A 61247-nucleotide genomic window follows, 5' to 3' on the forward strand; every position below is an offset into this window, starting at 1 on the left:
GAAACCAGCCTTCCCCTACTGACAGAAGGGGGCACTCCTGGACTACAGACTCTACCCCCCAAATAAGCAGGAATAGGAAAGACTATCACGCCAAAAACTTACAAAGCTAATGGAAGAATAAAATAGAAAATTCAAATCAAAATACTTCTGCTGATAAAATGCTTACTAAAAAAAAAAAAAAAAACAAACAAAACCCCAAAACCAAAAAAAAAAAAAAAAAAAAACCCAAGAAGAAAACAAAACAAAAGGAAAAAGAAAAATCCACAAAACAGAAGAGCACCCTAATACAATTTTTAACTGAATTGAAAATCTTCAAATAAGCAGTTGTAGATTTGATATAGATATGCAGATATACATACAGATGTATTATTGATATAAATAAGAATCAGAAATTTAAAAGCTAATCCCATTACTTGAAAAAAAAAGTAAATCATTAAGAGCTAATTGATCTCAGTAAACAACCAAAGAAAAATAAACAAGTCCATCTCAGAAATAAAGAATACATTAATAGGTATCCAAGGTATAATAGACTCTAGAGAAACTGAGTAAGAAACTATGAAGAAAAGCAAGAAAACAATCAAGAGGATAAAAATGAGATAAGGTAAAATGGTCAAAGAGAAAATGGTTGAAATGGAAGATATGCAAAGAGAGTTCAGCATACATATAATTGAAGTCTTTGAAGAAGGAAAACAAAATGTGCTATAACTGATACCTAAAACTATAATCAAAGGAAAATTTTCAGGACTAAGCTAATAATTGTTTTTACAAATCCAAAAGGGCCACTGTGTGTCTCTGAAACTCAAAAACAAACTCTGAGACATGCCCTTGAAAAACAATTAAGAATTTAAAAGCAGAGAAAAACATTCAGCTTATACAGACAATAAAATCAAATTACTTACAATTACTATTTTTAAAAAGTAGATTGGCATCAAACTACTCAAAAGGCAACATACAAAACAAAGCATCAGAGGAAAGCATTTTTAAAAATTTTATTTAAATCCAAGTTAGTTAACATATTGTGCAATAATGATTTCAGGAGTAAAATTTAGTGATTCATCGCTTACATATAACACCCAGTGCTCATCCCAACCAGTGCCCTTCTTATTGCCCATCACCTTTAGCCCATCCCCCCACCCACTTCCCCTCTAGCAACCCTGTTTGCTCTCTATATTTAAGAGTCTTTTATGTTTGCCTCCTTCTATTTTTATCTTATTTTCCCTTTCTTTCCCCTATGTTTGTCTGTTTTGTTTCTTAAATTAGTGGAAAACATTTTAAAGAAATTCAAGGAAAGAACTTGCAAATCACATATTTTAGAAACAGCCAACTGCCCCTCAAGTTTAAAAGAGAAAGAAAAACACTTTTTTTTAAGTTTATTTATTTCAAGAGAGAAAAAAAGCACAAGTGAGGGAAGGGCAGAGAGAGAGAGAGAGAGAATCCCAAGCAGGCTCTGCACTGTCAGAGTGGAGCCCTATGCAGGGCTTGAACTCACAAACCTTGAGATCATGATCTGAGCTGAAGTTGGTGATCAACCCACTGAGCCACCCAGGCAACCCCAGAAGAAAACCAGTTTTAAAGGTTCATGAATCCACAGAATACTTTACACATGAGCTTTCCTTGTATGGATAGGCTTCATTCAACTAGGAAACAGCCTGAAGAATTGTGGCAAAAGAACCGGTAAGTACTTCATATATTTAATTTTAGAGTTAAATTTAAGAATTAAATACCTGAGGCACATGGGTGGCTCAATTGGTTAAGTGTTGATTTCAGCTCAGGTCATGATCTCACAGCTCATGAGTTCAAGCCCCTGCTTTGGATTTTGTGTGTGTAGCTCTCTCTCTGCCCCTCCCCCACTCATGCTCTGTCTGTCTGTCTGTGTCTCAAAAATAAATATACATTAAAAAAAATTTAAATAAAGATTTAAATACCTAAAAGGAGGGGAGTGATAGGGGTGGAAGGAAGAGAAGTGTTTATGTACTATGTGTTACATAGGTTATACTCTGGCAAATTAGAAAGAAAACCCTTTGAAATAGAAGGAAAAGACAAAGAAAAAGTAAAACAAGATTATGGACTGTTTCATAGGCAATGGATAAGAATTAAGGTTATTATATTATGCGAGACTGACAGTCCACAGAGTAAAAGGTTATTTATAAAAAAAAGCTTATTAAGAGCACAAAAAGGTAAAAATATAAGGGAAACCTCTACATAAAAATACTAATGTTAAAAATACCAAAACAATCTTTAAAAAATTTTTTTAACTTTTGTTCATTTTTGAGAGACAGAGACAGAGCATGAGTGGGGGAGGGGCAGAGAGCGAGGAGACAGAAGAAGGCTCTAAGGGGGCTTTAACTCGAACTAGGAGATTCATGACCCGAGCTGAAGTCAGATGCTTAACCATCTGGGCTACCCAGGCGCCCTCCAAAATAATCTTTCTTAACAGCAGACACCATTCAGATAAACACAGTACAATAACAAAACATATATGGTAACTGTAACATAAAATTATATACAGAATTGATAGCAGTAGTAGTTCTTAGTGGTACAGATGGCAGTCATTCTGACCTCTGGGGACATTTGGTGATGTCTGGAGACATTTTTGGGTTGTTATAACTTTCGGTTCAAAATCTTGAGCTCTTCCCAGGTGAAATCTGAAACAGGTCCCCAGACACAGCCAGCAAAGAGAGACCCAAGAAAGACGCCGAACACTCCTGGCTGGTAGGTGGCAGGTTTAACAAGCAAAGGAATAAGCACAGATCTTGTTTGGACAGAGTCACTATCAAATCTTAAAAGTTTACATAGAGTCATTACCTGGGTTCAGTCAGTCCACAGCGCTCTGTCGAGGTTGCCAGCAGCCTTGACCATTAAGATTTCCCGCTGTGAAGGAAGTACATTCCCAAGACAGGGGCGGGCCTGAGGGGCCTCCATCGCTCATTGGTCAACCAGGAGTCACGTCTTCTGGATGACCCCCTCCAACAATAATTGGGAGAGAGAAGGCACTCCTGGCATCTGGTTGCATACTAGCATCTAGGTATGTGGCTAAACATGCTACAATGCACAGATCTCCACAACGAAGGATTATCTAGCTCATGCCAATAAATGTGGACATGGGGACATTCTGTTCTAGGGAATGAGGTATAGTACTTATTCACTCAAAAATATTTACTGTCGTATAAACCATGGGTCTAGAGTAGTGCTTGGCTTTTGAGATTCAACATGAAACTACAGTTCCTTCCTTAAGAGTCCAGTTGAAGAATCAGACACATAAATGGATAATCATGGAATAAATTCTATGAAAGAGAAGAATCGCCTAACTTAGCTTTGGGGGGGGGGGCAGTGGGATTGGAGGCTTATGGGGGTAAAGTCCAGGGATTTATCTGGGAACAGATAAATATTAGAAGGATAGATATGTAGGTACTTTACATATTAAATAAGAGAAAATGGTTTTAGGCAGAGGAAGGAAAGAAGGTTAACAATGAGCAGAAGGGGATATTAATAACCAAACTTCCTACCTCACTCTACCACATACATTTTGTTTTCTAGAGGCCAGCTGGAATGGGCCAAGCCTTAATATAGGTTTTTCTCTTACTTGGAATACCTTTTTCACCCTCTCTTTCTGTTTGGTGAAACAATTACCATCTCTCAAGATCATATGTCATGACAGCACGAATATTGTTTTTGCTTTCTAGTTCTTAACGTTCACAGATTTGTTGCAAGCACAAAGTCAAGTTCTGCCGTGTGGCAAATGGCTCAATAAATATTTTTTGAATGAAAATGAATAAACTTAAATATCAGTTCCTTTCTGAAGCATTCTTCAAATTCTCACTAAAAAGAAAAAAGCAGAACTGCCTTTTTCCATACTAACATGGTGAATAGATGGGAAATTGTCAAAGATGACTTATTAGTACCTGATAGGTGCTTAATGGCTATTAAATGAAGGAAAAAAGAAGAATATAATGGGGGGGGAGAGTGGACAAACTTACCAGGTGTCTGGACTCATGATATAGCTCAGTAAAACATTGCCTTTCTAGTCTTCCCTGAAGAGTGGAGGATTGATTATAATCCAATATCCAGAAATACCCTTTCCCTTCTTGCTAAATATTCTTCAAACACAGTCATACAGACACACATGTATATATACACACAGACATGTATATTCAAGCAAAATAGAATATTACATGTTCCCTATTTTAAGTGTTTCACCTCTCTCTCTGTATCAGTAAGTATAAATATATATTATTGCAATGAATCCATCACATTTTATTTAATAGATGTAACACAAGTCATTTAAAAAGACTCTTATATTGGACATTCACATTGCTTTCAGGATTTTTTTGAGGTTATGAACAATGCTGTGGATAATATACTTTGTGCATTTTTGTGCACAATACAGGTATTATTATCTCAAAACAAATTTCTAGAGATGTGGAAGCAACTAAAGTATATATTAAATTTTAGATTTTTAAAGTACACTGTAAAAGTGTCTTCCAGAAAGTGTGTGAGATTACCATTCCCCCAAGCAGTATATGAAAGAAACTGTTTCCTCACATCTTTAATTAACACTGAGTGCTGGGCTGTGTGTTAGATTTTAATTTAATGTGTTGTAATCCAAGAGTATTTCCTTCATGATTTCTAACTCATGAATCAATGCCTAGATATAATTTCTCTACTTAAAGATTCTAAAAATGCTACAATTTCTTCTAATACCTTTTTTCCCCATTTAGACGTTATAAATTACATCAGAAATTAATCTTATTTTAAGATTATACCAAGATGCCTTGGTATAGGCATCTTTTAATTTCCAAATGGATACTCCATTGTTTTAATATATTTAATAAATAATCTATCTTTCCATCTTCATGACTTACATAATACATTAAATATTTATATTGGGATCTATTTCCTGATTGCACATTTTATTGCTTGTCTACTTTCCTTGACTATGAGGTTATTTTAATTATTATAACTTTATAATACATTTTAATATCTGGAGGATTAAGGTTCTCTTTTCTGTTTCCAGTTTAGAGGAAAGTTTATGTTTGTACAATATTGAATCATCTCATCCTGGGAGACAGTTGGTCTCTTTTTTATTAATGTTTGATTACATTACCTTTTTTCCTTCATATTTCTTGCTGATTTTTTAAGACAATTCATAATTTTGATTGTGATTGTAAAATCTATTTTTATATTATGATATTTAGCTGACTATTGTAATTATTAGAGCTATTGATTTTCATACAGTTTCCAAAGGACCGTGTTATATAAATCCTACTCAATATGTTATTAGTTTTCCAGTTAATCATATAATCTGTAAATATTAGCTTTTTCTCCACAGTTACCACTTATTCCTATTGTTTAAAAAATATGATTACACTGGCTATCATTTTTGGAAAAATATAAAACATATAAGAGCATAAAACTTTCACGATTATAATGATAATACCTCTAATACAAAGCATGATAATGGGAGTTGTATTTTAGTAGTGAAAGGAATGATGATTGCAGTGGGATGGAACACATTTCACCTACGTAAAATCTATGACTCTATAATGACAATAAAAGCCACAACAGGAACAGCAGTGGCAAACATCCATTGGTCACTAGTAAACAGTGCTAACCTGTTGAAATTTGATAAAGGCAAAGATGCAAGTATTTATCTTGCCTTTCTTGTTATGAGCCTTATTTTAAAGCAAACAAATAGTTAAGATTTTTTAAAATAATTTCCCTTAACTGCTGAAGGAGTGATAGAAAAATGTCAATTTGTAATGCCTAATGAGATAACAGAACTAGTAAATAAGTAAAATAAATAAAAACAAAAAAATAAAATAAATAAAACAACCAGATATTAATCTCATTAAATACTATGATATACCCTTTCCTTAAAAACAAATAATAGTAACAAAACTATCGATCTAATCTAGCCTAAGATCTAACTCTTAGTTTACAGAAAATATAAAAAATAGAAGGATAAAATAAATAAGAAAATTAAAAAGACCAAATCTAGAATACTGGATATTCATGAGGACAAATAACTTGGTTTCTTCTACATGTCCCCTTAGTTGAGATTTGCTTTAAAATACCTCAGGTTTGGGGCACCTGAGTGGCTCAGTCGGTTAAGCATCTGACTTCAGCTCAGGTCATGATCTCATGGTTAGTGGGTTCAAGCCCCGCGTCAGGCTCTGTGCCTCCAGCTCAGAGCCTGGAGCCTGTTTCGAATTCTGTGTCTCCCTCTCTCTCTGACACTGTCTCTATCTCTCACGCTGTCTCTATCTCTCTCTCAAAAATAAATAAAACATTAAAGAAAATTTTAAAAAACTCAGGTTACAACAACAACAACAACAACGAAACAGGCAGGGGGGACACAAACAAATGGCAAAATATTGGTAATTGTTGAATTTAGGTGATGGGTACACGAGGTTCATTATCCTCTTCTCTCTGGTTTTGTGTAATGCATGTGATAAAAACGAAACCATTAGAAAGTGAGAGATAGTGGGAAAAGCAGACGAGGATTAATCTTCATTCTAAGCAAAGAGTAGAGGCAGTCGATGTAGTAAAACAGTAACATAGTTAAGTACAGTTAAGTACAACCTAATGTGCATGTGAGGTTCATACAAACAGAAATGGAATGCTGTTAAAGACTGCTTAGAGTTTAGAACTGGGACAGACAGCGGGGAAGGTGAAGGATCGGAGAAGGTGACTGGTAGGTAAAGGGAGCAATGGCATTCAAAATGCCTATACGCACACTCATTATCTGGACTATTGTTTGGGAGCTAGCATAATAAAGAACTGTTTCTGTCTGGATTATTTCTCTTTGATCTACCAACTTCTCACATACCAGCGCTTCATGCAAAGCATCCCATTGTGGCTAGCACTGCAACCTCCTTCTCATGAACATTACACCCAAAGTTGTATCTGGACGCGGTTTATTTATAAAACCTTCTCTTAAAAAAAAAGAAAAAATGTAGAGTTCTCTGATTTGCTCATTTTAGCCACTCTGACTGGCGTGAGGTGGTATCTCAGTGTGGTTTTGATTTGTGTCTCCACAATAGCTAAAACATGGAAAGAGCCTAAGTGTCCATCAACAGATGAATGGATCAAGAAGATGTGGTTTATCTATACCATGGAATACTACATGGCAATGAGAAACAATGAAATCTGGCCATGTGTAGCAACATGGATGGACCTTGAGGGTGTTATGCTGAGCGAAATAAGTCAGGCAGAGAAGGACAAATATCATATGTGTGCACGTATAGGAGGACTAGGAGGAACTTAACAGAGGACCAACCGGGAGAAGAAGGGGGGAAATGGTGGGGGAAAGGGAGAGAGGCAAACCATGAGAGACTCTTGAATGCTGACAAAAACTGAGGACTGATGGATGTGGGGGGGAGGGGGGGATGGGCATGGAGGAGGACACTTGTGGGGATGAGCACTGGGTGTTATGTGGAAACTAATTTGACAATAAACTATTTGTAAAAAAAATAAAAATAAAAATAAAAAAAAATATAAAAAAAAAAAGAAAAAATGAACTGCTGTGATTTAAGAGACTTAACATGTCTTTAACCCCACTTTATAAATACGAAAAGAGAAAAAAAAATCTCCGATTTCTTTGTGTTATCCCTCGGATGTACAGAGAAGGCAGTCCCATGAAGCCCTGCCTTGTCACACTCAATAGAGCAACTGCAGAAGCAATTTGTTACAAGCAGATGGATAGTTGAACACTAAAAAGGATAATAAACTAGAACGAAATTAGATATTGAAATCAATTTCTTTTAGGCTTACCATGAAACTTCAGATTTACACAATTGTATTTGAAGAAGTCAGAAAAAAAAAAAAGCCATACTAAGATGGGTGCCCGTGAAAACAGAACTTTACACATGCTATAGCCTTTATAGTCACCATTTACTCGGTTGGTTCAAATATTTATAGTTCATTGTTATGACTGCCAAAACTGGCAACCACAAGGATTGTTGTCTCAATTAGGACAGTAAACAGATTGTCTCTTTTTTTAATGAAAAAATCTAAAATGTAATACTTCACAGTTTAACATGTTTATTCATCTAAACGAGCTAAAAAATAATGGTGCGACATCTGTTCGAGAGGCACTGGTACCTCAAATTTTGGCTGCCTCCCCACCAATTTGGTTGTTGTTTTAAAAAATGAAGAATAGGAGGGGGTACTGTCATCAAAAAATCTTCTGGCATGTAAAGTATCTTATTTTTCTTGAAATAAGGATCTCATGTCTGTTGCTAGGGATAAAAAGAAAATTATTTAAGAATGAGGCACTGTGTTGAATAGGGCAGAAGTTCAATTGTTTTAGATGAATTTGCTGGCTTGCTATGGATATTTCCACACTGGTGTAGTTCTTTGAGTGACTCTCCCAGCCCCCTGCATACTCACCTGCATAGGTAAAATACAAAATGAAATAGTAAAAATGTTTCTGTTGGCACTGAATTCATCTGCTAGTTTGTGTGTGTGTGTGTGTGTATGTTTATTTTTTTTAATTTTTTTTTTTTTTTACTGTGGGTTGTACTGATTGTAGATCTGATGTCAGTGGAACAAAATCTAGCAAACACCCTTCTATCTAGGCTGCATTGGAGCAATTCTAATAAAAGAAGGCAGTGCTGCTAAGGGAGAAGTGGTAGGAATCTCCCCAGAGAACGCCAAGGTAAGTGTACTTATCTTAGATAGTCTCTGGCTCAACAACCTTACATTATGGATGAAATACATGAAAATGCTGGGAGTTTAATTTCTAGAAGTTTTATTTCTGAAGCCCACCTAAACAAAGCATAAAAATTACTCTGCTGAATTATCACTGACTATAACATTTTAGAGTCTGGGAAATATAGTGCTTTAGTATTCACATAAATATAAATATTATAATGGAAATTTAGTTTTATTTTTGTTGGGGGTGAGAATGTAGACTAAGTTACATTAAAAACACTGTGTGTGGTTTTCAGCAATACTAATAAAAATAACATATTTCATTTCCTAGAAAAGAGCTATGTTTCTATTATACAGCAAGTTTTAACGCTAGTTGTCTTGATGTTAAAATGAACGTGATGAAACATATATTTGTCCTACTCCATCCAATGACCATAAATGCTAAATGCTGAGTTAACCAATATAGTGATTTCTAAGTTTCATTTATTGTGCAAATAATTTTTGATCATCTATTACATGCAGCAACTGTACCAGATTCTGAGAGGACTAAAAGAAATTAAATTTTAACATCCATTTACTAAATATGTGCAGATCACTACACTGCTGGAATCACAGAAATGAATAAGAGCATTATTTTCAGGATCTTGCAACCACTGGTTGGGGTGGAACGATTTCTGAAAAATTGAAAGGATCGAAAATCTTCAAGTATTTGCCAACTTAAAACAAACTCCGTATTGGTACTACGGTATGCTTTCTGTGCATCTGTTTTAAAAGAAATCCTAGATGAGGTTATCTTTTTACAGTATCTCCTCTCAAATAAATTTATGTAGGTTTTATTTTGCATGCACAATAAGGGCCAGCAACTCTTCCAACTTCATTCACACTCTTCCATAGGCTGTATGTAAAGTCTACTGCATTAGCTGAAGTTTATCCTACAGAGCATGTTACCAAATAGATTCTAACATTCTGAAAAGTCATCCTAATTTTTCTGTTCTTATCTTCTGAATTACTGTAAGCAGTGAATTACTGGAGGAGAAAAACCCATGCCTAAAATTTGTCTGTCTGGTGCCAGTCTCAGATCTACACCAAACATCGCTCACTATTCAGAAGTGTGGCCCCCTGAAAATACAGGCCAGATAGCACCTCTCTGTCTTCAAAGATTCAAACCAGATTTCAATCTGGGATTTCTCTACAGGCTGCTTCCCAGATAATGCAAGTTTGAAAAATTTGCATTTCATGAAAACAGTGTTGTATAAACACGTATTGTCTCACTTTACCTCCTATTTATTAAAATCAGCATTGAGCCTTTGGGACTTGTCTCTGGAACCATCATAAGGTACATTATACCAACAGTCTAGCCAGAGACTCAAGATATCGGTAAAACGAGGTAACACAACCTGCCTATAATTATATTACGTATAAACTAATATTTATTACTATTGGAAACAAACTTTTCCCCTCAAAAGAAGACCTCAAGAACAGAAGGGGACAGTAATATTTTTTTTTCCACAGTAATGAATTTTCAGGCATTTCTAAGAGTACAGTCACCTATTTTAAATACTGTAAATTCTGTTACATCTCACTTGGATGGGTATCTAATAAACAAATTATTACATATCTTCTCATTTAAATTATGACTGAAATTAGAAATAATCTTTATTTAATACGACTGTTTTTAACACCATATGGGAGGTAAAATAACTAAATGAAAATTGTTCACGTAAATGTGATAGGAGTGAGGAAAAAGCAGTATTTCTTGACATGTGGCATGTCACTCAGGAAAGGAAAAGGCCCATCATATCCAAAATGCCAGCTTGGATATTCCCTTGCCACCCACTTCACGAACAGACATACCACATGGCATTAAATGCTGCAACCTTTCCTAAAAATGCCACTTGGATTGGTCTGCTGTGGTGAGTGTATAAGAACTCTTGGTCTGTCTCATGAGTTTGTGATTTCAAGGAGAAGAATCCAGTAAATAACACTGGCTAAATTTTGCCCTCAGATGCTTGGCATAAATGATCTGTGAGGATCCTGGAACTTTTGGCTGTTTTCACATTGATGAAATAAATTATGCTACTTGAAAAAAATTCTATGGAACATAATGCTATACAGTCATAGTCAACTATTTGTAAAAGTCTCAAAGAAGATCTAGGTTATTTACCATAGATTTTTTTCTCCTGGCAAATATGAAAACAATCTTAACATTTTATTTGCTCTTCAGAAATACAATGTATGTGATATAAAACCCTTTGTGCACATGTTTCAAACTATTAATGTTCTATACTTCTTTCTATAAGGTAGTAGTAGCTAACAAATGTGCTGTCGACACATATTTTCCCATTTTCCAAGCTTTATGTCTTTATGTGTTCTAGCGTTATTTTAAAAAATCCATTACCAGTAAAAATATTGAATACATTGATTATTATACTCCAACAAACGCAAAATATCTTGAAAACTTACATAAACAAAAAATTAGTTATGTGAGTAGTGAGACATATATTTTCTTACATTATTTATTTCTCATAAAACAGTGGTGATTGACTAACTCTCAAGAGACAGAATGTAATTTTGTAAACCAACCTCGTATTGTTCAGATTTAAGAGGCAACCCAAGAAGATTATTCTGACTAGGTAGGACTTGGTTGCTGTCGTATGGGGGGGAAGAAAACCTGCACAATTAAATGACAGATTGTTACATATCTTCCTAACAAGAGGGGCAAACTGATACTGCAAGCAGCCAGAACAACATAATTAAAATGGAATTCCAAGTTTATATTAATAGAATAATAAGTTAATTAAAACCAAGATCAACTGAACTTTCTATTTACACCAGTTCAGACAGCCCAAGAGGAAAGGAACTCTATTTTAGAGACATATGTGACTCTTTGAGCTTCTGTTATCCAGGTGCCATTTCTGATGGAGCACATGTGCACTGAACAGTTGGCAAAGAAGGAAAAAGATTACTGTAGATGTATGTGCAGATAGCTCCTCTAATGATATAAAATATGTCTGGAAAGAAAGCAGGGCTTCTTTGTAAAATGAAAAATTCCCCATGACTTTTTATTCCTTCTTAGGCTCTGAATCTGATTTGAGAATGTTTCTGTAAATGAGGATATATACTTTTACTTATGATGTATATGGAACAAAAATAGATTTAATAATCTGTAAGTGATGAAGTTATACACATAAATTGGCTAAGACATCCAAAGAATTTAGGATCTGTTTTCCATTTTATCTAAATGCACCATGAATAGGTTGCCTGTCAAAGTAGAAAGAATTTTATAAAAGTATCCGGTAGCATACATTATACTACATTGCTAGGTATGGTTCTTTTCTTGAAATCCAATGCAACTATTTAAAAAGATATTTCTGAAAACTAAAAATACCAGCAGAAAAAATTCAAGATGTTCTAGTTTCAGTACTTTAGAAAATATTGGTCCCAAGGGGTGCTTTTATAAAATTATTTCCCTTTAATGCATTGATTGCTGCTCAGCTAATCTTCATCTGGTTTCAGATCAGGGTCAACATCTGTGGACAGTCTGAGATAAAAGAAAGCATAGAAAGCCAATAGAAGGGCCAATATAGCTGCAAGTACGAGGCCAACTTCCTGAGGAGGAAAAAAAAAAAAAGTAGGGTTGAAATTGATGAAAAGAGATTGGTTACTGTTATGAGTTTCATCAGATAAAATCACCATATAATTCCATCATCTAGAATAATAATTTGAATCTAATAATCACATTCTCTGTGTTTATTACTTCTGGTCATGAAGTAAAGTAACTTATTTTGTACCAGACAATACCCACTACCTTGACAAGTACATCAGTGGGTGACTCATTCCTACTATTACTCCCATTTAATTTGTTTGTGCTTTTCTAATAGCAAAATTAAAATTTATAATTTTAATATATTTGCCTGGTTTGGATATTAAGATGCGAGTGCAAGCAGTGTAGTTTGTGCTCACAGTTTATCTGTTTTCTGTTGGAGTATGCTCAACTTTATTTACTGCTTCAATAAACTTGTTATTAGCTCTCAGTTTTGGACACAGATTTTTAAAACATCTATCTTTCTTTTTCTAATGGGATGAACCTATATTATAACCAGTTTTTAAATTATGTCTCTGTAAACCTTTATTAATATTATTTTGTTGAAACTCTAATTTTTAAACTCTAAATCGTACAGTTTATAATGTGGGGGAATAAGACTGAGTACTTTCGGCTCATGAAGGATGATATAATGTACTTTATCAAAACTGTGAAGGGTGATTCTGAATATTTCATTTGGTGATTTGGTGTGGGTTACATTAATTAATTAATTATGTTAAAATGGTAGTCAAAAATTTCCTGTATACATTATGGAAAAATCCCACTATCTCTTAAAAAGTCTATAAACTTCATACATATATGAAATATATACTATATACTTGTACATACAAGTTGTATATACAACTTGTGTTTTATACACACAGCATTAAGAAATGTTCTCAATATTAACATATCATTTGGCTAAAAAGGGCAAAAAAGAGCAACTAATGTCAGTTGCATACCCTAAAGAGCCTAATATGCCTTTCTAATTTTCAATTGTGTAACACACCAGTTCCTGGCATTGTTTTCTGGAGAAGCAGTTTATTTGCATTTACATGAATTATTTTACATTTCATAAGAATGTAAAATTAATAATTCAACATATGCCACCTAATAAACTTTCAAAACATTGCAATGAATTTGATTTAGAACCAACATGAAATTTTTACCTGGATGTTGAAATTACAAATGGGTGCCATATACAGATATTTAGCTTCAAAGTTATATTGATTTAGATTTCCAAAGTAAGAAAATAAGCATTGATAAAAATCATGAGGTTGGGAGACTCAGTGTCAACTATTTTTGTAAGATTTGATTTTTTTTAATCTAACACATCAATATAATGTCAAATGAAAGTGAGTTTTTCTTTGTTGCAGTTGGAATACTTTGGCATCTCAAAAGGGCATGGCAGCATCAGACAGGTTTCATTTATATTCTTATATCCACAGCTGTGCTCCCAGACCCATCTGGTTACACAGCTACTAATTTTAAGAGGCTGTAATAAACAAGTGACACACAACTGCAAACTCCATCTGTTCTGTATAGTGGACAACAAAACTGCCCAACAGCAGTCACCGTCCACACAGGCTTAAAGAGAGAACAAAGTTTTTACTCTTGATTGGCGGCCATCATCTCCATCTCATTTGATAATCACCTCTAATTGCTGCCTTTCAACAGCTCCTTGTCCCTGCGAACAACTCCTTACCATCTCCACTATACATTTTCAGACTATCCAGGGGCATGAAAAAGTGTTTTAAGGGTAAGAAGCAGAGAACATTCATAGAATACAACTTCAGAGGATCCATTAATTCCGTTAATCCTATTGACTATATTGTGCAGGGGGTTGGGCTAGGAATGGAGAGGAATAGCATCCTTTTTTTTTTTTTTTAAATATCCCTATTCTGTTGGGTAGATGACCTTTGTGGGGGCTGGATGTATAAGGGTTAAAACAATGGTAAAATTTGAAAATACTGCTTTCAGGATGCTGGTGACACTAATCATAACTTAGAGACTTGCAGGTATTTATGGCCCCCCACCTCCTGGCCATTTGTAGTTTTACATCAGAAATAACCAAAAAACAAACAAACAAACAAACAAACAAACAAAAAACCCTAACATTTCCAGATGGCTCATCCCAAGAGGTTGTTAGCAGGATATGGTTGACACTTGAATATTTTATTTATGTAGCAAATAAATTAAATTCTTGATCCTTATTCTTTTATTATGATTACACCTTTCAAATAAACCATTTAAACAAACTAATGAATCAACACATATAAATTATCTTTTTTCCTCCTAAATACTAGAAAAAATGGGTATTTACATTCTAAAAAATTTTAGTGATGTTGTAATTCTTGAAAAATAATCTAACTGAACAGCAACCAAATAGTAAATATTAGTTGTGGGACTCATTTCATATGGAGTCATAAATTATAACATTTTGTTTACATTGGTAAGACATAGGAAATAAAATAGCTTCTAAATAGAAATTAATTCTAGATTTTGACACAGCAATAGTCACATCTTATTCTGAATTATGACTGTTCTCTCAAAACATTTTCTAAACATACATTTATAAAATAGTGCTAAAAAGTCTTTGAGCATAAAAACTACAATGTATATCTTTCTATCTCCAGTCCCAGATTTCTTAATCAATACTGTTGATTTTATATGGTAATGAAATCTGGAAGTTATTTCTGTAGAAGTTCCTCCAAAATGATCATGTCTTATTCATCTTTCTTTCTTACAGGTTCTACAACACTGTAATATTTATAGCATTTCTAAATAAATAAATAATATAAATCTTGAGTAAGATTTATATAATCTACACATAAAGTATATTAAAATTATGCAATACTTTGAAAACTTCACAACAGTAATATCAGTATCTCCACAGCAAAACTGAGAACATTTTATAAGATACAATACCACAATACAGACTTAGTTGAAGCAGGGGATCTGAAGGCTAATGACAAACATCCAAGGGAAGTCTTATTTGTACAAACCAGTAATGGCTAATTCAAAGAAACCTTTTCTCAATCAGCTAACAACTCACAAATGAATTCTATGCACTAGGTTCAATGTTAAGTGTTTTCATTGTCTTATTTAACTCTCCTGACAGCCCTGTGAAGTAACGGCATAATCGCCATTTTACAAATATGGCAGCTTGGACTAGCTAGATCATGGTAACAGTAAGAGGCAAGAAGAATGTGATCCTAAGTCTCTTTATTCTTTGTTCAGTGTTGTCATTGCTGTTATTTTTCTATTCCATGCACCTGTTCATATTTTCTATAGATTTAAATTATTTTAAGAGCCTAACTAGGATTCATTCTAAAAATAAGTAGTAAAGTGATAAAATATTGTAATATTATGGTCATCCTATATCAACGAGATAAGAGTCAAACATGTTTGATGTTCATTAGTCCTTAGTTGCTTCTCTGACATTATCAATATGGATAAAATCACTCACTGGGGAAATTAAACAGCATTAAATGGCAATTGCTGAAAGAAACTTCGTTATTTAAAATCCTATGCTAAAATGACAAGGCAATCAAAGTTTGACAGGGCAAACTAATTAGTATGCCAGATTTGAAATATAAAACACCTCCATGGTTCTAATTCTAAAAAGTTTCATATAATTTTAATGGGCTCTTCAAATAATTTTTAAGACAAAGTAAACAATGCTTAAAGTTAAGGGTTTTGTTTACCATAGGTTTACAAAACAAAATGATATGCTACCTTATTAAAAAGGAGCTGGGTTCTGATGTCAGTTAGAAATTCTTTTGTATATACTTTAAATCAGAAATGAGATCTCAGAAAATTTTTTTCCCATAAAAAGATAAGCAAATTCTACATTGTTTATAAAAAGATCTTAGATAATGGTGCTAAGGTAGATTTATCTCATACTATGACAGTGATTCCCTCAAATTGAAATAATAACAAAAATTATAAGAAGAAACAAAAGAGGATGTGCTTACATTCATGAGTGGCTGCACTATTTCTCAAATTCTAATTTGTAGTTGCTCATTACATTGTGCCACAAGTGGATTTTGCTACACCATTATCTTTCTTTAAAAACAAAACAAAACAAAAATACTGCATTGTGAGAGATAAAAGTGAGTGACATGAGTACCTTGGTGGAGAATGACAAATAATGCTCTCATTACAAGAGATAACCATCAGGTAACTAACTGTAAAAAACAAACAAACAAAACAAAAACAAAAACAAAAAAACAAAAAACAAAAACAAAGACAAACCCAAGTATTAGTTTTAGGAAGATCATGTCACAGAAATAATTGTTAGTATGAATAAAATAAATTAGAAGAAAACTTCAAAAGATTAATCATCTCTCTTTTAAATAAAAAGCCAATTCACTTTTTTTCATTAAAAACTGACACACAGCACTGAGATTGTTGTTGTGAAAACATACCGTACCACACGGCAATGCTTGATCAAAATCAGCAATCAGGAGTAAAAAGAAAGCAGTGTTTCGTGATCATAATAGCAAATTCTGGAAGACAACCAAATATATCATCTGGCTGTTCAACAGCTGTTACAGCCTGGTAGTAATACCTTGGCATTTGCTATGAGCTATAACTTAGAAAAATTGATTTTTCATCTGCCAGATAAAACCAAAATCTCTTTTTAACATTTAATATTTAAATAAAGTATATACACTAGCCACTTTACTTTTACACATTTGACAGCAGAACTGTCAAGTTAATTTTTGTATTTATAGTTTGATTAACCTCTAAATATTTGGCAAAAAAATAACATGAGTAATAATGTAAATGTAATTTTGTTGAACTTCATTGTGCTATCACATTGGATTAGTATCTGCTAATATCATTCTCAGATGCATTTATCCCTCTTAAGCAGTTAAAACACTGGTTTTCTAAAAGAACAAGTTTGGGGACATCATTAGAATTTTATCATAGAGAGTACTGACAATAATAATAAAGCACAGAGTAAAATGACACACATTGATGATCTAAGTATATATAATTATAAGTAAAATTTCAATAACCATAAAAGTAAATTTATTGAAAATGAAAGAAAATTTTTTATTCCGGTCACATAAGTCACTGAAATGTTTGAACAATATATACAGTGGCTAGAGAGAAAATAAATTGCAACTTTAAGTATAACTGGCTCTCTTGTGTGACCCTGTATTTTATTATAAGACCTAGTAAAATCTCAGAATTGGAATGATGTTTTCCATTAAGCAAATTCTTTATAAAAATCTTCAATTCTGGCATTCAACTTTGATTTTGAAATGTCATAAAACATTTAGAATTCAACATTCATGCAATCCAGTTTTAGAAAATGAAATGGCATGCATATATCAAACTTTAAAGTTACCAAATACAGGTACCTTTATGCCTATTGCTGTTTTCTTTGCTTCTGCTTTTAATTTGGTTGCTCGTAAAATAGGTTTGGTTTTTTTATAATCTTGTTTACCTAAAAAGAAACAATTTCAGGCAGTGAGCTATGCTTATATATAATTCAACTTTAACAGCCATCTGAAATGTCCAAGAATGTTTAAATACAGTAAAACTTGGACACAGAGTTGAAAAGTAGCTCCCAGTTATGGAAACCATAAACTTGTCACCCAAAGGTCAACCTCTCCTCGTCTCTTGATTTTAAAGGAAGAAGAGTTGACAGACATCTTTGATTTGGTGTCCTGTGAAGAACTAAAAAGATAAAAACTCATTTCAGAGAGTAAGATGTTTAAAGATAGTAAGCCTTTTGGAAGCATTTAGGACAAATAGGTAAATGAATATACATAAGGTCCCAGTAACAGGTAAAGTTAACTTTATCTTCCTAAGTGAACAAGGAGAGCTCATTACAATTATTTTATTAGTGATATATTAAGTATCCAAATAACCAATTTGAGGAATATCCTCAAGTTTTCTGTGAATAAGAAACTAAGAATGTAAATACTTAACTTTTAGTCACTGAGTTCCTTAAAAAAATACATATTTAACTTGTTTGCTCTCGATAGAGGACAGAATAAATACGCCTAGATAAATGTGTAGGTTAGCTACTTAGATAATAGTTTCAATCTTTACCACATTTCATAACCAAAGATGAACAAAACTTAAGTTATTATCACCAAACTTTCTTTTTTGTGTACCATTTGATGACACCACTAATGAGTAACAAAACTGGATTTGTGTGTAACCTGTATGTAACTAATGAGTTACATAACCTGTGAAGAAAACAGATTTAACAACAACAAAGAGCAATAACAAAAGCATTCACTAGAATAATATACTATGTTGTTAACCAGACTTTAACTAAGAACCGGGTCAGTGAGTCTCAAATACAATCCGTCACTCTGGGAGTTAGCATATGACCATATAATCTCTCTTTTATATTCTCCTTAGTTTGCCTTATTTCTATCTTACCCCATTTCCTTCATGATTGATTTCCTTCCAAACCTTACCCCTGTATCTCCTTATAACACAACTTTTAACTTTAGTTTCCACATCTTCCCCCACACTGAAATAAATCTGAAAGCTGTTCATCTACACAATAGTATATTGTAAAAAGTTAATGTGCAATATATTAATGCATTTGCTAATAACTTGAAAGTTGCCCTTAAAATTCCATACAGATTTTTAGAACTAGAAATGGCAGGAAGAGGGTTGCCTGGGTGGCTCAGTTGGTTAAGTGTTGGACTTCGGCTCAGGTCATGATCTCACGGTTCGTGGGTTCGAGCCCTGCACCGGGCTCTGTGCTGACAGCCAACTCAGAGCCTGGAGCGTGTTTCAGATTCTGTATCTCCCTCTCTCTCTGACCCTCCCCTGCTCACACTGTCTCTCTCAGAAATAAATAAGACATTAAAAAAAAAAGAAAAAGAATGGCAGGAAGAAGTGAATCAAATGGATGGGAGTAATGAAAAAATGCTCTATTTATATTCATTAGATACTTAAAGTGTTTGTTTAGCTGAAGAGCTATGCGTTTTGTTTTTTTAAAGAGTCAGTGTATGTTATTTCCTTAACTGCTATCATATAGCAGTCATTCTGGATCTATGAACATGCAGAAGCTTAATAAATATTATTTGATGATAAGGTTTAATGATCCAGAAATGAACCAATTGTAAAAATGTACATCAAATGATCTAAATTTAAATTATAGAATGAACAAAATACAGAAAAATATTACTCTGACCCATTTTAAATTAGCAACATTTAATTTTGCTGAAAAAGCCTTGACAAGTGTTCACTCTGATTTCACATCTGAACAGTCAAACTATTCATGTCATTATTCCTGCTGAGATATAAACAGTTCAGAACAATGAAAATGGTGACACGTCAAATGCTTCTGCTCAGGATTACGAAAACAAATTTCTAAGCAGAATCTAAAGAGAAATTTGAAGATGATAGATTTGAGGCCAAAAAGCCATTTATTGTTTTATCTTATATATGCTCTATAATAATCTCTGGGTGCAATAGGGAAAAAATAAAAAAGGATTGTCTTCACCCAAATGTTTTTCATATACTAATGTATTACTCTGGGTGATGTGTCTATCATAAAACAAATTCAAATACATACCAAAGGAGTCGATGTTACAGTGAGAATTTATCACTCTACTTCACTTGTTGTATAACTTCTTGGTTAAATGTGTTCTATTTCAATTCAACTCCTGTAATCTCTTAGAGAATAATACCTCTAGATTTATATTAAAGTTGATAGGAACATTTGAAAATGTATTTATAATAAATAGATGGTTTAAAAATTATTTATACCTGGTACTTCTCCAAATAGTGCATCTGTCATTAATTTAGCACTCTGCTTGCTGACTATGATATCCAAAAGTATAGACTGAAAAATGTAGTTTCAGTCTACCAAGTGAAAACGTTTATGGGGCATCTGTTAAGTTCTTTATAACCAAAACTAGATATTTCTATTTTACTCAAAGAGGTTTTCAGCATTTAAATTTTTTATGACTTCAAGAAAGATACCTTTGCCCACAGGATTATAAAAAATGTAAAACAGAGAAGCCCCTGCCTCCCAAGTATTTAACTTAGAAGAAATACACATCCACACCCACATACACATATATATAATACATATATAATAATCTAGATTGTATATGTATATGGCTTCTTGGACACAGGTCTGATTTTGGTGATGTCAATAATGCAATAATCAAAGTAGCTGTTTGGCAATTGCTGGTTTTATTTATTTATTTATTTATTTATTTATTTATTTATTTATGTTTATTTATTTTTGAGAGAGAGAGTGAGTGGGGAAAGGGCTGAGAGAGAGGGGGGCATAGGATCCAAAGCTGGCTCTGTGCTGACAGCAGTGAGCCCAATACGGGGGCTTGAACTCAGGAACCAGTATATCATGACCTGAGCAGAGGTCAGACACTAAACCAACCAACTCACCCAGGCACCTCTGCTCATTACATTTTATATGAGAGGAAACCTGGATAATTCAAGACTATGAAGCTAATCTGGGACCTCAATTATCTAGTTTTTCTGTTCAATGGCACCATTCATCACATTTCTGTATTTTCGTTTCCTATGGCATAGTTTAGGTAACAAAAGCTTTTTTTCTCTATCCCCAAGTTTCCTGATTGAATGATTTATGCTTCCTCTCTCCGACATAACCCTATAATACTATTTTATTATATTTTATTTTTAAATTAACATGCAGTGAAATTGGCTTTTTTCCTTTTGGTATACAGTTCTATGAATTTTAATGCTCTTGTATAGATTCATGTAATTACTACCATAATCAGGATACAGAATAGTTCTACTATTCCAAAACCCTCACTGTGCTGTCCTTTTATATCCGCCCCTCCTCCTACCCATAGTTTCTGGTAACCCTTGTTCTACTGTCCATTTCTATAGCTCTGTCTTCAATAAAGTGGCAACAATGTGACAATGGCTACTTTTATTCAGCATAAGGCCTTTAAGTTTTACCCAGGTTGTATGTATCACCAATTCATTCTTCTCAATTGCTGAATAGCATTCTATTATGTAAAGGTACCAGAGTTTGTTTATCCATTCACTCACTGAAGTGCATTTGGGTTACATCTAGTATTTAGCAAATACTACAAGAGTTACCTATAAACACAGGTGTACAGATTCTTATATGAACACAAGTTTTCTTTCAATTTATCTAAAGTAGGACTGCTGAGTCATATGGTAAGTAAGTATTTTAACTTTGTAAGAAACTGCCAAATCATTTTTCTAGAGTGGCTATATCATTTCACATTCCCACCAGCAATGATCAGAGTTCTGGTAGTTTTACATCAGAACTAGTATCAGTATAGTTTCACCAGGTTATCTAATTTTTAGCATACATACAACTGTTCCTTTATAATCCACTTTATATCCATAAGATAATATACCCTGTTTCATCAATGATATTAGTAATTTGAGTGTTCTTGGTTTTTCTTTTTTTTAGATAGTGTAACTAAAGATTTTTCAATTGTGTTGATCTTTCTAAATAATAAAGTTTTAGTTTTCCTGATTTTTTCTACTGTTTTTATCTTCTGTATGTTATTTCCACCTTAATCCTTATTATTTTCTTCCTCCAGCTTGTTTTGGGTTTAGTTTGTTCTTCATAGTCTAACTTGTTTAAGTAGAAAGTTAGGCTATTGATTTGAAATCTTTCTTCTTTATAAACATACTGATTAACAGGGATAAATTGCTATCTAAGTACTGCTTTAGCAGCATCTCATAAATTATCAAGGAGAAGAAAAAAGCTACACACAAAAACTATATGTAGTCAAGTATTATAATTCTCCATGGTGTTACCTTTATTGGTTAGTTTTGGTTATGTTGTTGTTTGTGTATGTAGATTCGAATTTACTGTCTTGTATGCTTTCACTCCAGCCTGCAGGACTCCCTGTGGTGTTTCTTGCAGGGCATGTGTGCTATTAACAAATCATCTAGTTTGGCTTATCCAGAAACATCTTAATTTCTCCCTTTCTTGAAGGATAGCTGTGCTAGACATAGAATTCTTGTCTGGCAGTCTATTGTTTTCAGTACATCTTATGTCATGTGTTTGTTACTTTTCTCTGCTGTTTTAGATTCACTCTTTATGTATGACATACAAACAATAGTTTGACTATAATGTGGCCCAGTGTGGATCCCTTTGAGTTTATTGTACCTGAAATTTATTGAGGTTCTTGGATTTAAAAAAAATTAAAGGTTTTCATCAAATTAGGGATGTTTTGGAGTATTATTTTTTCAATACCCTTTCTGACCATTTTTCTCCCTCCTTTTATTCTAGAACTATTATTATACATAGATTGGTATTATGGATGGTGTCCCAAGGTCTCTGTGCCTCTGTTCATTTTTTGTCATTCCTCATTCACTCATTTCATGTTCTCAGAGAGTATAATCTCAATTAACTTCTTTCCATGTTCTCTGATTCTTCTGCCAGTTCACATCTGCTGTGAAGTTCCTCAGAGAAATTTTTATAATTATTATGTTATTCAACTCAAGAATTTCTATTAGCTTTTTCAAGTATACGTAACTTACATTTCTATAGTAAGATGCTTTATTTGGTGAGGCATCATTCTTGTATTTCGATTCTTTAGACATGATTTTCTTCAGTTTCTGAACATATCTCAAACAGCCGACTTAAAGCCTCTGTTCAATTAAATCCAAGTATGAGGTCCCTGAGTGGTTCAGTTAAGTGCCTGACTCTTGGTTTCAGCTCAGGTCATGATCTCACTGTTTGTGAGTTTGGGCCCTCCATCGGGCTCTGTGCTGCCAGTGAGGAGCCTGCTTGGGATTCTGTCCCTCCCTCTTTGCCCCTCCCCTGCTTGCTCTCTCTCTCTCTCACTCTCTCTCTCAAGAAAAATAAATAAACTTGAAAAAAATTAGTTCAAGATATGACCTTTATTAGAGACAATTTCTATTCTTTTTCTCTGTATGGAGTACACTTTGCTGATTCTTTGTTCATTTTATAAGTTTTGTAGAAAACTGGACACATCAAATTATGTCATGTGGCAACTCTGCAAATCCTATATCCCCTATGATATTGTTACTGTGGTTTGCTTTTCTTTTGTTGGTTTTAGTATTTGTTTTCTTAGTGACAATTTTGGTCTTATTCTATAAAGTCTGTATTCCTGTCCCATGCAGCCACTTAGCTTAATGTTCATCTAAAGACTGGACAAATATTTTCTTAAATGTCTTGAATCAATAAGTCTTCCACCTTTGCTGGGGCTCTCTGAAGTGTGTGTGTGAGTGTGAGTGTGTGAGTGTGTGTGTGTTGGTATACATTTTCCAGCTTTAACAGGAATTTATAGTTCTGCCTTAGCCTTCACTTCCTGCTAGGTTTCTCAAAGTCAGCAGGTCAGCAATAGATAAGAAATGTTATAGTCTTTTCAAGTCTGTATTGGACATAGCATAGCCCTTCCTCCACAGGCTGTGGCTTTCCAGATTCCCAGAAATCTATGTTGGAGAATTTTAAAGACCCTATGGACATCTCTTTGCCCAGTATTTTATATTTTTAGAATGACCTCCTGCTGGTCTGAAGTAGTCATCCTTCTTCAAGTAGTTGTGATGTTAAAAAACTTGCCACCTACTCTATTTGTTAAATGCTGGAAGAGAGCTCTTTGCCAAGCGAGCTCTAAGTCCAGTCAAATAAGGACAAGTTTTGAGAATGAGGGTTTTTGGTGAGTTAACAGACAGGTCAAATATGGACAGTTCTCTGGGAATGGAGTGCAGCATAGCTCCAAACCCATTCTGCCTCCTTCAGTAATTACAGGATGCTCTTTTTCACAACTACTATAGTTGCAAGGTTGAGGACAGATAGATGGAAGTAAGGTCCGTTAAAACCCAACAAAGTCTAATGTTCTTACTGAGATTCAGCTGTTTTTCTGGAATAAACACTCCCTGGATTACTGTAAGAGTTTCATTAATTTCCAGATTTCAGAAAAAGTTGATTTTGACCATTTTTTCAGTTTTTTTTCAAATTTTTTTTTCTGAGAGAGAGAGAGAGAGAGACAACGTGAGCAGGGGAGGGTCAGAGAGAGAGAGGGAGACACAGAATCTGAAACAGGCTCCAGGCTCTGAGCTAGCTGTCAGCACAGAGCCCGACATGGGGCTCGAACCCATGAACTGTGAGATCATGACCTGAGCTGAAGTCGGAAGCTTAACCAACTGAGCCACCCAGGTGCCCCAGATATTTTTTACATTGCTCTTATTGTTTTTACAGAGAGGCAGACTTTGAGATCTTTTTTATTCAAGAAGTGCTTCCACTCCATCTGTGTACTTCTAATGTCATTATATTTGAAGTTACTTTCTTTTATACAGCCTATATTTAAGTCATTTTATAAAATTTCAGACTGAAAATCTACTGTCCTTTAATTGGTATGCTTAGAGCATTAACATTTAATGAAACTATTAATGTGTTTTTATTCAGGTCTACTATTTCATTCTTGCTTTCTTTTTGTTTCCTTTGACTTGTTCCTGTTTCACTTTTCCTGCCCTGTTTTTGAAGAATTTAAATATTTCTTAGTATTTTATTTGAGTTATTATGATTTGGGAGCATCTGGGTAGCTTAGTTGGTTAAGGGCTTGATTCTTGACTTTGACTCAGGTCATGATTCCATGGTCATGAGATCAGACCCCACATCAGGCTTTATGCCGAGCAGGAGTCTGCTTGAGACTCTCTCTCTCCCTCTATCCCTCTCCCAACTTGTGCTCTCTCTCTCTCTCTCAAAAAAAAATATTATGATGATTTTGATATATCTTTTAGTATGTTTTCATAATTGTCCTAGAGATTACCAAGCGTATACTTTTTAGATTATAATTCAAATCAATGTTTTATTCAATTCCCTATTTATAAGCATAATATACATTATTTTCAAAATTGTAATGTGCAAAATATAATACATTTCATATTCTTATATAATGGAAATAAGCAGCATAGAGCTTTGTAGCGCGAGTTCTACCAGAAGTAGTTTCTATCTTTTGACTTTGCTATGCTTACATTTGACCTTCTTGGCCATGTATCATAGGTTAGGAAAGTTGATGTATGTAGTGGACTTCTACTAATTTAGGACTTTAAATATCTGAAACAAAGAATTATAAAGGTGAATACACTGCTGTAGCACAGGTGTGCTTTCCTTACAAATGCCAGGCAAGACAGCGTTGTCCCTATTTGATGCACGTTCTTATTACAGCCTTACAATTTTGCAATAAAAAGTGAAAGGTACATGCATAGTTAGAAGGATTATTATACTCTTGTTACTGGAACTTTATATTCATGATAAAAACTACATAATACTATGTAGTATTACATTACTAAAATTTAGTTATGAAATAAAATGTCCTACTACTGTTCTCTCCAGTTTTGTGACCAATTTAATTGAAGAGCACCCTGAAGTTGCCAGATCTGTACTATTAAAAAGTTACACTATTATTTTTAACTATTCATGTTCATAGACATTTCTTGATATTGTGAAACCAAAACAAAGTATTGAAATACAGAAATAATGTCCAGGCTGATACATGAAGACAAACGCCATTCTCAATCTTCAATCTCAAAGACCACCATCAAAACAGTCATAACATTCTCTTTAGTTTTCTCTATTAACCACACATTATAACTTAAATTTATGAAATATGGTTATACTAATAAAATACCACCTACTTATGTTTAAAATAAAGTTGTAAAATTAATATTCTAGTAGAAAATTCTATAATACAGGAAAGTGCTTTTATGGCCTAGTAAGAATACAGATTCTGTTATCCATTATGCATAATTCTTAGAAATGAAAATACAATTAGATAATTGCATTGTTAAGATTGCTGATCCAAACAGAAAATTTATCTGAAAATCATGACATTGAGAGTTAAAATTCCTTCAAATCAATCTGAGAATTTTAACAAATCTAGAATGTGTGTATTTCTGTCAATGTGAATTACTCATTTTAAAACTTCTGTTGCATGTAAAATTCAAGAACATTTTTGGGAAGAAAGTGAAAAAACTTTTCTCGAATATAATAATGATACAACTAAATAATGTACTTGGAAAAATAAGGTTATGAGAATGTCTGGATTTATAAGAACTTACATAAGGCAGAAATACACTGAGGATGTGTGAGCTTTAGTGTTTATACTGTAATAGATTTTAGCTTTCTTTTTTTTTCAAAATGAATTTGGATTTAATGCTGAAAAATGGACATTTAAAAATTAAGAAATCTTAAAATTTGCATTTTCACATAGGAAAATGTGTCATAAAAGTGTTCTTTGAACCTGTATCAGCAACTAATTACCAAACTGCTATAAGTATATACACATAGTTATTGAGTAGAAAGTGAAATCTCTGAAGTTAAGGTTATTTTGGCTTGCAAGTAACAAAATATTAATTATTGCCCATCTGGAAACAAGAAAACTATAAGAAAAAAAATATATAGTAGTTTATTATTTTCACCTGCTTCCAAAATCTTAATTGGCATGAGTTGTTATTTTTTAAGGCTGCCAGATAGAATTGCTGGAACCTCTGAAAATAGGGTGAAATTAGAACCTACCACTGATTATAAGTGTTCTTAGTTAACCTTGTTAACTAAGCATAATTGAAAATGTTCACTTATGGTCATCAGAAATTTTATATTCCATTTTATGGAATATATATGAAATATTTTATGTTTAGACAACCCTTTAATTAATTCATTCATTCATTAAAAATTATTTATTGAGGGGTAGCTGGCTGGCTCAGCATATGACTCTTGATTTCAGGGTTATAAGTTCAACTCTCACCTTGAGTATGAAAATTACTTAAAAATAAACACCTTTTTAAAAAATATTTATTGAGCACTTACTATGTAACCATGTTCTAGGTACTGAATACACAGTAGTGTGAGCAAAATAGACCAATTGCCTATTATCCTTGTTAAAAGATAGGGATGCCTGGGTGGCTCAGTCAGTAAAGCTTCTGACTTTGGCTCAGATCACAATCTCGTGGTTCATGAATTAGAGCCCCACATCAGGCTCTCTGTTGTCAGCACAGAACCCTCTTTGGATCCTCTGTCTCCCTCTCTCTCTGCCCTTCCCCACTCATGTTTTCTCTCTCTCAAAACTAAATAAACATTTTAAAAATAAATAAATAAAAGATAGATAACAAGCAAACAAAAAGATTTTCAATTTCTCATGTGACATAAAGCACTAAAGGGACACCTAGTGCCTCAGTAGGTTGAGCGTCCAACTTCGGTTTAGGTCATGATCTCACTGTTCGTGGGTTCATGCCTGAGTAAGGCTCTGTGCTGACAGTTCAGAGCCTGGAGCCTGCTACAGGTTCTGTCTCCCACTCTCTCTCTTCCTTCCCCATTCATGCTCTGTCTCTCTCTCAAAAATAAACATTAAAATAAACTTTAAAATAAAATAAATATTAAAAAGTTTTTAAAAAGCACTAACAAGAAAAGAAAAATAAAGTTGATAAGGGGGAAGAAAGTAAAAGGGACAGATGTAGTGTTTCAGATAGACTGGTCAGGTAAGGTCTCCTTGATAATGTTACTTGACATTATTACTTGATGTTACTTGACCAGATATTTAAATGAATTTAGGGAGCAAGTCAGGAGGATATCTGGTAGTTGCAATTCCAAATACCGAGAAAATCAAAGTGCGAAGACTCGGGAAACCCAACCCCCCTAGAGAGTCGAAATGTCACTGAAGTCTCTCAAGTCAGAGCTTTATGGGTAATAAAATAAAAATCTGAGACTGAAGTAAGCACCATGGCAGCATGAGGTGTTCCTTTTATTCTCCTTTCATTTACAACTAATCAGACACCCATAACCAAAGAAAAGCACCTCTACATCACATATGAGGACATTCACAAGATCCATCTATTCATATACCCAGAAGTGGGTGGACTGGACAGCAGAGGAAGCCACGGAGCAAGGGGAACTGCAGTGGCACCATGGGTGGCAGCTGCAGAGAAAGCTCCTGCAGGTCTGGTTGTGCGCCAGCACAACCTTTCTGGCAGAGGAGGTGAAGTGTGAAGGTGGTTGGTGAGTGAGGTCTGCCCAGTTGTGTGTTCTGTAGCTAGAAGAAACCATTGTTCTCTCTTAGGAGGGACCACCGTGACTGGGGATAGGGTAGGAAAGAGAAAAAGGCAGACAAAGACAAGGGGAGGGAAGTATCTCCATTGTCTGCCTCAGAGTTCACGCAAAAGAATCACCCACAGACATCTGGGACTCCTTCCTCCACAATCATGGATCCCTCTACAGAGCTGTGGGCACACCCACAGCCCCAAGTGCTAAATACCCACCTATCCCCACTCTGCCACCAGCTTTCTTTTTTTTTTTAATGCCTGGACTCAACTTTTGTGCAAATCAGCTTCAGTAAGAGAAACCAAAATATTATGCTATACCACCACCTTCTGGAAAGTGAAAGGAAGGCTCCTAATTACCAACCTGTCAGAATCACATTAAACAAAATCTTACCTAAATAAGAAAAGTGTACATAACTTCAATGTGGAAAGTGGAAAGTAGGCACTTTTCATCAAATCATGGTAATACAATATGACAAAAAGAAAATGACAATTCTCCAGAAACTGAACCCAAAGACATGGAATGTTGCAATCTAAGGGATATAAGAATTCAAAATAGCTGTTATGAAGATATTCAATGAGCTATAAGAAAACTCAGGCAATAAAAAACTCTCAGGAAAAATGAACAAACAGAGGAGTACTTTGCCAAAGTGACTGGAATTATAAATAAGGACCAAAAAATTCTGGAGCTAAAGAACTCAATAAATGAGATAAAGAATGCATTAGAATGCATTGAAAATAGAGCAGATCAGATGGAAGAGAGAATTCACAAGCTGGAAGATAGTCATCTAGAAATGATTCAGGTAGAAGAGGAAAGAAAGCTAAGATTTTCAAAAAGCAAAGAAATCCTCTAAGAGTTCTCAAACTCCATTAGAAAAGCCAATGTAAAAATAATGGATATTCCAGAATAAGAAGAGAGAGAGAGAAAAGGCAGATAATTTAATTAAATAAGTTTAATTAAATAAAGTTCAATAGCTAAGAACTTCCCAAATCCAGAGAAGGAACTGGATAAAATTCCATGAAGCTTACAAATATACCTTATTACTCAATGCAAAAAGATCATATCCAAGACATATTTTATTAACTGTTAAAAGTCAATGATAAAAAAAATAATTTTAAAGACAGCCAGGGGAAAAAAGATAGTAACCCACAAAGGAATGCCTATTAAATTATGAGTACATTTCTCAGCAAAAACTCCACAGGTCCGGAGATAGTGGAATGATGTATTTAAAAATCTGAAATATAAAAACTCCCAGCCATGAATATCTTATCTGGTAAAGTCATCCTTCACATATAAAGGAGAAACAGAGGCCTTCCCAGACAGACAAAAGAGGGGAAGTTCACCATCAGTAGCTCTGATTTATAAGAAATGTTGAAAAACGCTCTTCCAGCTGTAAAGAAAGGACAAAAGTACCCAAAACTCTGATTAAGGTGACAAGAAGTCAATCAGAATTAGGATTAGAACACTTTATAGAACAGTATTTAGACAAGAAGTCAGTCAGTATTAGAATTAGAATACTTTATAGAATATGTTAAACTATTAATTATAGCTTAAAGGTTAAAGGAAAAGGGCATTAAAAATATTGCTACTACAAACTGGCAACAAGATCACAGCATAAAAAGAGATCATTTGTGACACCAAAAGGGAAGAATGAAATGATATTTTATGGAAAATGAAGATAAATTGCTATCACCAGAAAAAAGAATATCTTAATCATCAAATGTTTTATACAAACCTTGTAGTAACCACAAAAGAAAAATCTAGAGGAGGGACATGAAACAAAAACAGTAGAAACTAAGAAAACCATCACAGAAAGCCACTAACTTAGAAACACACACACAAAAAGAAGATAATAGAAATAATGGAGAGACAAAATAACCAGAAGGCAAGAGATAAACTGACAATCATAAATCCTTACTTACAAATAATCCCTCTAAATGTAACAGGTTAATGGGATTGAACTCACCAATCAAAAGGCAAAGTGGCTAAAGAGTTAAAACAACAACAACAAGGCCCAGCTATATGCTATAAGACACACATGGGTTCAAAGTGAAAGGGTAGAAGATGATACTCCAAGCAAACAGAAACCTAAAAAAGGTGGGTATAACGAAACTTATATCAGACAAAATACACTCCAAGACAAAAAAGGGAAGAAGACATAAAGAAGCTCATTATATAATGATGAAAAGGTCAGTACCTCAAGAGGATATAACAACTGTAAACATATAAGCTCCTAACTCTGTATATCCGAGTACCAAGATGCATTAAGCAAATAGTAATAGATCTTAAGGGAGAAATAGAGGACAATAAATGCAGGGGATTTCAACACCTCATTATATAGCAATGGATAGATCATCCTGGCAGATAATCAACCAAGAAATTTTATAATGAAGCATACTTTACAACAAATGGACTTAATAGACATATACAGAACATTCCATCCAATAGCAGCCAAATACTTATTCTTCTCAAGTGCACATGGAACATTCTCCATCATGGATCATATGATAGGGCACAAAACAAATCTTAGCAAATTTTAAAAGACTGACATAATACCAACTATCTTCCCCGAACACAATGGTATGAAACTGGAAGTTAACAAAAAAAGGAAAGTGAGAAGATCTATAAATATGTGGAAACTAAACAACACACTTCTAAGCAACCATTATGTCAAAAAGAAATAAAACACTAAAACAAACAAAAATGGAAAAACAACATACCAAATAGTCAAATAGTGTGCCAAATCAAATAGTGTGGGTTGCAGCAAAAGCAGTTCTGAGAGGAAAGTTTACAGCAGTAAACACACATATTAAGAAATTAGAAAGATCTCAAATAAATAACTTTACACTACAAGAAATTAGAAAAAAAAAAAGAATAAATAAAGCCTAAAGCTAGCAGAAGGAAGGAAATATTAAAGTTCAAAGCAGAAATAAATGAAATAGAGACCAGAAAAACAATAGAAAAGATCAATAAAATTAAAAGCTGGTTCTTTGGAAAGAGCAACAAAATTGACACACTTTTAACAAGACTAACCAAAAAGAAAGAAAACTTAAACAAATAAAATTAGAAATGAAAGAGTAGACATTACAACTGACACTACAGAACTATAAAAGAAACATCTACTTATCATCAGGAAAATACAAATCAAATCACATGGATATACCAACTCACACTGGTCAGAGTGGCTAAAATGAACAACTCAGGAAACTCCAGATGGTGGCGAGGATATGGAGAAATGGGAACCTTGCACTGTTGGCGGGAATGCAAACTGGTGCAGCCGCTCTGCAAAACAGTGTGGAGGTTCCTCGAAAAATTAAAAAATAGAACTACACTACGACCTAGCAATAGCACTATTAGAAATTTATCTAAGCGATACAGGAGTGCTGATGCATAGGGGCACATGTACCCCAATGTTTATAGCAGCACTCTCAGCAATAACCCAAATTATGGAAAGAGCCTAAATGTTCATCAACTGATGAATGGATCAAGAAGATGTGGTTTATACATACAATGGCAATGAGAAAGAATGAAATCATGCCATTTTTAGCAACATAGATGGAACTGGAAGGTATTATGCTGAGTGAAGTAACTGTCAGAGAAGGACAGATATCATGTTTTCACTCATATGTGGATCTTGAAAAACTTAACAGAAGACCATGGGGGAAGGGAAGGGGAAAAAATAGTTACAGAGAGGGAGGGAGGCAAACCACAAGAGACTCTTAAATACAGAGAACAAACTGAAGGTGGATGGGGGACAGGGGGAAATGGGTAGTGAGTATAGAGGAGGGCACTTGTTGGGATGAGCACTGAGTGCTGTATGTAAGTGATGAGCCATGGGAATCCACCACAAAAACCAAAAGAACACTTAACACACTGTGGTTAGCCAATTTGACAATAAATTATATTAAAATACATATAAATAAAAGAAACATCTATGAACAATTGTTTGCCAACAAGTTACATAATCTAGAAGAAATTGACACATTTCTAGAAACATATAGAAAAGGAAGAAATAGGAAATATGAACAAACTGATAATAAGTACAGAGATTGAATCAGTAATCAAAAATCCCCAGTACAGAAAACTCTGACCAAACAGCTTCACTGGAGAATTGTACTAAACATTTAATGAATGAACGCCAATTGTCATCAAACTCTCTCACACTCTTCCAAACTCCTTCTATGAAGCCAGATTTAAGTAGATACCAAAACTATAGGGGCTCCGGGGTGGCTCAGTCGGTTAAGCGTCCAACTTCAGCTCAGGTCATGATCACACGATTCATGGGTTCGAGCCCCGCATCAGGCTCTGTGCTGATGGCTAGCTCAGAGCCTGGAGCCTATTTCAGATTCTGTATCTCCCTCTCTCTGTGACCCTTCCCTGCTCACGCTGTCTCTCTCTCTTTCTCTCAGAAAAAAAAAAAAAACAACATTAAAAAAAAAAAGATACCAAAACTATATAAGGATACCACAGTAAAAGAAAATTATAAACTAAAATCCCTGATCAACATAGATGTAAAAATTCTCAATAAAATATTGGCAAACTGACTTCAAGAATTCATTAAAAGAGTTATATACCAAGGCCAAGTGGGACTTATCCCTGGAAACAAGGATGGTTCAATATATGGAAACCAATATATATAATACATCACACCCATAAAATTAAAGATAGAAATTATATGATTATCTCAAGAGATGCAGAAAAAGCATTTGACAAAATATAATACCATTTGATTGTGAAACACCTTAACAGGTTGGATATAGAAGGAACATATCTCACATAATAAAGAACATATGTGACAAACCTACAGCTAACATTATCCTTAAAAATTGAAAGTATTTTTCTAAGATTAGGAATTAGACAAGGATGTCTATTTTCACAAATCCTATTCAATATACTAATGGAAGTCCTAGCTAGTGCAATTAGGCACAACAAAGAAATAAAAGGCATTCAAACTAGCAAAGGAAAAAAGTAAAACTCTCTGTTTATAATACAATCTTATATACAGAATCAACAATTTCAGTAAAGTGGCAGCATACAAAATCAACATACAGAAATCAATTGGATTTTTTTAGGTTTATTATTTATTTTGAGAAAGAGAGACAGCATGTACATGCACAAGGGAAGGACAGAGAGAGAGGGAGAGAGAGAATCTCAAGCAGGTTCTGGCTGTCAGTACCCCACGTGGTACTTGATCTCACCAACCATGAGATCATGACCTGAGCCAAAATCAAGAGACATAAGCTTAACTGACTGAGCCACCCAGGCACGCCTCAACTGCACTTCTTTACACTAACTATGAAGCATCTGAATAAAAGAAAACTATCACATTCACAATAGCATCAAAACAATAAAATAAAATACTGGGGTGCCTGAGCATCTGACTTCGATCAGGTCATGATCTCATGGTTGGTAACTTCAAGCCCTGCATTAGGCTCACTGTTGTCAGCGCAGAACCCACTTCAGATCTTCAGTCCTTTTTCTCTGCCCCTTCCCTACTTGTGCTCTCTCAAAAAGTTAATGAACATTTTTAAAAAACAATAAAATACTTAAGAATACATTTAAGCAAAGAAGTGAAAGATCTATACAATGAAAATTACAAGGGTTGGCTGGAAGAAACTGAAGACACAAACAGGTAGAAAGACATCCCATGCATGGATCAGAAGAATTAATATTGTTGAAATGGCCATAATACCTAAGTCCATCTACAGATTCAATGCAATTCTTATCAAAATACTGAAGGCATTCTTCACAGAAATAGAAGAAAAAATCCTACAGTTGTGTGGAACCACAAAAGACCCTAAACAGCCAAAGCAGTACTGAGAGAAAGAACAAAGACAGAGATATCATGCTTCCTGATTTCAAAGTGTATATAAAGCCATAGTAATAAAAACAGTATGATACTGGCACAAAAACAGACACGTCAATCAATGGAACAGAACAGAGAGTCCAGAATTAAATCTCAGTATACATGGTCAACTAATAGTCAACAAAGGAACCAAGAATACCCAATAGGGAAAGGATAGTTTCTTCAGCAAATGGTGCTGGGAAAACAGGAGAAACACATGCAGAACAAAAAAAAATGGGACATCTATCTTACACCACTCACAAAAATTTACTCAAAATGCATCAAAGACTTAAACATAAGACTTGATACTATAAAAGTCAGGAAGAGAACGTAGGGAAGATGTCTGTCAATATTGGTCTTGATGATGATTGTTTTAACATGATACCAAAAGCAAAAACAACAAAAGCAAAAAATCAACAAATGGGTCTACATTAAACTGAAAGGCTTCTGCACAACAAAAGAAACAAAAGGAAATGACAAGCTACAAGATGGGAGGAAAACTTTGCAAATCATATATTGGATAATGGGTTAATATCCACAATATATAAAAAACTCAGCTAACTTAATAACAAAAAAATCCAATAAAAAATGGGCAGAACTAAATAGAAAGTTTTCTAAGAGGACATCAAAATGGCCAACAGATACATGAAAAAATGTTCAACATCACTAATCATCAAGGAAATTCAAATCAAAACAACCCTGTGATATCACCTTATGCCTATTAGAATGGCTATCGCCAAAAAGACAAGAGAAGACAGGTGCTGACAAGAATACTGTGAAGAGGATTAAGAGTACACTCATCTTGATGGGCACTGAGTAATATATGGAGTTGTTGAGTCACTATATTGTACACCTGAAATTAGTATAACATTATATATTAACTGTTGTAAAAACAATAAAAAGAAAAAAAGTGGTGAAAAGAAAGCTCTTATATATTGTTGGTGGGAACCTACATTGGTCCAACTACTATGAATAATAATATGAAGAGTTCTCAAAAATTAAAAATCAATGTACTATATGATCCAGCAATTTAACTTCTGGTTACATACGGAAGGGAAATGAAAACATGATTTCAATGACATACATGCATTTCCATGTTTATCAGAGCATTATTCACAATAACCAAGAAGTGAAAATAACCTGAATGTCCATCAGTGAGTAAATTAATTTTAAAAATGTGGTACATACACACAATGGAATATTGTTCATCTGGGAGGAAGAAAGATATCCTTCCATTTGCTATGGACCTTGAGCACATTACGCTAAACCAGATTAGTCAGAGAAGACAAATACTGTATGATATCACTTACATGTTGAATCTAAAAGAGTTAAACCTGTAAAAGAACCCAGTAAAATGGTAGTTACCATGGGACGGGTGAGGGAGAAGTAGAGGAATGATGGTGTTTATGGGTACAAACTTGTAACAAGTAATAAATAACCAACATGTTATACTTTAATTATGTAATGAGATAAATTTTGCCACATCAGCAATAATATTATAATATCTAAATGCATCGAAGTAATATGTTATATACACTTATACAATGTTATATGTCAAATTTATTTAATTAAAAAAATAAAGTAAGTAAATTTACAATTAAAAAGTTCAGGAGCACCTGGTTGGTTCAGTTGGTTAAGCATCCTACCTTTGTTTTGTCCCAGGTCATGATCTCATGGTTTGTGAGATGGAGCCCCATGTTGGGCTCCAAGCTGACAGCACAGAGCCTACTTGGGATTCTCTCTCCCTCTCCCTCTGCCCCTTCCTCACTAATGTACTCTCTCTCTTTTTCCCTTTCTCTCTCTCTCTCTCTCTCTCTCTCAAAATAAAGAAATAAACTTTAATAAAATTAAAAAGTTCAATTCCTGCTAGGAGGTTCAGTGGTCCAGAACAGACCCTATGCTTACTTGACAGTTTTGGGGTATACGGACTCAAATGATAGGCAGCATCTTCAGCTTGGTTCCCTAAATGTGCTGCGAGAGGTATTTTGAAAGTAAAGGTAAGGTAGAAATATTACTCCCCTTCCTTACTAAAATGGTAAATCATAGGAAATGTACATTCCTGAAGAAGTTTCATAGATTGACTATATCATTGAAACTAAATATACAGTCACGCTGATTTTTCCACAGACATACTAATTTTCTCACCGTGGCTAATTGGTTTTGAGAGACAAACTAGGTACTACTAAATTCAAATTTATGGTAGAATTTTCTTACTGTTCTTACAAGCTGAATATAAAAGTCCTTTTCCCATGGTCAAAAATAGCTAATTATTCTAGCCAATGCATTTTTCTAGGTTGCAATTGCAGATCCAAGAGACTATCTGCCTTTACTGGAAGGGAACAGCAGTATACTTATAGCCCTGCTTGAGAACTAGAACGGTCCATCTCAGGGCCATGGTCTCATTCCAAGGGAATTTAACTGCCTCACTACTATACAATATATCACATTGACAATGATATGATGTTAACCTTGGAGAAGATATGACAAATGTCTGAATGTTTCATTCAAATACATGCATAAAAGGGAGAAGAAAGAACATTCTGTTAACTACAGAAACTTGCCACCTAAATCTGATTCATGGAGGTCCACTGATTTAGTACATGTCAGGATTGTTTCTGGGAGAAAAGGCCATCTTGACGTATTTCACACTATATCTACCATTAAGAAAGGGACACAAGTCTGACTTACTGGCATTAATTGACAACATTCTTCTATGATTTCTGATCCGAAATTCTTTTACTAGGTGTATATACATATGAATCAACTCTCATACATATGAACCAAAAAACAGACATGTCCAAAAATGTGCACAGAATGCTCAGAATAGCATTCATAGAAAAAAATAAACTAAGAATGATCTAATATCAAAACCAGGAGAAGAGATAGAAAAATGTTGGCATGCACATACAACGGAATGCTATAAGGCATAAAACAATCATAAGAATTCATCAATAAAAACGAAACTCTAAAACATGATACTCAATAAAAGCAAATTACATAAAATATATAAAGTATGATTTCATTTATATAAAATTGAAAAATATAACAATATATGCTTGACACATGTAGGTGGCACAAACAGACTTGCTACAAAATTAAGAGAGTGCTTTATCTCTCAGAGGCTTAGAGAGTGTTGCAATTGGAAAGGGGTATATAGAGGCTTCTAAAATACTGGTATATGTCCAATTTTTAACCTGGATGATGGATACACGGCTGCTCATGCTATTATTGTGTTTTTTAAAGCCTACGTACATCTTTTATATATGTAGAGAACCTGAAAACCTGCTAGTGTTTAGTAGGGCATTGGGACAATAAAAGATTCCCCAGTAGATTGCCGTGCAAGCTACTCTATCTCTTAGAACTTACAACATGGCAGAATAAACGAAGGTTTAAGTGCTTTTAGCTGTGACATAGAAATAAGCCTTTAGCAGGTCACCCCTAAAAAGAAGTGGCAGTCTCTAGGGTTTGGAACAATGCCATACATCCTTCAGCAGGTAACAGCTGCTAAGAAACAACTCCTGGATTGCTACCAAGCTCTGATGGAGACTGACTCACCTGGTCATGAGACTCTGGGACCATCTGGCCAAAGCTACCAGTTATGAATTAGAGGTTATCTAATTCAGCAAACCATAAAATCAGGTGTACCAGTTTAGCAGTTAAAAAGATGTTTGTAGATGGCTCTTTATAACATGCTGACAGCAGTTGGAGGTGGACTGTTATCCTTGGAGATGGCCCTAAAATACAACCTATAAAGGAGATCCTCCCAGTGGATTCAGTTTGATTATTACATTCTGCTGTGCATTTTACCTAGAAAAAGAAGTAACTTAAGAAAAGACACAATATTTCTTTTCCTGAATTGGATACTGAGCCTGGCACCTGGTCAGTTTGGATTCTTCACACCTATAGGTAAAGAGGCAACATGAAGAATCACAGTATCAGCTGAGGTAATGGATGCTGGCTGTCAAGGATAAAATGATTTGTTAATACATAGAGAAGGCCAAAAGAATTATTGAAAGATGTCAGGGAACTCCTGGGGTAACCCTTGTACTATTATGACCAATAATAACATTTAATGAAATTTCTATGTAATTTTATAAATAGAAGAATCACCCAGAACCTTTAAGAATGAATATTTGGGTTACCCAGTAAAGGCAAAGGGCTAATCACATGAAGATGCTTGCTAGGGACAAGATCCAAAATAAATTTCGGGGAGGGAGGTCATAAATTACAATGGGTACAGCCAGCTGGAGAATGAGAATAGTAATCTGAACAACCAGTTTCTCTGTAAGATTGGCATTATCAAAATTTTAGAACATGTCTTCCTCTTCCTTTAGGCTGAATCACAATAAAAAAATATATATCATCCAAGATCCTGGATTTCGAGAACAGTAGTCCCACACTTGGTTGGAAAGTATGTAGATAGTTGTTGAAGATCTTTCTAGATCCTTTCAAGATTATTTTACACTAAAGGGCAGAAATTTATCCTGAAATAATGTGAAAATAAGATGAGGGGAGAGGAAGTGAAAAAGGGAGGGAAGAAGAGAAAGAAAGAGGGAGAGAGCAAGAGACTGATTAATTATTAACTTATTCTAGGAGATAAGAGAAGAAGGAGTTCAATTGGGATTGACATGAACCTCAGTCTTACTCTGAAGGACTTTACCTTTCTTGTTTCATTCTAGAAACATGGCTATTGCATGCTCTGGTTCATATTCTTATAAAATGAAGAGCAAAGTGGAATGGATATTTTTCCTTGAGATCATTTAAATCAGTCTTATACTTAAAAAAAATGATCTATTAAGTTTCTTCCAATTACAGAAGAGTAAGAGTCACCTAATAATATATGTCTAGTTCCCAATTCCAGCAACTTCAACAAATCAAACTAGCCTGTCTCTGATTTCTCCTGTTAAATATAGATTGAAAATATATACTTGAAAATTCATGGTATATAATCAACAGAATTCTCTGCTCCAAATCTTAAACAGGGATTATGAATATCAAGTAAAAGCAAAATCATAACTAAAAAGTAAACATTGATGCAAAATAATTTTCAAATTACACCTGGGTTTTTTGATAGCAAAGATGGTTCCACACATATTCATAGTTTTTAATTTATATATACTTTGCAGGCAATCTGTATAGGGTCTGGTTTTAAAACAGAATACTTTCAAAAGTCATTTTCAGTTACAATTTCTAATCAGTAGATATTATCTGTGTCAAAATTTCCTTTCTTATTCAGTATCTGAAAATATATTTAACTCTAGCATGGGTACTATTTCTATAAAGAATCACAAGTAGATATAAAAACATATATTTAATAAAAACCACAAATATTTTGGCACCTTAATATTGTCATACACTATTCCTCACATTACACTAATTTAGAAAAGAATAGAATAATTCATATGCTCTATTTAACTCAACATAAAACCCTATTTTATGTCATGAATTATTTCATATTTAAAGAAAGAATTTTAACTATGCCATAGTTTTGCTGAAAGTTTGCTTAGTTTAATGAAAGAATAGATTACTTAACTGTTTTGGTTTTTTGCTTTACAATTTATTTAGCCTAGAAACAAGGCTGCATCTTTGCCCTTTGTTGATATTGCTGTCTAAGCTCATTATCATGTGAATATCTGGTTATTGTTTTATAAATGTTCATTTTTCAGAAGCTTGCTGTTTTTTTCTTTCTCAACAGTCGACATTACACTAGCCACACTCATTATCATCATGTGGCAGTACTGCTCTTCCTCTGCCTTTGCTACTTTAAAAATTAATGCACTGTTATTTTCTGAATACTACATAAGCTGCTTATGAGTACATTATGCTATCAAGGAAGCACATGCAGAAAAGCTTCCTAAACTGTTATTCTTTCAATGAAAATACAGCTGGTTCTGCTTCAAAGGCACATCTTTTCACCTGCAAATGGACTTGCTCCTACACTTATTCCTCAATTCATTGTCTTTTATTTGTGTCTGGAAATCTTTAATTGCCTTTAATTAGAAAAAAGTAAATTCAGTGCTTTAATCTTGCAAATACATTCAATCATAATTCTGTCTGGGATGAATACCAAGTTCTATTCACTGTCTGATCTCTATAACAAAGATATATAATTTATTGTCCATTTATAGAGACCACACCAATTAAGATACAATAGAAAAGCAAAGAGATAAGAGTCAAAATATTGAAAAGAAAAATTTGCAATCTAAATTTAATTACTCAAATGAATTATTGGAAGATGAGTTATTTACAGCATGCCAAAATACTGACAAATAATAAAATTTGTTAATCAAAGTAAAGACTTATATTTCCTTCAACACTTTTAGAATAATTTCTCATCGACTCATTCAAATACCTCCCCCTCTTCCTCAAAAAGCAAAACAGTATTTGAAATCTTACTTTTCTCATCTTACCATATGATTACCATATGGTATTACCATACCATATTACTTGTATTACATACAAAAGAGCAATAAAATTTGGCATAAAAATAATTTTCCTGCCATATGAACACAATTTTTAGTTACTATATTATAAACTACAAATAACCGTGGAAAACTCATTACAAAAGCAAGAGGATATAGTCTTTCCTGCGGAATTCTACAGGAAATTCTAGTGACTATGTCAGTAGACATGATCAACATTTTAATAGCTGCAAAATGAATAAAATTTAAAAAATGGCATCATCACAGGCCAAAAAAAAAACAAACCCCAATTTAAATGTTAATCAAATTGATTCCAAACTTATATGACCAGCAATATAATAAAGTACAGATAAAAAATAAAAAGTATATAGACCCAGTGGATTATCATTGATATAGTTCACCTTTATATTGAGCCAGTCAGACAAAATGATATCATGTATTCTTTTAAAGAAAAAAAAGAAGGTATTATCTATAAAAGTAATAATTGCCGAAAGTAATTTTCTCAAAGTTATTTAGGGATATTTGGGCTAAGCAGAGGAAACTGGTAAGTTAATTTTTAAAAATAAAAAGAAATTAATGTAAACTTATTTTATAAAGGCAACTCAAACCAATACTTTTTAAGTACTATGACAGAACAACTTTATATTAATCATGTATTGAAGAAAATTACCCCCACCCCCTCATTTAACATGGCATTAAGTACTAAGAAACAAGTACTATGCTTTGGGTTGCTAGAAAGATAAACCAACAAGTTGCTCATAAGATATAAATTAATTTCTCAGAAAATTATATTAACAGATTAGGGATGAAGAGAAAAGTAGTTGAGTGGAAAATATTATAAAGCATATCAATCTTATTTTGCACCTAGCTAAAACAAACAAACCAACAAACTTTTCTTTCTTTTTTTAAAAGTAGCTGCTATGTGTAAGGTACCCTAGGGAAGTATCACAGTCAAGGTAAAACACAAACTTTAAGAAAAGTTAAATAAAAGCATATTTCACTAAGTTTCCATGTTAGCTAAAGATATTCATTTCAAGAGAAATAAACCACTTGACTAATATGAACAGAGTAGATTAAACAAAAGGCATACAGAATTTGTTACCTTAGAATTAGAGAGATTTCTTGTTGATTACTGTAACAAATATTTATCATTAGGAGTGATCATCAGGAATGAGAAATACAATTAGATAGAGCTTCTGCCTTCAACACTGTTTAAATCTCAATAGGTACATAAGAAGGAACACTGGAAGAATCTTAAAGAATATATAAAATTGGTGCTTAAAATAACAAAAGAGGAAAAAATAAAGAGATGGAACAAAAAAGAATGATTTTTAAGTGATCAAATGGATATTTTATACATGATAAAAAGGTCACTGAAATTATATACCCATGGATGCAAGTTAGAAAAGTAGTAAATAAATAAAGAAAAAGAATTTGTAATCCCTAATCAAAAGTAAGATAAGTCTGAGAAATGAAAAAATAGGAGAGAAATTTAAAAAGAGAAATAAATTGAACCAGTTATCAAAAATCTCCCAAGAAACAAGAGCCCTGGGCCAGATGGCTTCCCTGGGGAATTCTACTAGACATTTAAGTCAAAGTTAGTACCCATTCTCAAGCTATTCCAAAAAACAGAAATGGAAGGAAAACTTCTGGACTCCTTCTACGAAGCCAGCATCACTTTGATTCCCAAGCCAAACAGAGACCCAGCAAATAAAGAGAAGTACAGGACAAAATCCCTGATAATTATGAATGCAAAAATCCTCCACAAGATACTTGCAAACCGAATTCAACAGCACATAAAAAGAATTATCCACCATCATCAACTGCGATTCATTCCTGGGTTACAGGGCTGGTTCAATATTCACAAACCAATCAATGCGATAAGTCACATTAACAAAAGAAAAGATAAAAACCATATGATACTGTCGATAGATGCAGAAAAAGCATTTGACAAAATACTGCAGCCCTTCTTGATAAAGACCTTCGAGAAAGTCAGGATAGAAGGAACTTATTTAAACATCATAAAAGCCATTTATGAGAAGCTCTTGGCTAACATCATCCTCAATGGGGAAAAACGGAGAGCTTTCCCCCTGAGATCAGGAACACGACAGGGATGTCCACTCACACCAATGTTGTTTAACATAGTGCTGGAAGTCCTAGCATCAGCCATCAGACAACAAAAGGAAATGAAAGGCATCAGAATTGGCAAAGAAATCAAACTCTCACTTTTCGCAGACGACATGATACACTACATAGAAAACTTAAAAGACTCCACCAGAAGCCTATGAGAACTGATCCATAAATTCAGCAAAGTTTCAGGGTACAAAATCAACATACAGAAATCAGTTGCATTTTTATACACCAATAATGAAGCAACAGAAAGAGATATCAAGAAACTGATCCCATTCACAACTGCACAAAAAAACCATAAAATACCTAGGAATAAACCTAACCAAAGATATGAGAGATCTGAATGATGAAAACTATAGAAAATTTATGAAGGAAATTGAAGAAGTCACAAAGAAATGGAAAAACATTCCATGTTCATGGATCGGAAGAATAAATACTGTTAAAATGTCATTACTACCCAAAGCAATCTACACATTCAATGCAATCTCAATCAAAATTGCACCATCATTCTACTCAAAACTAGAACAAACTATCCTAAAATTTGTATGGAACCACAAAAGACCCCTGATAGCCAAAGTAATATTGAAGAAGAAAACCAAAATGGGAGGCATCACAATCCCAGACTTTAGCCTCGACTACAAAGCTGTAGTCGTCAAGACAGTATGGCATTGGCACAAAAACAGACACATAGGCCAATGGAATAGAACAGAGAACTCAGAATTGGACCCACAAATGTATGCTCAACTAATCTTTGACAAAGCAGGAAAGAGTATCCAATGGAAAAAAGACAGCTTCTTTAACAGATGGTGTTGGGAGAACTGGACAGCAACTTGCAACATGAAACTAGACATTTTCTCACACCTTACACAAAAATAAACTCAAAATGGATAAAGGACCTGAACGTGAGACAGGAAACCATCAAAACCCTAGAGGACAAAGCAGGAAACAACCTCCTTGACGTCAACCACAGCAATTTCTTACTTGACACATCCCCAAAGGCAAGGGAATCAAGAGCAAAAATGAACCACTGGGACCTCATCAAGATAAAAAGCTTCTGCATGGCAAAGGAAACAATCAATAAAACTAATAGGCAACCTACAGAAGGGGAAAAGATAGTTGCAAATGACATATCAGATAAAGGGCTAGTATATAAGGAACTCACCAAACTCCACACCCTGAAAAACAAAGAATCCAGTGAAGAAATGGGCAGAAGACATGAACAGACACTTCTCCAAAGAGGACATCCAGATGGCCAACAGACACATGAAACGATGGTCAGCATCCCTCATCATCAGGGAAATGCAGATCAAAACCACACTGAGATACCACCTCACTCTGGTCAGAGTGCAAAAATGAACAAATCAGGAGACACTAGATGCTGGTGAGGATGTGGAAAAACGGGCAACCTCCGACACTGTTGGTGGGAATGTAAACTGGTGCAGCCCATCTGGAAAACAGTATGGAGGTTCCTTAAAAAAAATAACAATAGAACTCCCCTATGACCCACAATAGCACTGCTAGGAATTTACCCAAGGGATACAGGAGTGCTGATGCATAGGGGCACATGTACCCCAATGTTCATAGCAGCACTCTCAACAATAGCCAAATCATGGAAAGAGCCTAAGTGTCCATCAACTGACGAATGGAGCAAGACGTGGTTTATCTATACAATGGAATACTATATGGCAATGAGAAAGAATGAAATCTGGCCATTTGTAGCAATGTGGATGGAACTTGAGAGTGTTATGCTGAGCAAAATAAGTCAGGCAGAGAAGGACAAATATCATGTGTTTGCACGTATAGGAGGATTACGAGGAACTTAACGGAGGACTATGGGGAAGGAGAAAGGAAAAAATAATTGGGGAGAGGGAGGGAGGCAAATCATGAGAAACTCTTGAATACTGAGAACAAACTGAGGGCTGATGGGAGTGGGGGAGAGNATATATATATATATATATATATATATATATATATAAAATTTAGAAATGCTATGCAACAAAAACAGCCTCATAATATATAAAGCAAAGACCAATGGAATTACAAAAATCAACATCTGCACAGTCTTAGTGACGATATTTTAATTTTCCTTCCTCACAGAAAGACAGCCTAAATAGTCATTTGAACACTACAATTAACGTAAGCAGTACTGCATCCTAATGTTAGAGAATACCTCTTCCTTTCAAGCACAAACAGAACTTTAATGAAATTGACCACATATTATGCAACAGAGAAAAGCTTAGTATCAGAAGCTGATATCACCCAGGAAGTCTTTGATCAAAAAATAATAAATTTAAGAATCAATTCAAGTGGTGCCTGGGTGGCTCAGTCGGTTAAGCATCTGACTTTGGCTCAGGTCATGACTCCACAGTGTGTGGGTTCGAGTCCTGTGTCGGGGTCTGTGCTGACAGCTCAGAGCCTGGAGTCTGTTTCAGATTCTGTATCTCCCCCTCTCTCTGCCCCTCCCTGCTCACACTTTGTCTCGCTCTCTCTCTCAAAAATAAGCATTAAAAAATTTTTTTAAAAAGAATCAATTCAAAATACATAAATGTAAAATATATATGATATACATATGTATATGAAATACATATAAGAGCTCAGAAAGCTCTAAATAATGTAATGATACCAATAATGCAATAAAAAGTCTGATCCATTAAATGAATACATTATTTTTAAAAAGTTTAAAAAACAAATAGCAAAGCATTCAACTCAATTACAAAAGAAAGACAAGAGGAATGGCAATGAAGGAAATAATAAACAGTAAAGCTATGGAAAAAGAAATAATGGAATCTATAGTAACAAAATCTAAATCTTTAAAATGTGTAAAAAATAGATGTGTTGTTAATTGATAAAAAGATAAAGTTAAATAACATCAATTAAAAATAGAAACTTTAATAGACATTAAAAAATATTTTTAAAAATTTACACCCAACTATTTATGAATACATTTGAAATATTTTTATTCAGCCTTATCACTGAATGTTAAGTTATCCAGAGTGGCTCAAAAATTTAGATCTATTAACTGATAAAAAAAAAAAAAAAAAGAAGAAGAGAGAAAGTAGCTAGAAACCCATTCAAATAAAAAGCATCAGATAGGGGTTTTGCATGGGTGTTGTACAAACAATCTAGAAGGTTTTACTTCCAAATCTGTATAACCTATCCCAGAGTACATAAAAGAAAGATATTTCTCCCATTCATTATAGAAATCTTGTATGACTTTCAACCTAAAACTGAACAAAGATGGTAAGAGAATGGAGAGACATATGCCAATTACATTCATAAAAAAGGATGTTTTGAAAAATCGTAAATTACTAGTAAACTGAAATCACTTGTGTATTTTTAAGAAATCAAAATGAAGTAAGATTTATGTCAGCAATTTAAAGATAGTTTAGAAAATCTATTAATATAATTTAACAAAATAACAACATTCCTCTAATAGAAAAATTCTTCAATGAAATTCATTACTTTCATACATTCATACTTCACTCTTTAAAAAATGAGAAAAGGAAAAAATTTTTAAAAAATCTCTTAGTAAACTAAGAACAAAAGGGAATTTCCTTAGCTCTATGACAAGTGTGTACCAAAAACATAGAACTAACATCACACATAATGAATGGTTAAACGAAAATGAAGCATTTTCTTTAAGGTTAGGAATAGAATAAGAATATCTCTATTTCCACTTGAAAAATACAATGTAACAAGGTACAAAATATAAAATGCAAGAATTAAAATGTTTTTAAAGTATACCTATTAGAAAATTATCTATATAGAAAATCAAAGAGAAATTACAAATTATTGCAACTAATAAGAAAATATATTCAAGTTGCTTAATATAAGATTAATAATTAAAGTTTAGTATAATGTTTATATAGCAGCAACAACTAATTACAAAGTATAATTTTATAAGATTTATATAATAATAGCAAAAAAATTGAAGTATGTGTCTCTTCGGTTTAACTTAGAAAATTCAATAACTTTGTAAACAAAATAATTAAAATTTATTTAACATATCAGCCATATGTTATTTTAAAAGATAAAACTGATATGAATTTATGTATAAAGACATAAATTCTTCCCAAAGTAATCTCTAAGTCCAGTGTAATTCCAATTTGACTATCAACGGCCTTTTTCATGACTATACATAGTAAATTGTAAAATTCACATCAGAAGATAAAGAACAATAAGTAACTGAGAAAAGTTTGGGGAGAGGACTGGTACTACCATTTGTCAAGACTTATAAAGATGTCTTTAAACGAGTATTTCCAAATAAGCAAGTTTAATAATGAAATAATTATTATCCAGATTATTATCAGTATATATAAAGAACTCAATGCAAAAAGAGAAAAAGAACCCAATAGTATTTCATTCCACTTTATTACAAAATGTTACCCAAATTCATTCAAGAAACTATAGATATATTACCAGATGAAGGAAGGAAGGAGAGAAAGAAAAAGAAACATGAGCAGCAAAATATTCACAAAGAAAGAAATCAAAAGACCAATAAATATATGAAATGCTTAACCTCAGCAAGCAACACAATGAAAACTAAAATAAGACTGAATACAATTTCATGTGCATGAGATTAGCAAAACTTTTAAGTCTCATGGCAACAAAAAGATATGGAGAAATAGACAACATTTTACTTTGCTTATAGGACTATAAAATAGTACAGCCACTTTGGAGAGCAATTTAGCAGCTAAAAATGCACATAGAATTTCTGTACTCAAAAGGAGAGAAGAAGAAGGAAACTGGAACTATATTTTGAGGAAACAATGGCTAAAAATTTTCTAGAACATATTAAAGAAATGAGTCTATAATAACATATGCCAATACAATAAGAAAATATAGATTTACAAGTAAATTATTTTGCCTGATATACTTAATAACATATGTTTAGAAAATATCTTAATTATGTTAAAGCATTTTGTTGTTGTTTGACAGACAGACAGCGTGTGTGGGGGAGGGGCAGAGAGACAGAGGGGGAGAGAGAATCCCAAGCAGGCTCCACACTGTCAGCACAGCATGGATCCTCACTTGGGGCTCAAACTCATGAAACTGTGAGATCATGACCTGAGCTGAAGCCAAGAGTTGGATGTTTAACTGACTGAGCCACCCAGGCGCCCTTGTTAAAGTGTTTTTTAAAATTCTCTTCCAATTTTGAAATGATTTATCTCTAGAATAATACATGTGATATTAGGCAATCTTACTATCTAATTTTACAATATTATTTGTGAAGAAATGATACGACCCAAACTAATTTATTTTCCTTTTCAGTCAGCAATATTTCAGAATACTCAGTTTTTCTTAGGTTTATTCCCTTAAAAGCAAGAAGGTTCTTTCACCTCATTTCACTACATGTTTCACAATCACGCTACAGTAATTAAAACAGTGTCCATTTAATGTGAAGACTCTGTATCTGCAAGGTATTTCCAGTCACAATGTCAACCCATTTGATTCCTACCTGAGCAAAGAATATTTAAAGAAAGCTTTTATGAAAACCATCTGTCCTTATCATTTAGTACATAATTCAAAAGACAAAACTTTTAGCAGAAGATAAATATTAAACAGTGATACTAAAATCATCATTCAAACAACAGCACTAGTATTGTCAAATATGTTACTGAGTGACCATATAAAAATTATATAAATGAGATTTAGTAATAAGAGAACATTGAAAATATATAATGCCACTATTCTTTGTGAATGTTTATTTAACTGGTAATTAACTCAGCTTATTGATAACTTTCATATTTGAAAAATTTAATGGTTAAAAAAACCCTACTATAATGCTCATTTGATTTGCTATTGATACTTCTTTTTCACCAACACTGAAATATTGGATAATTCTGGCTGCTTTATTCCCTCCTCACATTTTGATAGGATGTGGGAAACATCTGCATATGACTCCATTTAAGGGAGACAATGCCAGTGATAGATCTATCATCATCAATATGAGCTCCGGCTTATGGTGCTTTCTAACTCTGATACAGAAAATCAGAAAATCCTTCCTTGAGAAAACCTTTGAATTAGTTAATCTTTTTTAATTACTTAATCTTAAGTAATTGGTTTGTATTAATTAACTAGTCAATATCTTTTCTATTTCATTTCTTTGTCTTTACAAAAATATATATATTACAATATTCTGTAGTATATGTTGAGACCTTAAGACTGCAGGGCATTATCCTTAAAAGGAGTGAACAAAAGTATACCTTCACTATTTTACTTTTAATATATGGTGTTTGAGGGGCTCCTGGGTGGCTCAGTTGGTTAACTGTCCGACTTCAGCTCAGGTCATGATCTCATGGTTTGTGGGTTCAAGCCCCACGTCGGGCTCTGTGCTGACAGCTAGCTCAGAGCCTGGAGCCTGCTTCAGATTCTGTGCCTCCCTCTCTCTCTGACCCTCCCTTGCTCACACTGTCTCTCTCTCAGAAATAAATAAAAACCATTTAAAAATTTTAATATATGGTGTTTGATTATGATTACTGTATTTCCCAAAGTATACTCAGGATAATCCATATCCATGCAACACTCTGGTTTACATACTGGTCTAGCACTTCTCATGGATCTCCCAAGAGCCTTATGAGACAGGTGGATCTTAGGCAGCTGATAACTTTCAAGAGAAAGGAACACAGGAAAGAGAACTTTGTATGGGAAACATAATGCATATCACAATGCCCTCTGAACAATTTAGTATAAGCACAGGCTGAGGCCTCACAATTATATTACCAGGTCTCATTCTTCCTTGGCTCTAATAAATATGAATAGAATTAAATAAAATGAAAGATATGTCATGTTTATAAAACGGAAGACTGAATTTTTAATGTCTATTCTCCAAAAATAATCATTAGATAAAATTCTATTTCAATAAAAGCCTTAGCAAGCCTTTTTTTTTTTTCTTGGTAGAAAAAATTAACCTATGGTGATAGAAATCAAAACAGTAGTTTCATATGGAAGTGGGTAAAGAATAACTGGAAGCACATTTGAAGAATTACCTGAGAAGTTGGAAATGTTTTTATTAAAATTGGCATTTCTGGTTACATAAGTATATATGCTTGTCAAATTTCTAAGAATTATATATTTAAGACTTTGATTGTGAATTGATCCACTATACAGTTTTTCTTTATGTGCTTAGCACATCCCATTTGATCAGACTTCAATCTGATAAATCACTCCTTTTTAAACACATAGATAACAGTTCACACTATTTATTCACAACCTATAAGTGAAAGGATTAATCTAGTTAGAAATACTGATTTTTAATTTGCTTTTATCTATCAGTTAGATGAGTTCTATCATTTCACAGGGCTCTTTTTTAAAATTTTTAAAGTTTTATTTATTTGAGAGAGAGAGAGAGAGACTGATAGTAAGTAGGGCAGGGGCAGAGAGAAGAAGACACAGAATCCAAAGCAGGCTCCAAATCAACTAACCCGTGAAATCATGACTTGAGGGGGCACCTGGGTGGCTCAGTTGGTTAAGCGTCCAACTTTGACTCAGGTCATGATCTCACAGTTCCTGAGTTTAATCCCTGCATAGGGCTCTGTGCTGACAGCTCAGAGACTGAAGCCTGCTTCAGATTCCATGTCTCCGTCTCTCTCTGCTCCTCCCCTGCTCATACTCTGTCTCTCTCTGTCTCAAAAATAAATAAAACAAATTTTTTAAAAAAAGAAAAAAAGAAAAGAAAAACGGAAATCATTACTTGACCCAAAGTCTGACGCTTAACTAACTGAGCCACCCCTCACAGGGCTCTTTTGATTTCAGTTTTTATTGTAATAGTGGTTTCTTTTGTTATTATTTTTGTTTATCTATTTAGATTTCCTCTTTCATGAATTGCCTCTTCAAGTTTTGTAACCCATTTTACTGTTGGGTTTCCAAAGTACTTTATATATTTATAGTAGGACTTTATTTTTCTATATATAAAATCTTCATTGGTTATATATATTCTAAATATTCTTTTCATTTTGCATCTCTTTCATTTTATAGAAAAAACTTTAGCACCTTATATATCACATTTCTAAAACAGGTATTTACACTTTTGAATTTCTACTCATTTTCTGACTTCTCTTTGAACTTTTCTGTTTATCCTTCAGTTCTTTAGAGGAGGTTTTTCATTACTTATTACTTTTTTTTATTTCCAAAGAAGTGGGAATGAGCAGGGACATGTAAAAAGAGAAAGTGCTGGATGGGAAGGGGGAAGTTACCTTTTTGTTCCTAAATGATTTCTAATTTACTACACTTTTTTCAAAGTTCTAGTTGTAGGATATGATTCTTTAAAATTGAGTGGACTTGGTTTGTGACTTCACATGTGGGTAATTTTTTTATAAATATTCCACGTAACCTTGAAAAGAATGGGTAGAAAATCCTGCTCTTAGAGTGCAGTCTAAAACAGATAAGCTTCCTGTTATTATTTTTATGTTGATAAGTGGACTTTTCTCTAGGCCACCATTTTACTAAAGTAAAATTTTAAAGAAGAATTTCAGGCTTCTCAAATTACTGCCATTCAGTCAACAAATTTAAAAATTTTCAGATGGATAAAAAGAATTGATTTAATAGATGATACTATTAAAAATATTTACCATATAAGAGCATCTAGCCTTAAGAATAATAATACATTATTGCTTTTATTAAATTAATGAACATTATAAGAGCTTTGAAAAATCACAAGTACACAAAATGTATTTCTTCATTATAAGCAGGACTGCACTTAATTTTTGCTCTTTAAAAACTATATGGTCCTTCATTATGCATATTCTGTGTATCATATGTATTAGGGAAAAGTTATTTTCTTAATATCACACATAATTGCTTTTTTCTTTATCTTAATTCACAGGAATGTATCAAAGGGAATTCATTGCTTACCAATTTGCTTTCTGTACTGATCAACAGGAAGTTTCATTGTAGGGGCATCTTTTCTACCCATCTTTGATCTCCAAAATGCCTGCTGCAAAGAAAGAAAATAATTATGATGAAGTCCTAAAAATCAAAAGGACTATCTACAAACTTCGGGAATAATTTATTCTGTAAAACTCACTTTTAAAGCAATGGGTAAAAATGGCTTTGACTTATTCCCTTTAGATATCAGTAAAGAACACAAAAATCTTTCAAATAAATTATCAAGGATACAATTGCTGGTAATTAAATTTCCCAATTATTTGTTCTTGGTAACATTAATTTTTATCAAGTACTATCAATACTCAATTAAACCAAACTGTTAGAGAGTATTATCTGTAAATGTGAAAATCATGTACTGTTCATTCAGATGGCTTACAGTTGTAGGCATGCTATTGGCAGAATGTTTCTTCCCAATTACCTACCATGTTACACAAAAAAGCTAATATTTTAATCTCAGATGCTTTAAATTTTGTTTTAAAAAGCACGACATAGGTAACAAAAGTGCCTAAGTTTGAGTTCTAGTGTGTCTCTCCTTCTGAAAACAGTATAAACTACTACCATTTACTAACATTCTTACGCTTACTACACTATAAGCACTGTTTGACTTAATCCACAACACATCTTTCAAATCTTATTATTTTTATTGGATTTAAATATGTGGTAGATATATGTAGAATTTAAGAAACAAAACAAATGACCAAAGGGTGGGGGGGAACAAGAAAGAGGCAAACCAAGAAACAGACTCTTAAGGATAGAGAACAAGCTGCTGGTTACCAGAGGGTGTGTGAGTGGGAGGATGGGTGGATTAGGTGATGGGGATTAAGGGAGTGAGCTTGTGATGAGCACCGGGTGTTGTAAGAAAGTGCTGAATCACTAAACTGTAGACCTGAAACTAATATTACACTGCTAACTAGATTTAAATGAAAACTTCAAAAAATAGATATGTGGCACAGATTACAACCTACTCACCAAAATCCAAATTCTCCTTCCTCTTCCTGGCACAGAGTTAAACTATATTTCCTAGCCTCAATTCAAATACATAACTGAGTAATTGCAATAGAATATGAATGGAAGTACTATGTGTCACTTCCAGACCTGAACATTAAAAATCTCCTTTGTTGAAAGCTACATTACCTTTCCCCTTCCAATTGGCTAGAATGGAAATTTTCCCCCAACAAACCTTAAGGGTACATAGAAGAACATAGTACCTTGGTCAGCTTGTGGTAGAAAAGGGATACTCTCTCTAACTTGTTTACTATCATAATATTCTAGTGAAAGAGGAATGAAATTCTATTGTGATTGAGAACTTATATACGTTGGTGAAGTGTATTTATTACAAACGTAATTGTTCCCAGAGTGATGGCTGGAAATTGCTCCTCGCTGTTTCTATGGAGGAACTACAAAATATAGATGTAGTCAAGCAAGAACTGGCCTTTTGCTTATTTTTCATAAGCAAAAATATAAAGTGATAGCTTGGCAATTTGGGAACGAGCAAGGTTGAAAAAGCCAACTTCTTCTAGAAGCCAAATAACAAGAAATAAAAGTGAAAAAGGCTTTGAAGAACAAGGGCCCATTAAGACTTCTCAGTTAAAAAAAACAAGACAGAAAGAGATATGAAAAGAGAGCAAGAGAGCCTATTGGGATGTTCCCCTCTCACCTGAACCTATTGTTTCAGATCACGGAGGAAGCCAGTATTGGGTAGAAACAGAGAAGGGCAGTTCTGTAGTATAGAAAATAAGCAGATGTGAGAAGTATGACTAGAAAAGAAATTGCAGTGTCACATGGAACTAGCTAGAAAAGGTAAGAAGGCTATTAAAATCTGAGGGAATTATATTACAAGGAAACCAACTTTGTCTAAAAAAAAAGTATGTGAATGAAAATCAATTCTTGGACTTCTAAACTTAAACCAGCAGATTGCAGCCCCCAAGGAAGACAAACTCTGTAGATTTGTGCCATCCTCTTCATATGTGACCTGGAAGGAGAATCATCCAGAAGGGAGAGCCATAGAATAAATGGACGAGGGAACTTCTCTAAAAAGACCATAATTAGGATCCAAGCAAGAAATTTCTGTCGGTATGATGGACCCTCTCGGTGGCCTCGTGCAACCTTGCACAAAGCAGATTTCATGGTCATGCTGAGTCAATGATTCCTGTTTCCCATTCTTCCTTTCTTCCCTTTCTAAATGGGAATGATCATAGGAGATATGATGCAGTTATTGTATGAAATTAGGAAAATTTCATAGTCAGTAAACTTCAAGGAACCACCTTCCAACCTGAGGGGGAGAACTGTGCACTGGCTTGAGATCCCATACTTTGTGCAGGACGCAGTGAGCAGGGAACTTTAGGATCATCCTACTAAAGAGGCAGGGGAGAGGATGTGCATGGCTATTTCATGACCAGAAAGATGGACTATAGGAAAAATTGCTGGCTGCTTACTAAAATATATGTTCACTTTTGTTTTTGTTTTCCCTGAGCTCACTTGACAATTTTCCAGCCTCCTTTGCTGTTAGCTGTGGGCATGTGACTGAGTTTCAGCCAACAAAAACCAAATAAATTAGTGTTTTCTACTTCTAGAACTAACCTATAAAAACTCTCCATGTGTTCTCATTCATCTGGCTGAAATGGAGATGGCCCCCAGAGTGCTGCTGGAAATAATCTGATGAAGAGCACAGAACCTATGACATTCTGGATCCCAAATGACTGCATGAATGAAAGTTATTCAAGTAAGGTATCTTCTTCTTTCATACTGTTGTGACAACAAGAATAACTTGTAGCATTTGAGCCTCTGTACATTTTATCTTTGTTTATTTACAGTAGGTAGTATCACCCTAACTAAAACAAGTATGTATAGATGTCTTCACATAAATTATTAAACTGTAATTTTCCTAAAGAGCATTATTACAGTTCTCAAATGCCAAATGCTTTTGAAATCTGTTCATATCAAACTGTATTGTTTATTTATATCCATGCTCACACTGAGCAATCAAAACAGTGACCCCACCTAACACGGTAAAAGGCATTCCCAAATTAATAATTACCACTTATGTGTAAAAAAATCATAAATTCAGCTAAAAATCTATTTTTCTACTCATAATCATCTTCAGAGTTAATACTATGGTAATATTTAGGAATGTGCAAAGTAAGACAAAAAGTCAAATAAATTAGATGTTCACATCTCATAAACCATGTAGTTATTACACTTAAGATAACACTACTTTAAAATTTCAGAACCAAAACCAAGATGCCATATAATCCTGTATTCTTACTTGTGATTATTCAGAATATTAATAGAAGCATCATGAAAAATATCAATAGATATATTATAATTTATTCGTATAGCAACCATTTGCATAGTGTTTTGCATTTATTAATTGTAAAGAGAAGTCAAGTTTTTTTTTAATCTTGATTATGTGAGGCTAGAAAAAATATCACTCCATTTTAGGAGAGAAGTTAGTTTAAATAAATACATACACAAGACATTATTACCCCTTCAATTTAGTTTTGTTTGTTGCCTTAATGGAATAGCTTAAATTTTCAAAAGCAAATTTCTAAGGCTAGCTGCCCACATGGTCACTCAGTATGCTTCCCTCAATTCCTTCCCGGTCATTTAAACCAATATCCTAACAGAAATAACACTCTAGAGGCCAGTATTTTATTCATTCCTTACCTGTAGTAAATAAAAAAGTAAGAGACCCATAGAGAATATCTATCCACCATTTTACTTATTTTAAAATGCACTTTAAATAAACAAAGTGATACCAAAAAAGTAAAAAGAAAAAAAAAAAAGCTAAAGACCCTATATTTTTAGAAAGGCTTATACTCTGTGAATAGATACATTTTATATTTACATAACCTGTGACTATAAAAACTTTAAAAGAATTTCAACCTAAAAGATACAATATAGATGAGCTAAATTTTTGTTCCCAATTATTTTAGTAACTGATAATCCTTAACCAAAATTTCAAAGATTAAAACTTTATTCTCTGAAATTATTCTATTCTTTATGTATTCTATTCTACTTTTTAAGCAAAATGAAATTTTACCAAGTGTTGAAACAAACGAACAAAAAATGCCTAGGGAACACACACACACAAATGCCTTACATTGTATTAGCTGCAACAAACACAAAAAGGTAGAAAATATTTTACTTTTCTAATAAACACATTGAGACTATTCTAAACGATCTAAAGAGATACCCATTCATGTGTATGGCACAAACTGTCAATGCCTCAGACATCTAGAACCTCTAAAACATTGTGACTTTTCTTTGTTCTTCAAAGCCTTGCAGTAATCATCATTCATTTCTATTGCTTTGATGGTTAGATAGCAAACTCCCAAGAAATCCAGGGAGACATGAGCACATAGAGCTGCAATTTCTAATAAGACAGCTATTTGCATACAAGATCAGCCACAATTTAAAATGTGTTGTGATAGATGCGGAAAGGGAATAACAGATTTATATTAGCATGTACAATACCGAGATTGTTTTCACAATTTAATTCCTTGGAGATTACATCTCATCACCTTCTTTTATAAAGAACACAACATTCCCTGAGGAACTAACTTGCTCTGAGACCCAGCTAAACTAAAATATGGATTAATAAGATAATATTTATTATTTATGAATTTTGCTGTAGGAATGGTTTCAGATTAAATCGTCAGAGAAGTTTTTAACATTCTTGAAACTTGATAACACATACTTAAGGAAGAAAATGCTAATTTTATTTAATACCAAAATTGCATATTAAAATATTTCATAATTAATTTTTATTTAATTAAAACTTTACACTCGTCAAGACTTCTCAGATTAAAGAGAGTGTTTTTGTTTTTTATATCGTTTCTTAACCTGGATTTTACACAGAAATTTGGCATAGGCATATGTATTTTTAAGTACAATATGTGACCTTTAAAAACAAAGGTAGTGCAATATTCTATCACATTCTGACCAAGTTATTTTATTGCTCATTTATACCTTTCTTATGAAATCCAAAAAGAACAAGTAAGGAACCTGAAACCTTCACATATGTCTCTGCTTCCAGAAAAAGCATTCATTCCAGACTGTGACATTTAAATACAGATCAAAACACAGGTTATTAAAAAAAATTCAAGCCATGACCACAGAAAAAATAATAATCTCAGTTTTTAAGGCTAAAAGACCCTTACTTAAAAAAAAAAATCTTACTTAATTATGACACTTTGGTCAGAAAAGATGTTTAGTTATGGCTGGATCAGAATTGAGAACCAATCATGAATATACAATCTTATGCCAGATGTTGGGATGAACAAAGTAGCAAATAAAGAATGCACTTGTCCCTGACCTGGTGCATTCATTAATTCCAGAGTGATTTTTTAAAATTTCAAAGCTGATCGCATAAGTAACATATAAGTTATCCAAATAATAACCCATTTCCTAGATAAAGCCAAAACACTTAATATACAGAACCATCAATAACCTAGTTGTCACCTGTTCCTTACCCATGGTCTGGTGCACTATCAAATTCACTTTTAGTTCCATGATTTTGACAAACTTATTCATATTTTCATGAATATACTCAGGCTCTGAAATGTACTTTAAATGTCATTTCATATTCCTTCACTTGTGGAATCTATATTTTATTATTTCATGGAAGGGCACATACTTCGGATCTCCAGAGATAATTCTCCACACTTAAAGACATGAAAAAAAAGTAGGTCACTTGGGAGACTATCGAAGTGTGACACAGCATCCAAGCAGACACTGTATACTTTAACATAAATAAAATAGTGGGATAATTTATTACAAGCAGGAATAAATGCCTACTGTGTAACACTAGAGAACTAAACAGTGGCCTTACTAATGTTTTCAGAGATCAAAGTGACCACCCCATCTTCACTTTGCCAAATTAATTTCCTTTATAGCTGCAGAAAAAAATATGTCAAAACTTGAACTGAGCAAAGGTGATTTCTAAAATCCTGATCACCTGCCAACACTGACATAAAAATTTTTGAGTAACTATAAGATAGTTGCCTATATACCCCCAAAAGTCATATTCCAGGAAAGGAACCTTAGTCATTGGGACTCACACTTCAGCCATATGATGGAACTAAAATGAATACAGTATAAATAATAGTGCTAGAACAATTGTATATCCTTAAAAGAAAACAAAACAAAAATTATTTTCTATCTTCTATCACATACAAAAATCAATTGAGAATAGATTATAGACCTAAACAAAAAAGCTAAAACAATAAAGCTACTATGGGGAAAAAAAGATTATCTTTACAAGCTTGGACAAGGCAAATATTTCTTAGAACACAAAAAACATACGGGGCACCTGAGTGGCTCATTTGGTTAAGCATCAGACTCTTGATTTAGGCTCAGGTCATGATCTCATAGTTTGTGAGTTTGAGCCCCATGTGGGGCTTTATGCTGACAGTATGGAACCTGCTTGGGATTCTCTCTCTCCGTCTTTCACCACCACTTGTGCTTGCTCTCTCTCTCTCTCTCTCTCTCTCTTTGTGTCTCAAAAATTAATAAACTTAAAAATTTTTTTTAAAAAAAAAAAAAAAAATAAAAAACAAAAAGGCCAAAAAAAAAAAAAAAAAAAGAGAGAGATGTAGTTTTTGGTCATCAAAAGATACCAGGAAAAAAGAAATGTGAATTATAGATAACTCAGAAAAACTATATCTGAAAACAGACCTTGCATCCAAAATGTGTAAAGAAGTATTCAATAATATATGACATGCAACCCAATAAAAAATGGGTAAAAGACTTAAACAGAAACTTCACCCAAGAAGTTATAAGGATGGCACATAAGCACATGAAAAGCTCTCAATGCCATCAGTAATCAGCAAAATGCAAATTAAAATATTAATATACCCACTTTACTATACAAAACACTAGGAGAATGTGGAGCAACTGAAATTCTTGAACATTGCTGATGTGAGGGTAAAATCACAGCTACTTTGGAAAATAGGCAATTTCTTACAAAGTTAACTACCAGCAATTCCATTCCTAGGTATTTACCTAAGAGAGAGAAATATATATGTCCACAAAAAAGCTTTGTACAAGGATGCTCATAGTATTTTTATTCATAATAGCCCCAAATTGGAAATAGATGCCCCCCCATGTTGATCAACAGAAGAACTGATAAACTGGTTTCTTTATGCAGGAAAAAAAATACTATTTACATAGTGATGCATATTAGTCAGCAAAAAAAAAAAAAATACTGATAAGATGCAACAATGGAGATAAATCTCAAAATTACTATGCTGAATGAAAGAAGCAATGGCTCCTTTAGCCCTAAATTAAAGGAATATTCACCACTTTTACAAGCCCTTGTAACATCATTTAACAATGGTGACCCCTGCTTCTTCCTTGAAACACTCATTGAAGCATTTACTTCCCATGGGCTAAGGAATACGTAGGAGGTGGGAAAGCAGAGATGGAAAGCATAGGCAAATCTTTATAAAGTAAGGAAAAATGGGGCGCCAGGGTGGCTCAGTCAGTTAAGCCTCCGACTTTGACTCAGGTCATGTTCTCATAGTTCGTGAGTTCGAGTCCCATGTTGGGCTCTGTGCTGACAGCTCAGAGTTTGGAGCTTATTTTGGATTCTGTCCCTTCTCTCTCTGCCCCACCCCAGCTCACATTCTGTCTCTCTTTTCTCTCATAAATAAAAATAAACATTAAAAAATAACAAAAAAATAAAATAAGGAAAAGGAAGGGGAGACATAGGATATTACACAGAGAGGAAGAGAGAGGTTAAGGAAGATTGTTTTGATATACTTTGTTGTGTTTTACTCTTGAGGGCGTCTTGTTTGTTTCTGAATGCAGAGGGAAACTGGAGTCTGTCTAAATAATAAGTAGAAGGAGGCAGTAGAGTGAGGGGGTGAAGAGACAGGAAAAAAAATAAAAAATGATTGGGCTTTTCAAGTAGGCAGGAAGAATAGAATTCAGTGCACACTTGAACTAATAAAGTTAACTACCTCTTTCACGTTAATAGGAAAGAGGGAAAAAGGAAGGGTAAGAATACTTCCTTTGGAGTTTGGTGGTCCAACATAGAGGAAGTTCCACTGGGTAGCTCCACATTCACTATGAAGTAGGGGGCAAGATGATCTCCTAGGAGTGAAACGGAAAGTAGGAACTTTGGAGATTTGAGAGTTCAGAGACTGGAATTTATGCTGGGGAAAAATAGAAGGGTCTGTCCTGGGAAAACAGAATTAATGAGAAACAATGAAGGACAGAATTAATTTGGTAACCATGAATCCTTGGTCACATTAAACTACACAATTAAAAATAGCATGTCTTTTTCTGAGTGTTCAGCCACTCCCTGCTAGTTTTGAGAAGGGGTAGACAGCTGGATGAAGCAAAGTTCAGGTTTTCCCAAACAGGCATGAAAGAAGGGCAATAGGGCAGAAAAAGTTTAGGATACTATGAAAAGTGGGTAAAGTGATGCGCCATGGTGTCTAAAGCTAGAGAAGGAAGCAAAGACAGCAGAGGATGGCAGAAAGTGGACCAATTTTTGGACTTAAAAGATTTGGATGGGGTCGAATAATCAAAGTATTGGGAATAAAAGAGCTAGAGTTTCTTTGACTAGAGAACTAAAGGTCATTAATAGAGAGTATGAGGTGATTGATGTTATTCGTAAAATGAAGCAGGTTATGATCCAGGGTGACTAAAGAAATAGGAAAACAGTATGGCAGACAAGTTAAGGAAATGAGAGTCCAGAATAGTACATCACACATGTGGATAGTGAAGGAACTGGGAGGGTGGGCTAAGGTGGAAAGTCTGAAAGTCACGATGACAGAGGGGTGACGTGGGTGTCCACAGTTAACAGGAATAAAGAGATGTCAAGGGTAGGCACTGCAGTCAAATGGAATGAACTACAGAGGAGTTGGGTTTTTTGTTTCATTTGTCTTGTTTGTTTTCATATGCATGGAAAAGTAAATGAACTAGAAGCAGCAATAAGAAAATACAAAGATAACAACCAGACTTTTGATCCCCAGGTGTGTAGAGAGTTAAAGAAAGAAGAGTCTCCACTTAAGAAGGGTTTTGGGAAATGGTACCTATGAGAAGAATCAGGTTTCAATTAATGTCAAGAGGTAAAAGTAATAATTGATGAAGTGCTTGAAGATGGACAGGGTTCAAGGACATAAAGTAAAACAAAGAGAAGGAAGAGAATAGCAAAAGATTGGTCCATTAAAATTAATAAAAATAAACTTCAGAATAATATGGGCATAAGTATTCAGGGGAGACAAACGGCCAATGTGTCATCTTGGACAGCAAATAAAGATAACAGGAAAGTGTAATGTATTGTATTAGGTTATCTCAAAACTGCTGGAACACTCAAGCCTCTCAGGAGTCAGCTGTGGCCTGGGTAAAATTAGGAAATACCAGTCCCTCTGGCTGGAACTGAGCAGCTCAGAAGAAAGACTCAGGTCTCTAGAGTCTAGTTAGGCATACCAACTCACCGGAGCAAGTAAAGGCTCTAGGTCATCAATGTCAAAATGCTGTCCGTCCATCACCAACATCAGAGTTGTCTGGGATGCTCATTAAAATGCAGATTCCTGAGACTCATCATAGTCTTACTGAATGAGAGGAGAGGGCAAGATGGCGGAGAAGTAAGGAGCTCCGTACTTGCACTCGCGCCCATACATCACACAGAAAAGATCTGAAGCCATTGGAAACCTTACAAAACCTGAGAGATTGGGAGAAAAA

General features: G+C 33.9%; 1 protein-coding gene across 1 annotated transcript; it reads right to left on the reverse strand.

The window, feature by feature from the left end:
• Positions 1-9121: 9121 nt before the first annotated feature.
• Positions 9122-51596, reverse strand: TRIQK (triple QxxK/R motif containing). The gene is made up of 3 exons (XM_039225541.1): positions 51519-51596; positions 17614-17699; positions 9122-12264 (listed from the first exon to the last, which is right to left on the reverse strand). Exons 1-3 carry the CDS (start codon positions 51577-51579, stop codon positions 12151-12153), a joined length of 261 nt encoding a protein of 86 aa, XP_039081472.1. The 5' UTR covers positions 51580-51596; the 3' UTR covers positions 9122-12150.
• Positions 51597-61247: the final 9651 nt, after the last annotated feature.

This window comes from Hyaena hyaena, unplaced genomic scaffold, assembly GCF_003009895.1.
Source record: "Hyaena hyaena isolate Hyena2069 unplaced genomic scaffold, ASM300989v1 scaffold_2311, whole genome shotgun sequence".
Lineage (NCBI taxonomy): Eukaryota > Metazoa > Chordata > Mammalia > Carnivora > Hyaenidae > Hyaena > Hyaena hyaena.

Excerpts from the sequence above, each read along its gene's own strand:
- TRIQK (XM_039225541.1), bottom strand. The coding sequence starts at position 51,579 with ATGGGTAGAAAAGATGCCCCTACAATGAAACTTCCTGTTGATCAGTAC. Across the intron at positions 17,700-51,518 it reads TCAGTACAGAAAGCAAATTG|GTAAACAAGATTATAAAAAA; the intron begins GTAAGCAATGAA and ends GTTTCTTTTTAG. Across the intron at positions 12,265-17,613 it reads AAACAGCAATAGGCATAAAG|GAAGTTGGCCTCGTACTTGC; the intron begins GTACCTGTATTT and ends TTTCCTCCTCAG.